The 60,948-nt window shown below is 31.1% G+C and overlaps 2 protein-coding genes across 2 annotated transcripts; both read left to right on the forward strand.

Moving 5' to 3' along the window:
* Positions 1-11,371: 11,371 nt before the first annotated feature.
* Positions 11,372-19,041, forward strand: LOC100801640 (histidine kinase 5). The gene is made up of 13 exons (XM_006601142.4): positions 11,372-11,676; positions 12,449-13,340; positions 14,085-14,141; positions 14,350-14,577; positions 14,657-14,750; positions 14,854-15,060; positions 15,265-15,395; positions 15,579-15,628; positions 16,039-16,397; positions 16,505-16,608; positions 16,898-17,689; positions 17,890-18,054; positions 18,603-19,041. Exons 2-13 carry the CDS (start codon positions 12,615-12,617, stop codon positions 18,723-18,725), a joined length of 3,036 nt encoding a protein of 1,011 aa, XP_006601205.1. The 5' UTR covers positions 11,372-11,676; positions 12,449-12,614; the 3' UTR covers positions 18,726-19,041.
* Positions 19,042-45,849: 26,808 nt separating this feature from the next.
* On the forward strand, positions 45,850-46,695 carry LOC100306141 (uncharacterized). Its single transcript, NM_001251283.3, is given in 1 exon segment — positions 45,850-46,695. A coding segment is annotated over 1 exon segment (531 nt). The 5' UTR covers positions 45,850-45,947; the 3' UTR covers positions 46,479-46,695.
* Positions 46,696-60,948: the final 14,253 nt, after the last annotated feature.

A 60,948-nucleotide genomic window follows, 5' to 3' on the forward strand; every position in this document is an offset into this window, starting at 1 on the left:
GTGGGAGGCTAACTTCAATTCAGGGTGTTCCTGAATTGACGTATAAATGATTGCAAATAACATAAAATGAATAATTAAATTTTCATACAGAATTCAATAATAACAAATAATTAACAAAAGACTTTACTCAAAAATTTAAAATACCTCTCCATTCCATATGCTAAGTGCAACATGGTCAGCAAACGAAGTCAGCACTGATGGGTCACGTGGCCCACCTGGGAATCCCTGAGCACCATCAACAGCAGATCCCTCACCACCATCAGCAGCTTCTGCACCAGGTGCAAGTATGTCCTCACTCATCTCAGGAGCATCCTCAGCAACAAGGGTAGCTTCTTGTTGCCTACATGCGGATGCGGTAGGCCTTCGTCGCTGGGGAACATCATCTCCATCATGATGATCCTGTCTACCCAGGGCTCTGCCTATAACCCTACCTAGGGCACAACCTAAACCTCTAGTTCTAACCATGATCTGCAAATCATGACGCAAATGTATTTTTTTGTCAAGTTCACTATTGACTATTCAAATAATAATAAACCTACATAACACTAATTACTCACCCCTGACTGATTAACCCTAATCCAACCACCCTAAACCCTAACGCCTTCGCCATAGGCCCTATGCTAAACCCTAAGCCACTAAACTAAACCCTAGCCACTACATTTCTACCCCCCATATATTTTAAACCCTAACCCTAACGTAAACCCTACGTTGAACCCTAAGCCATTACGTAAACCCTAGCCACTACATTTTTACCATTTCTAAAACTACCAATAACATACCACCATATTTATTAAACCATAAACCCTAACATCAACCCTAGCCTAAACCCTAGGCCATAGCATAAACCTTAACCACTAACCCTGCGCTACACACTAAGCCACTAACCTAAACCCTAGCCACTACATTTCTACAATTTCTAAAACTACCAATAACATATCACCATATATATTAAACCCTAACCCTAAAGAAAACCCTAGACTGAACCCTCAAACCTAAACTATACCCTAGCCACTAAACCCTAAGCCGATAAACTAAACCCTAGCCACTACATTTCTACCCCTATATATATATTAAACCTTAACCCTCACGTAAACCCTAAGTTGGACCATAAGCCTTAAACTAAACCGTTAGCCATAACATTTCTACAATTTCTAAAACTACCAATAACCTAACCCTAACACTAAAGTAAACCCTACGCTACACCCTAAGCCCTAAACTAAACCCTAGCCACTAACCTTAACCACTAAATATATACAATTTCTAAAACTACCAATAACATACAACTATGTGTAATAAACCCTAAGCCATAAAGTAAACCCTAATTTGAACCCTAAGCTAGTAAACACTAACATTTATATATCTACAATTTGTAATAACCTAAACCTTAGCCAGCAACCCTAATCACTATTTTCATTCAAATATATTAAACATCACAAACAAAAAACATACCTATTATTTACTATTCAATTTTATAATTTATTTCATACCACCAACCAATCATACATATTTTTTTAATAAACACAAAACATACCTATTTTTCATACCGAACAAACAAATAAAAAATAATTTAAACAAAAAAATAATAAATTTGCCAAAAAAAAACTTTATACAGATGAAGTATGACTCATATAGATGAAATTTTCTTCATACGGATGAAGTGTTCTTCATACGGAAGAAGTTCATCCGGATGAACGTTACCAATTCAATCCAAAATACGGATGGACTACATCCATATGAACAACTACCTACGTCGTTTACCCTACATCCGTAAATCATCAAAAACTACCAAAGGAAAGGGAGGAATAAGGAATAAACTTACCTCAATGGCGGAGCAGCAGCAAAACGCACCAATGCAAGTCGTCAATGGCACCGAAAGCTCGAGAAGATGAAGCCTAGAGAAGAGCACCAGCGGAGAAGGTGAAGAAGAAGAGTTCGCAGAAGAAGAAGAAGCGTTTGTGAAAGAAGAAGAAAAGGGTGTTACTGGTGCACTTTTTCTTTTTAAAATTAGCCCAGGGGTATTTTTGACCATTCAAGTCAAATGCTGGATGCACCAACAATAGTGCTGGGTGCACCTAGCAACACCCAAAATAAAACACCACTTGCACGAAAAAGCCACTTTCACCCCCAACAACCAAGGAAAAAAAACACAAACTAAAAAAGCCACTTCCGTTTGCAAGATGGAGTAATGCAGTTTTAATGAAATGGCCACCAAGGGAGCATTATTTGGGTCTTTAATAAATAAATCACGTCCTTTGTTGGTTAATTTAGTTTTTTAAGTTAAACATCCACTACTCTATTATTATAAGATGCATAAACAACAGGAATAGGGGACTATTAAGTGGATCCAAATTGATTTTTGCTCCAAATAACTAGAACCAGCATGTGGGAAGGAACCTTTGTGTCTGACTTAAGTGATGATCCATCCAGGTTCAAGTTCAACTGAATCCACCCTTAATTATATTCATATACAACACCAGCAACTACTCTATTTTTATTAATATATATATATATATATCCAATTTTATTAGTGATGTCTCATATGAAACGTAGGAAGGAACAATTAATTAGGAGAAAATTTCTTCTTTTTTTTCCTAACTCCCTTTGTTCTATGCACTCATCGTGCTCTTTTAATTTATTATTAGCATCAATCCAGTATACTATTTATGTACATACTCACTATCCCCCCTTCTTCTTTAGCAAAACAACCTTTTGTGTTGTTTTGTGTTATGTATTAATAAATTAATTGATTAAAGGGTGGCTCTATGACTCTCTGTTTGTGGACGATTCCTACGCAAAAATCAAGACATGCAAGGACTCAGGTTATGTGGAACCCCCTCAAACAAATTGGAGAATTAAGCTAGCTTTGGGTCAAATTATGTGGAACCCCTTAAAAAGCAAGTTGCCATAAAAATGATTAAATTAAATTTATGGTTATAATGAGGTGCATCTTCGTCCCAAGTGTAGGTTATAGGCTAATTGGTGTGTACTCTATTGTACTGTGCATGCCTTTTAGTTTAGAATAATAAAAAAAGTTCTAACTGAAAATGATAGTGGCTTTGTTTTAATATGTTTGACAAGGACAGATATAGATCATGGTGATCAATTATTTGCATTTGTAGCACAAGGTTAGAGGATGAGGGAAAGTTCAGGCAAGAAAAACCGGAATGGTGTTTTCCACTATATATAGTTTTTATATATCCATTACATTAATTTCTTGCGCTTCAAAGTTGATATATGGTGGAACTACTTCTCCTAGGTAGTAGTAGTAGGTAGTAACCATCTTTATGCTCTGATTGTGTTTGGAAGTGTCAAGAATTCCAAGCGAATCTTAGAAAAATCTGAGGATGAAATCTCACCAATGGGCATGGATTCTTATTCTATGGCTATATCTATTCCACGACAATAAAGAGAATAACCCATTTTAGTTTACATATTTCTTTTACTTATTTTACTTTTTAATTAACTTTTATAGAAGTAACTTTTCATTTTTTTAATTCAACTTCCTCCTTTTCTCTTTTCTTATATTTTATGTCTTATTTCATAAATAAAAATGTCAAAACAAACACAATCGTTCCTAGAAGTGTTTATAATTATATGGGCAATTTGTTAAATTGACTCCACTCAAATATATTAGTTCAGATTTTGATATTGTTCGAGTTGAACTTCACCTGTCTCAACTCATTTAAATTCGATAATTTTTGGTTCGAGTATTAGGATTTTAATTTTAAGCAAAGAAACCATTTATCCAACTAGTAGATGCCATTTTTATAATTATTATTTCTATATTTTGCATTTTTTATTATTTACATATTTTAGAAATTTAAGTTTTTTGGACCAGATTGACCGATCTATTGATTGTACAAACTCAACCCAAACTGAAGTAATTTACTCAAATTAGGTAACAAATTTGCTTAAATTCAAACCCATTCAACTTGTATACACCCTTAATAGTGCACACTTTTCTACTAGTTATATATAAATTTTTTTATTATCATTTTTATCTTTTGAATTTAATTTTGATTTTATCATTAAAAAAGAATTATATATTTATTTATTTTCATTTATATCTTTTAAAATTTTAAAATAATTTTTTATCATATTTATAATCTTTTGTCTCTTATTTAGATTTTTTTTAAAGTTGAGCTCTTTCTTTCATTTTATCATGTGCAAAGTTATTTTTCTAAAATTTATCTAAGAATATATCATACTTTAATAATCAATCATCAATAATTATAATTATTTATTTGTATAATAATAGTAACTTAATATTTAAATGATTAAAAAGCTAGTTTAATAATTTAGTAACATATTTACATTAAATTAAAATAAATACTGGTCACGTGATTTTAAAATAATAAATTTAAAATGTAAAGTTGTTTTTAAATTACATTCAATTTTTTTATATTTAATTTTTACCGACATAATTTAAACCAAATCAAACCTTTTTTTTAATGCTGTTATTCTTTAAATATTTCTTATTATTTTTATTTTACTTTTATTCACAAGTTTATTATTTTTTTAACATAGTACGGAATTTATTATTCTATATCCCATGTTCTCTTTTATTATATAAATTTTATATCTTATATTAATTCTCATTATAAGAAAAATGAAAATTAGTGTTGATTTTTCATTAAAAGCCAACACTAATTGCTATTTTAGCATTAGCCTAGGCTGTCACAACAAAATTAATTTGCCTCTCAATAATGACAATTTTCTTTTTACTATCCACTTTACTTAGCAACAATCTCTTAAAAATGACCATTGCAAACATATTAGTCATTATTGACAATGTGTCTCCATCCTTTATCATCAGTGATGACATTTTAACTACCATTGTTGTTTGCTTCACACTCTTTTCCTTCCTTATTATTTATTTTTCTTCCTATTTCTTCTTTCTCTTTTTGTCCTCCTTTTCCTCCAATCTTCTTCTCCTCCTCATCACCGGCATGACGACAATGCCATTCGAGGTAACCACTATTGGTCATTGTCACATGCATGTGATCTTCCTTAGTCTCTACGGTTGTATTTAATTTAGAGGTGAAAATAATAATAAAAAATTTAAATTAAAATATAAAATATGTAGGTGTCACAGAAAAAATTATTTCTAATATTTTTTCTCTTCTTCATTCCAAACAAATTGAGTTGAAGTTAATATACTCATAAAATTAAGGGCTAAGATCCCTTTATAAGAATTTATTTGAACTTATCTTATGATATAAGAACTTGTGTATAAGTGTTTGATAAAGCTTATAAAAGTAATTGATGATATATCTATAAGGTATTAAGAGCTTATTTCTATAAATTCTCTAAAATAGTTTATAAAAACAGCACACACACACACACACACATATATATATATATATATATATATATATATATATATATATAAACAAATCGATCCTCTTTCATCTTTGATTATAAAAATAACATATGTAGTATTATTTAGTAAGACTTTAATTAAATTATTTATCCAAACACACTTAATATAAATATAGTTATTTACTTATCTTTTTCATAATATTTTATTCTTTTTTATTGAAAAATATTAATTGTTAATGGTTAATTTTTTGTTAGTGGGAGAATCAAACCCATGATTTTTTTTTCTCCTTTTTCTTATCACCAAATTAACTTTATAATTCCACATAAAACATACAATGTTTTATTCAATTATAGGAACAAATGAGAAAGCTTATATATGTAGGCCTTTATTTAATTAGGGCGGTGTAATGAAATAAAATTAATATAACCTTCAAGGATTCTCATGTAGTCATATGGGATCCATGAAAATACAAGCTTGTCTGGTCCCTAGATAAGGCCACACGAAAGTCCCATTATTTTGGAATGCATGACCTCAATTTTAAAGGTTTTTTGTAAACTTACTCATGTAAGGGATCACATTGGCATCCCCTTCGTATATGAGAAACTACCTAATTAAGACCATCTAGAATCACAGGGAAAGGGACTGTATCACGTTAACCGAAAGAAACTTAATAAGCAAATCCGCTTATTAAGGGTGTTGTCCAAAGCCTTATCACTTTGCTTTGAGGAGCTGTTTGCACTGAATTACTAATTATAATTTTGAAGAAATTCTGAAAGAGATATCACATCGTTAATCATTCCTTAACATTACTTATTCCAGGAGTACTAATTATATAAAAAGCATACAAGAAGGCTACATATATTATATATTCTAATTTGATAAGAAAGCTAATTAACCTGCTATGTAGATGTTAGGTTGTTTTTTCTTTTTTAGCTTTGCACCCAGTTTGGCACTTGTCGTGCTAATATTTGTTTGCCTATAAATAATATATTATTTTTAATTTTATATATTATAATTTGAGTTCTAAAATGAGTATATAGATTGTAAACTTTCGATATCCGTCTTCGATTCTTACGAATTGAAAGATATTTAAGAAATATCTGACCCAATAGATTGAGTATTTAAAAATAATTACCTCTTGATCAAACAACTACACAAACTTTGTTTTGAAGTATTTTAAATAATCTTTAAACCCATCACACATTTTTTTTATAAATTTGTATGTTATATACTTTAAATAAATAATATATTAATTTATTAATTATATTTTAATTCATACAATATGTAAAAAATTATTAAAGAATAAATAGTTAAAAAAATTAAGAATTAAATTATATTTTTAGTTAAATGTATAATTTTTAACTTTGTTATTTAATTAGTAATATAATTAGAATATTAATTATTTAACTGTTAAAATAATTATTCTATATTTTTAATAATTATAAAAATAATTATATATAATAATAAAATGATATTTAAACAATGACGGCAGTGGAGACACATTATTTTTTTTATAAAAAAATAAATAATATTTATTATCATATATTTGAAAATAAAAAATATAATAAAATGTTCAACCAAATAAAGTATAAAAGGAACAAAACATAAGCTAGTCATTACTTTTTTTTTAACGATGACTAAAAAATGAAGGCAGCAGGGGAAAGTTATAAAAACAAAAAATAACACCACACTATTATATTGTTAAGTTTCTCTCAAAAAATGCACCCCTGAGCACAACTTGGATCCACCATTGTACATAAATGTATAACAATATTATTGATAATTATAAATATATACATGACTTAATAGATTTTTCTTTCCGGTTAAAGTTGGGACGAAAATGAATGAGCATTATTACACATGTGACTTTTAATGATATTTTTTTATTTAATATTTAATAAAAATATTATTAAAAGTTTTTGATAATATTTTAAAAATGTTACTAAAAATTTTAGTGACATAAACTATACACAATATTTAATAAAATGTCATGAAATATATATTAACATTTATTTATATTTGATGATATTTAATAAATATTGTTAAAAACTTTTAATACTTTTACTCAGTGTTATATAAAAATATTACTAAAGATCACATCTATCGGAATGAATATTCACTATTAATCTTTTATTGTGATGCTTAATTAACAGTGTGATTATTACATAACTTATTTTCTCTATTAAATAAATTACATAATGTTATTATCTAATCTTGTCTTTAAAGCAAATAAGACTACCCTATTTGAAATAGGAAAACTCTATTTGAATTTTAGAACAAATAGCATTTTGTCAAAAGACGTATATATGATGGTGATTTCCGTCAAATCATTTTAATATTTTTTATTTATTTTAAATTAATATTTATTTTTCTGAAAAAAATGTCATCCTTAATCCACGTTTCCGTTCGTGTAATCTCCTGATTCGTAATAAATAGCATAAGTGTTTGTTGGAAATATCCTTGTTTCATTTACCTCGTCACTTTTTATATACCTGCTAATAACTGCTTCCATTGTTTCACTTCCATACGCCACTTATCACATGGAAATGCAACACATATATTGATAAATATTCGTCCATACATGTATCCTTATATTTTTTTTCCTTTCTCAATAAACTTTTAATACAAAAAATATCTAACACTGTTTGTTGCAATTTACTTTAAGTTATACAAATCTTAAATAATATGTCATCTATTTTCCCTTTTTATACATAAAGAAGCATCGCAACTTGGCTTGTGGATATCAATCATTCTATACAGAAGGGGATGATCGAATGTTAACTGGCATTTCAAATTTAATATTGAAAGATGGAAAAGAAGGAAGAAGAAACACATAACTGTATAAACCATATATTAATATTAATGTCACGTAGTTGCCAAAAAAATAATTAATATATCAGTGCCATGTGTCGTGAAAGTCAGCATGCCATGTGGCAGTTGTTGAATTGATGTGGTTCCTAAGGCAAAAATAAGCCCACTGTCACATGGGAATGGTTAATTTGACAGAGTTCAAGAAGCAGACACAACAGAGGAGAATATGGCTTAGTTGTTCAAATGCATAAACAAATAGCATGCATAATGTATGTGTTATAGTGTTTTTTAAATAACCTAGACCAATTTATAACACACCCATGCCCTCCAACTATTGTTGTTGTTATTATTATTATTTTGAAAAGGACGTGATTTTAATATTTGTTTTTTTTTCTTTTCTTTATCTTTTGTGTCTCTTTATTGGCTAATTTACTCTTGTTTTTGGGGGAAGCATTAAAATATTTCGAGAAAGCTAGCTTTGTTTGCAATAAAAACAATCCCCCTATATATCCTCGAACCACAGAACATGATTATTAGAAAGTGGATAATTTGGTTTGAACTCCGGAAACTTTTGTTTTGAGTAGCACTCAACATACGCAGCATTTCTGAGGAAAAACTTTTAACACCATGATGTGTTAAATGATATCTACACTCATTATTGATCTTAATTATTATGCCATATACTATAGTTTTTATTAGTATTTTTTTTTAAAAAGTTTGCAACGTTATGATTTAGCTTTAGTAGAATAAAATTGTTAAAGAAAATTAAGTTTGGATGATGCCTCATACATAATTATTACCGTCATCATATACTAAATCAATGAGTCTAATTTAATTGATTAAACAGGATGTTTGAGTTATTACATGCTCTTTGGTACTTGTATTCGATTCCTATATATCAAAATAATAATAATAATGATAAAATTTATGTTCATTCTTGTAAATGACTCTTGACACATTTTGTGTCTATACATAAATAGATTTTGTTTGCTTATTTTAAAAAAATCGTTGTATACCCGAATTAAAATTTAGTTGATTTTACTTTTATCTCTAGATGGTTTGATTAGATAGAGTAGCATTTGTAATTATATTGTATTTCGGTCCTTTTCTTCCCATTTTTAGTTTTAAGGTGGTCTCATTTTTGGGAAGAGTCAAAGTTCAGCTGTGTATTCATTGTCATATGATATTTTTTTTCCAATAAATAATCTGAATTGAATATTAATGTATACAAAAATATTCACACTTAGCACTGTTTTGATTGACTAGAAGTATCTTTTACATACGACAATTGAACCAGTAGGATAGTTTTTATATATAAAGTTCAAACTTTATATCTTGTTTAAAAGAAAACAGACGTGTACTTCATGAAAAATCATTACCAATATTAAGTTGGTTGATTTATTTGAAATTTCGTTCGGATCTCTTAATTAAAGTTAGTTTGATAATTGTTGATGGAAAAAACATAATAACTAAGAAAGACTTCACTAAAATTAGTTAGTTGGTCAATTTTTTTTGATAGAAATGAATTATTAATAAAATCAATAAATATTTCACCTTATAGCATGTTAAAAAGATAATTATTGGTTTATTACACCTGTACTTTTTTTAACATTTTGATAGTTATTAATATCAATTATCAAACAAATTTTGCATTTCCAACGTATTGAAATTAAATTTACTTGAAACATGCTTGAAAATCAAAACTAATATCACCATTGACTATATTCTTTTGTTGCTTCACGGGTTCACAAACCTTAAAGTAATAGCCATTGACATGCACATAGTATTTGTTTAACCAACCAAAACTGTTCATGAAAGGAGCACATGCTTTAGAGTGACACTTGGCATGGTAAAATAAAATAACATTACCAAAGAAATTTACGTTAACCTCTGAATTCTTAATCAATGTAAAACATTAACAAAATGCGATCGATCAGAGATAATCTTATTTATAATATTAAGAACTAAGAATCTGTGCAACCGCCCCCGTTGGTCCCTTCCTTTGGGTCTCAAATACATGCATTGCATCTCATCACAAAGTTAAATACTAAATTAAAGCATTAAGCTAAGATCTATTATCATGTCGCTTGTTCTAGTAAAACCCACATTCTCCCTTTGGCGCGTGAGCGTACGCGCCCTGCCACCGCCTCACACGTCACCCTTGGAAATGGCGGGGAACATGAACATCAATGGGGATTTTAAAAACTCCATCTCCCCATAAAAACAAATCTATTTTCTCTCTCTACATTGCATGATTGGGTGAATTTGTTATCTTTTTTTTTTTTTTTTTTCCCTAGAGGAAGAGTTATGAAATAGAAGGTTATTAGTTCCACATTCTTATATTCCTTCTTTGATATTGATATTTTCTATATTATTAGGTAAATAATTGTATAAATTAAGGACCAACATGGTTTGGATATATTAGAAAAAGAGGTGACAATATAAGTTGAATGTGGATTGCAGACTAGAGCGGACAGGATTAAAAATCTTGGATTCAATTTAAGTCCTTAAAATAAAGTTCAAGTTTGATGAAAATCCCTTTTTTCGTGCTTTTGGTGAGTTTTTGTGAAATAAGTTGGGATTGGGTCTTGATCAGGTTAAATAGGCTCCTTTTAATTCAAACTCAAAATTTAAAGCTTAAGCCATATATTTAATTGGACAGGTTTAGGCTAGGCCACTAGCTCGACCTATTTTTTTTATCATCTTTGCGCTAATTTTTTATAGCATGGATTAGTTTAACTCTAATAAAATATACTTAGAGAACCAAAAGAAATAATCATATCATATTAAGGACAACTAATCCAGACTACAAAACTAACGTAAGTTATTCAATAGAATTATCATAAAAAAATATTTAATAATAAAAATTATCATTTTTCTCAACTTAGACATTATGAACATTCATGAGTTTTTGATTAATTAATACTTGTTTGTGCCCCCATCATTCTCTCTTAGCAAAATTAGAATAAGATAAGAACTGTGGTGCTCAATAATAAAACTTTAGTAAAAAAATAGTTGCATGGTGACTAATACCAATAGCTCTGGCTCAATGCTGATGTTTGCAGAGGAAAGAGAACTGTGAACTGAACAATGAAGGTAACGTTGTTGCCTCATAATATGACACAAGAAAGACAATTAAAATAAGGAAGATAAAAAATAAATAATGGGCAAGAACATTTCTCTATCATATTTGACCTCCAAATGCACATGGCTGCTTGGGTTTCTGTTCTATTAGTTTTTGGTTTTTTTAAAAGTTTTTGCCTTTACCCTCACAAGTTTACAATCACACCCTGTCCTCTCTCTCTCTCTCTCCTCTCTAGTCATTGGCTACATGTATGTTTCATCTGTGTCATTGAATGCTTTTGACTCCATAGTTGAAGAGATTCCTCAGATCTACAGGGAAAGAATTTTGGACATTGTCAGCCTCAATTCTTCATCTTTCTGGGATCTTTTTTGGTCACTCACTTTTATTCCATCAATCCAGAAAAGTTGGACTTCTTCAACAATTCATTGTCATGACATGATTCACAATCATTTATAAGGTTGGTTTGCATTTAATGTATTAGTTTTTAATTTGAGGGTGTCCAATTTAAATCCTTATGCCTTTTCTTTTGAGTTCTTCTTATTTTTTTCCTTCTGTTGGGGTGGTTGTTGTTGCTGTTGCTGATGCTAATGGTGGATCTTGATTTTGTTTATTGCAATTGAGATCAATCATTCAATCTTCTCTGTATTTGTGAAAATGTGTAATAGTTTTGTTTTTTGCAATTTGCTAGTGTTTGCTGAAGTTTATTTGTTTTTGTGTGATTGAGCTTTTAAAAGTCTCAGGTGTGCTTTTTTTTTCACTTCCTTTCTCGTTATTCTGGATGTCCAGTGTCAGGTTCTATTCAACTTTTGTTTCAAAATTTTCCAATATATTTTTTTGAAAATAGTTTAATGCACCAATTCATGATTTCTTAAACAGTTAAACTTCCTATTCAAGTGTGATTTCTTCCGGGGTCGATGTCACATATATTTTCTTCAACTGTTGTCTTTAAATCATGGTTTTGTCACATTCCATATTTCAATTCTTTAGCATGACATAATGACATCAAATCAGTGACCATCTTGTTTCGTCTCTTTTAACTTTTTCCTTATTCTTCTATTCTTGGTCGGTTAAAGTCAAGTTCCTGATCTTGGTGGTTACTTTCACTGTACTACTTTTGTTTTGGTACATTATTTCTTTTATTTCAATTCCACCTTTCCTTAATAGTAATTTAATTCTATTATTATATATCTGTTCCAATTTCTTACAAGAGACTCATCTTGGCCTAACAGATTGCAGCTGGCACTAGTGCTCTGGCTTATAGATAAAGCCAATAATTTAAAACATTGACCAGTGCTTCTTGTGATGCAAGTGCTAATGGATTGAAGGAAGAGCTAGTTGAAACCCATAAGTTGAATATTGTGGAAAAGAAATTTGGATGCTATCAGTTTTCTTTCAATGGTTTGTGAGATGGAGAGTGATTGTATTGAGGACATGGACATTGAAGTCCTCTCTTCAATGTGGCCTGAAGATATTGGCACTGATGTTGGAAAACAGTTCAATATAGAAAAGCCTGGAAGAGACCAAGATATGTTGGAGGAAGTCACAATCATAGAGGAGCCAACTATAGCTGATTTCCAGCGTCTCATGGAGCTTACAAATTACACAGATAAAGGGTCTTCTCAGCTGGCATACCTCATGCAACACTGGGAGTATAAGCAGGCTAACGCGGTTCGGCTTCTCAGAGAGGAACTTGACAACCTTAGTAAACAAAGGAAGGAAGTTGAGCTCAGGAAGTTGGAGATACTGAAAGACAATCGGTTCGAGGAAGAGAATTATGGTGGTGACAAGCGCCCAGTTTCTATATTGGATGAGGTTTACTATACATGGCAGGATGTGCCAGTGCCACTAAGGAAAAGTGATGTGGTTGTGCAAAACAAGAGGATTGAAATTGAAGCTGAGTATGACACTGTTGTGTATTGGAAACAGCGGGCGCTGCAGTTGGAAAAACAGTTGGAGGCAAGTGTCCAGAGGGAGCAGATACTAATGGACAAGTTGCAAGAAAGTGTAAAGAATCTTGAAAGGCAGTCTTCACCTGTGGAAGAACTATCTCAGATTCTGAAGAGAGCAGATAATTTCTTACATTTTATTCTCCAAAATGCACCTGTTGTTATTGGCCATCAGGTACATTACAGTGAGTATTGAGTTTATTTATCTGAAAGTAATCATAGACAAATCTTTCCATATTGTGTATAATTTGTCTTAGATTAGCTTTTCCTTAGTCTAAGTACTAAAAGAGTTAGGACCTTGCAAGTATTAGTGGCATTTTTTGAACTTATATTCAATGATTTTTCTGTAGAGTACCAGCTCCCTCTTGTAAACACATAATTCTTCTTTTGTTTACAGCATGGCGGTTGACATGTTGAAATATGTATATGCAAGCAAGTAAATGCACTTGGACAACAGTGTTATCTTTTCTATTAGCTTAGATGGAAGGTTGCTTTTATGGCTGTATTGCCTAGGTGCAGCGGACACAGAATAATGCCTGAAAATGTCTTTTTAAAAGGCTAGAATTAATGAACAGTGCCACTAAACTGTGATCTAAAATTTGTGTTGTGTTGTGTTGGGGGATCAGGTGGTTGGTGCATTAACATGTGAAACTTAAATATAGGAACATGTCACCACATTGATAAAACCTGAAACGTAAATATAGGAACTTGTCACCTAATTGATAATAATCTGCAATATTTTGGAATTGCATGACATTGTTTTCTTTTTAACACATGGTCCGTTTTTTGTGCAATACTTGTACTATACCTTCTTTATTGTAGTTTTAATTGGTTCATCATTCTGAAAGCTACATACATGTTTGCCATTGTAAGGGATCTTTCAATCTGCAAAGGACTGACTCTGATACTTTTCTTCCAGGACAAAGAGTTGCGCTATCGCTTTATCTACAATCATTTTCCGAGTTTACAAGAGGAGGTAATGATTATTGCTGTTGAAGTTCTTATTGCCAGGGCATATGATTAGGTTTCATTAAAATTTTTGTCTTACAATTTTTTTACATCAAAATCTGCACATACTCCAGAAGAAAGTTCTTTAAATTAGAAACTTTTTTCTTATTCATGAGTTATTGCAAAGTAGTACACTGAGATATCTTGATTCTTAAAACTCAACTATTTTTTTTCAGGACATCATAGGAAAAACAGATGTTGAAATTTTCACAGGATCCGGTGTTAAGGAATCCCAAGATTTCAAGAGGGAAGTAATGGAAAAAGGGTTGCCTGCAAAAAAAGAAATTACTTTTGAGACAGAATTATTTGGGTCAAAGACATTCTTGATATACGTAGAACCTGTCTTTAGCAAAGCAGGAGAGACAATTGGAGTAAACTATATGGGAATGGAAATAACAGATCAGGTACATGTTATTTGCTTTAAAGTGTTACTTGAAGACTTGTTCTTGTAAAGAGGATATTTATATTTTTCACAAACTGCAGGTAAGAAAAAGAGAAAGAATGGCAAAGCTTAGGGAAGATATTGCAGTCCAGAAAGCAAAGGAAACAGAACTTAATAAAACCATTCACATTACAGGTTTAATCACTCAGCCAAATCTTAATTTATGAATTTTACTTTTTAAGTTGCTTTGCCTGCAAGGAGCTTATTTTCTCCCTACCCTACCCTCCCTTTTCAACAGAGGAGACTATGAGAGCAAAACAAATGCTGGCAACAATGTCTCATGAGATAAGATCTCCACTGTCTGGAGTTGTCAGCATGGCTGAGATTCTTTCCACCACGAAACTCGATCGGGAGCAAAGGCAGCTCTTGAATGTCATGATATCTTCTGGAGATTTGGTTCTTCAACTTATAAATGACATTCTTGATCTTTCCAAGGTTGAGTCAGGTTAGAAATTTCTCCTGCACCATTGCCTGTTATCAGTGATATCCAAACTTAAAACAGTTATTCAAAGACTAAATTTAATCATTCAGAGAAGAACATCGAAGTTAGTTGTGTAAAGCAAAGACAAAAGTGCTTTTGATTTTCTGATCATAGGTGCTGATCATTTAAATTTCTTCCCACCCCACAAAACCCCCTTGTTCTCTATAGGAGTTATGAAATTGGAAGCTACCAAATTCCGGCCAAGAGAGGTAGTAAAGCATGTACTCCAGACAGCTGCAGCATCATTGCAGAAAATATTAACCTTAGAAGGAAATGTGGCAGATGATATACCTGTTGAGGTGAGACCTTAAGTAACACCTGCATGCATGCTATCAAAGATTTAGCATTGTTGTTGCACCTTAACTCATAATTACTTCTATGATGTAACTCTGGACTCAGGTCCTCACCTGACTTTTGAATTCAAAGAGATAATTTCACCTGATTACTAACTTACACTTCAATTGCTTCATGCATAACTGCAGGTCATTGGAGATGTTTTAAGGATTCGGCAGATTCTCACAAATTTAGTCAGGTACTAAGCTTCAAATGATTGAATAGTCTATGAATTTGCAACCAACCACTTCAAATGTTTCCATTTAGGTTGTTATGAGTGGAATCAAATTCTTTTTTTCCATTTATTCTTTTAGTTTTGTACTCGGCTGCACATCATTGTTAGTCCATATATAACTTTGTGCTTTTAGATTACAACAGAATATTACTCATGAGTAGTATTATGGAATACTACATTATTAAACTACATTCAATATTTTGATAGTGTAGTTTGATATTTTATTATCGAACTTTATCATTGCTTCATGTATACAATGGGACAATAGGTCATGAGTACTATTAATGAAATTATATTTTCTCCTTTCTACCCTACTAAAGAATGTATTTATGATTATCATTGCTCTAAATTTATTATTTTCTAATATATTGCAGCAATGCAGTAAAGTTTACACATGAAGGCAAAGTTGGCATAAACCTGTACGTTGTTACAGAACCACCTTTTGCCAAAGCAGAAGGCCATCAAAAGATGATCACAGAACAGTCTACAAATTCAGCAAATGGGGTGAAGGAAGAGAAACGTGCATCAACGCCGCGAAGCAACGATGATCAAAATTGTCTTGATGGTCAGAAAAACAATGACCATCCTAGCCAAAATCATGCAGTCAATGATGAATGCAGATCTTCAGTTAAAAGTGAATGCTCAATAAATGGAGATACTGAGGAGCAAACGCATTCAACTGAAACTGTGTGGATACGTTGTGATGTATATGACACAGGAATTGGAATACCAGGTATATTAAAACTTTATGTTAGTACTTAATTTGTTATAGGATTAATGTTATTTTCTACCCATATAACTTTGAAAATACTTAATTTTTTACATGTTATGATGTAACAGAAAAGGCTATACCTACTTTATTTAGAAGGTACATGCAAGTAAGTGCTGATCATGCTCGAAAGTATGGTGGCACAGGGCTGGGACTAGCAATATGCAAACAGCTGGTAATTACAAACTTTTATGTATAGTAAGTTTGTTGAATTTTACAATAACTATCATAAAAAATCATATTAACAATGATTTCTGATTGATGGATAACGTAATTTTTTTTACACTGATAGTGCATAGAAATTAGACTAAATGGTTTTAGCCTAAAGAAAAATGAACAAAAAAAATGATGATACTTCACATATGTATCTCTATCATTTCTAACTGAACCAACATTGACATGATTTTCTTTCTGAGACTAATCATATAGTACACCTTGTTAATGTTTCCTTGCACTTGGAACAGGTTGAGTTAATGGGGGGTCGTTTAACAGTGACTAGCAAAGAACATTGTGGTTCTACCTTCACATTCATACTTCCATACAAGGTTTCAACAGTTTGTGATGATTCTGATGACCCAGATGAGCTCTCAGATGTGGATGATAATGATGACGATACAACAGAAGGCTTCTTCCAATTCCAACCTCGCACTTTGGGCTCTCTCTTCTCTTCTAATGGACCTACCAGGCCACAAAATGTACTACCGGGATTCAGAAGCTCACACAACTTCAATGGTTTTTCAGAGAATTCTTTCTCATTCCTCACTACCAACATAATATCAAAAGGGACTAATTCAACCGAGGATGCTTCTTCAGTCATTGTTGATGCTCCAGAGATGTCTGAATCAACAGGTTCATCAAGTCACAGCCCTCAAACAAAGCATGAAAATGTAGTTAACACAAACAACCAGAATCAAGATAAGGCACATGCTCGGTTACAGAATGGTAGTGTAGACTCTTCTCAACATAAGGAGGCAATGACTCTAGGAACAATGTCAAGTGAACCACAACAAACATGTCAAGGTCAAGTGAAGACAGACATAACCTCCCAAAGTGTTATTAAGAGTAATAAATATACATCATCAGAAGTAACCAAATCCACATTAGGGCCTAAGATTCTTCTTGTTGAAGATAACAAGATCAATGTCATGGTGACACAGTCAATGATGAAGAGGTTAGGATACGGCATGGATGTTGTGAATAATGGAGTGGAAGCCGTACGTGCAGTGCAGCGCCATACTTATGATGTCATTTTGATGGTACTTTATTGAATCTCAAATTTTTTATCTTGATGCATTTTATTTTCTAGAAAATTCACTAGTCCATTTTTGGATAGAATGAATGATACCCTTGACTCAATTTGTATGCAATGTTTCTTACTGATGTAAAATGTTCATAATTTATGGTTATGAATAGAAATTTTAGCTTAAGGTGATTAATTGGTACTTGTGCTTTTCAGGATGTTTACATGCCAGTTATGAATGGTCTTCAAACAACAAAACTGATTCGGTCTTATGAGGAAACAGGCAATTGGGAAGCTGCAAGAGAAGCTGGAATTGAACAATGTTCACCAGCTTCAAATGAATGTTCTGTACCACTTAAAAACCGGATCCACATCATTGCGGTGAGTAATTTCACTTATTGCGTGACTCACTACATTGAATCTAGAAGACAAGAACTCCAACATGTTAACCTGTATAAACATGCAGACAAAAAACCTTACTATACACAATTATTTAAACAACTATCACCAGACAAAGAATATGCCACTTGCCACCCTCTATGTAGCATGGTGTTGCTGAACCTGACAATTTTTATATTCTAATAGTTCTCCAGGGATCATGATTTTCTTGCTTAATCAGATTTAGCCATAACCCATTTAGCTGTTTGTGCTCAAAACTAGTACTAAAATAAAACAAAACTTAGGCTGATTTTGATTTGAGTTCAATTTATATACATTATTCAATATAAAATATTTTTACACTAACATTCAATAGGATTTAATTATTTTGCTATGTCATCCTACTCATTAATATAATATCGTGATAAGATAAATTATTAGATTACAAAATTGTCTTAATATTGGAACTAACTACGTCTTTTATGGATAACTACAAATCTTTGATTTGAGCAGTAAAGTAAACATTTTCTTATTATCTTATGCTAATGCAGATGACAGCAAACACAATGTCAGAGAGTGCTGACGAATGTTATGCAAATGGTATGGACTCATTTGTGTCAAAACCTGTGACATTCCAAAAACTGAAAGATTGTCTAGAACAGTACCTGAGGTGAGGTGAATCAATCCATGTAAATTTCCGCTTGTGTATAAATAGAATAAGAGCCTAGGAAAGTTTTGCAACAAATGAATCATGTTCTCTCCTCTTCATCATCAGTGTCTACCTTAAAAATTGTATAGATCTACAATATTGTTTTTTTTTTTAATCTCTCCGAATGCATAATAGCTATTTAGAAAGCTAGTTGGAGCGTGCAATGTAGTAGAGGTACATAACATAAGCCTTTCCTATATTATGGCTATGTATTGGGAGTTTTGGCAAATATTGGCACTACAAGAAATCATAAGAGACAACCCTTTTGAAGTTGATGGTAATATTTTACTTGCTGCTACTAGAAAAGTAGAAATTACGTAGAGCTTTCTTCTAAAACCTAAAGGAGTGAAAATGGGTGTGAGAATTTATGTACATCAATATTATTGGATAGGATCAATGATTTGACTAGGATTTGAGTCTCCTGCAGTACTGGACGGGGTGCATTCAGGGAAAGGAATTAGAGAGTAGGACCTTGTGTAATTTTGCAGGAGATATCATCTCAATTCTCGACTTCAATATTTATACTCGAGATCAATTTTACGTTTGTTCTAATGTGTATAATGTAAACAGGACTTAGTAGTGTTTGCAATACATTTTTTTTAACAATTTATCAAAACAGTTTCTTTATTAGTTAAAATTCATGTAACTCCCACCATTTTGGAAATAAAACAATTAAATAGGAAATAAATAAGAATCATGGATTTGATAATAGCTACATAAATCTATCTATTTATATATAATTTTTTTTATAATATATGTATGTATAATATATAAAAGTTAAAATCCGAATTGTAATATCGACATCTCCTTCTTACGAATGAACTCTGACTCAATTGGATGAGCAATGTACCTAAGCAATGGCGGATGCACATAAAGAGTATGGGGCAACAAAATTTATTTATTTATTTATATATGTGTAATAAATAAAAAATGTCCCCATAAGATAATTCTTATAACGAATGTAAAAAAAAAAAAGAAACAAAAAAATTAATACTAATTTCACTATTTTATCCTTTTAACTTTTGATAACATTGATGATGAAAAAATCATAGAATATTTTTAAAGTGTTAAATTAGCTTTTTAGTTATTTAATTTTTTTAAAATTTAATTTGGTCATTTAATTTTTTAAATTAATTCAATTTGATCTTTCAATCTAAATTGTAATAAATCACACTTTTTTTAATGCATAAATGAATGCTTTAATTTGCAAGAAACTTTAATATTTTAGTCTTTTTTTTTCATAACATTATAACATTATGTATTTTGTAAAAGTTTGTGATATTTTTCTTTTGCTAAAATATTATAAAGTATTGAATTAATTATGTTTTTGCTCCACACTTTTTATAAATTTCACTTGTAGTCCATATATAATTAAATAATTTTTTAATATTTTTAGTTCCTATAATTTTCTTTATTAATAGATTTAGTTCATGTTATCTAGTAACAATGTTAATTAATAACCTAATCAATCATACTAGCGATTCAATAACTTGTCACTTCATCAAAGAGACTTACTCAGGCAATCACATGTAATTTTTTCAACAAACTATGATTTTAATATCTCATTATTTTAGATTAGCTAATGAAATCAAACTAGTTTATGAGAGATTAAAAACATAATTTATCAATATTTTTTACACATGATTGTCCCAATCAAACTTTTTGATGATGTGGCTAGTAATTGAGCTGTTATTGTAGATATTTATGATAACTTAAAATTAAAATTTTGTTTAGGAATTAAAATTAAAATTTTAAAAAAAAATTAGAGATAAAAAACACTATGCTATTTCTTCCTCTCAGTAAGAAAAATTTTAGATCCACCATTGTACATGAGTTATTATATATCCTCTTATACCTAAGTTCAATGAATTAAAAAAAAAAAAAAAAAGAGAAAGAAGTCATCTATCTTTCTTCTTAGTATTATTTCTTACATCTTTTATTATGATGCTACAATCACTCAATTGAATAAATGTTGATATCATATTTTTTCTCAAACAATTATTAACTACTAGAATTAGACTCTTGTTCATGTGTTTCAAACTATATTTATTTGGGACAACACAATGTATCTCTGTATGTTAGGACAATTTTTTTTAATTGTTGCATGGGGTAAATCTCATATATATATATATATATATATATATATATATTATCACAACCCCATCCCTAAAGAAAAAAATATTAGGTAGACACAAATCTAACACATTCTTCTTAGGCATAACCAATAAGAATTTAACAATTAATAAAATAAACAAAAAATTCAGAATATCAAGTAAAATTAAATTTGATACTCTTTCTGTTTTTTTTTCTAATCTTCTTCCTGATTTTTTTTTTGTTAAATTAAAGATACAGATTATGAGTGAAATTTCTTAAATAACAAATAAAACCTAGAATTTTTTTTCTTTATAATAAATTTTTACCAATATAAAATTATTTTATAAATTATATTAGTAATATTTTTTTTTTATGATAAGAAAAAGTTTAATCATGTACACAAACAACATTACAAAAGAATATATAATTTAAATTTTGAAACAATTAAGCACCTAATTTAAATTAATTAATTATCATGACAATAAATTGAAATAAAACTTTCTTTAAAATTATTTTGTTAATATATAATATTCATGTTTTCTATTAATGTTGAAGGTAAGTCAATAACTTTTCATAGAAATTTGATTTTATGAAGTGCGTAAGATGTAGAAACGGATAAAAAATATATGTATATCAGCAGGTTTAAAAAAGTGGAGCGAGACTTTGTTCTATTTATAATTATAATTATAAGTAATTAATAATTTTTGAAAGAAAAAATTATAAACAAAAAGTTAGAAACTAAAACACACTACACCTTAAATAGTATGCGAATTCACATCATCTAGGTTTTTTTCTTCTTAATTTTAACTTTTTATTTATAATTTTTCTTTTTAAAAATTATTAATTATAACTATAGTTTGATTTTAATTTTAAACTTTTGATATATTGTATAAACTGAATATGTCTTTCTTTTATAATTACATTGAATATTAATATTACAGTAATATTTATCAATCCTAATTAAAATTATATTCTAAAAATTAAAATTATAAATTCAATGGCAACAAAGTCTTATGATTTCTTAAAATCAACGTGTTTTATTTGCATTAATAAAGTCATTATTTAAAATAAAATAGTCTACCATTTTACACCACCAAAATATATTATTTTGAAATTTAAATTATATTTTCTAAATTCAAATTATAATCCTTTATATAATTCAATTTCAATGCAATTTAGAAAAAAAAATTAGAAAGAAGATTATAAAATAAAACAGAAAGATTATCAAATTTAATTTTACATAACATTCTGATTTTATTTATTTATTTTGTTAGTTGTAAAATTTTTATTGGTTGTGCCTATGAATGATGTGTTGGATTTGTGTGTATCTAATAGTTTCTCATCACTAAATGGACCCTAAAGGTTACAAAGAATTAAAAATATGTTATAAAAAATAAATATACTGATGGTATTAATACATATCTAATGAATTCTGAACCATTTGATTAAGGAAAAAACTGTTACCACTTATGTTAACCGATAAAATAAAAACATATTAATATCACTATTTTAATTCTGAAATAATTATTAGAATGGAATTTTAGTCGTAAGTTATTATAAGTTAACAACTATACTATAATATTAAAAAGAAAATATTTAAGGTTGGCACCTAACATATGAGCAAGTATATATGCATTTTCAATTCACCAAAGAAAATATATCTATTTTTAACTTTTAACTTCCTGCTAATTACAGAAAATGAATTAAAAATTGAAAAAAATATGTCAAATAATATATTATTAGTATTTCTAATTAAACAAAGTGAAAAAAGTCAATTACAAATGCGGTTAAAATAGAAGCTTCATTGATCACACACTTTTAGAAGGATCTTTTCATATGGTGTTAAAACAAGTTAAGTGGGTTTTTTTTATTCGTAAGAATCGAAAATAATATCAAAAAATTTACAATAATTCACTTATTTTATTTAACTAGTTAAACTAGATTTCATTGATCCAAATTAAGCAAATTTCATCATACAATGAGAAAAATAGGTCATGTAAAACATGAAGAACACATCAGAACACATGTTATTTGTATATACTTTTTGGGGTGATTTATTTAGTGTGAGTAACAACTTTTTTTAATACTTAATGAAAAAAAATACTAAATAGCCTGAATTTTCACGTCCTAAGAATGAGTTAGAACTGGCACTGACTATTTAACGAACGAGTAGTTTCAAGTGAATTACGTATAGCACCACGTTGAATGTTTGACAATTGACAAATTCACATGAATTTTTTTTTAAATTCCTAGTACTTTAACTGCTTCTCCATATGACCCGTACAAAGAACAAATGAAGTGTAATTCTTGTTTACCTTAATTTCTGGAACTGTTGACAAAAAGCAAAAAATATTTTTTTTAATGGAGAAATGTTAGGTGAATGGTCGGATTGAATTTAGGATTGCAATAGAATGAGATTAACGTAAAAATCTAATACATTCAGTTGAGAAAAGAAAGAGGAAGATTAAATAGGTAGGAAGGATTTAGAGAATCATCAAGATAGCTAGAGTTAGTTGACATCATATGGTTTGTACTATGAAAGGGTATTTTGGATAATAATTTTTATAAAAAAAAAACTGAATATGTTTAGTAATTAGGAGCTGTAAATAGCGAAATTCAAAAAGAAAAAAGGAGATTTGGGCCGAGCTCAAATCAAACATCGCAATTGTGCCAAATACAGCTCCTTAATTATTAAGTGTTGCCCCTTGCATTTTCCCCATAATCTGTTATCCCTTCTAATCCCTATTTGTTCCAACAGTAGTTTTATTAAACTTGGAATGGACCAGCCAATCTGACCAGTTAAACTGGATACTAGACTTGTGATCGATCTGATTAATTATTTAGATCGAACATGCTCCTAACATTGTATAACTCAACTCTAAATTGGTAACTCAACCATTGTTGAGATTTTGAAAAGTGTATTAAATCGTTCAAATAATAAAGTGATAAGTAAAGTTGTCAAACTCTACATCATGAATGAGATAATTTCTCTCACGGGTTGTTTAGAAGCATAGGCTACAACCTAACTCTTCTACATAAGCACACCACCCAAACCCATATAATCTATTAATCCCATATTCTTTTATCAAAAACCTTAAATGAAAAAGGAAAAAGGCACAAAAACATAATAACAATAAAAATGCTTTAAGGTATTCACAACCCATCCAATTGAATTAAAACATAAAGTAAACATAAAAACATAAGCATACACATCGATAACTAGGGTCTAGGGTAATCCTGCTACCCCTCAACCGTGATCATACTCATAAATGAGACAATCTCACTCCCCTTTTACCTCAAAAAATGAGGTTAGATGACAAGGGTACAAGCAATGGTGATTCTTTGCAATTTTCCTTTCACTTTTTTGTTCATGGTTCTGACAACATAGTTTCAAAATAAAGCAAAAAAAGACGTGAGGAAAGATTAGATTTTAATGAATCTCACAACTTTTAGAGTTAAATTGGGTTTCCTAATACTAAAGGCTTAAAAGCATTTAACCTAAAATATTATTTTTATTTAATTAAACAAATAAAAAGATATTTAACAATAGCTAATATATTTTTATAAATATATATTTTTATAAAAGGAAGTGTTACATATTTTCTTGATTTTCCAAATTTTTTATTTTTCTAGTGGTTTTACACACCTTGAAAAATTTTAACACTTTATAACCGCTAGAAAATATCTTGAGCCAACAATATTTTATCACTTGTTTATTATATTATTAGGAGTGTTAGGGTCAGATTCTCTTTTACACACACTTCATCCTATTGATCAACATCACTTAAGTTTTAAGCTGGTTACTTGCTTACCAATTTTGCAGGTTCATTCAATTTTTAATTTATTTAATTTTAGGCTAAAATTCAATTTTCGTCATCCTACTTTTCCAAATATGTGATTTTAGTCATCCTATTTTTTAATTGAGACATTTTGTCTTCCATTTTTGACAAATCCACAATTTTAGTCCCTTATTTTTTAATTGAGACATTTTGTCCCACACTTTTTAAAAATATGTAATTTTAGTCCCCTTGGTCAAGTTTAGACTTGTTGACTATGCATTTTTTTAATTCTTTATTAATAAATTAAGCTTATTAAAAATTAAATAATTTTAAAAAAACATGTGTCATGTATATAATAAACAAACAATTGTCCATCAACGTTTACAGAGTACATAAATCAACGTTTGCAAGGACTAAAATTGTGAATTTTTTAAAGTGGAGGATGGAATGTCTCAACTAAAAAATAGGGAACTAAAATTGTGAATTTTTAAAAGTGGAGATAAAATGTCTCATTTAAAAAATGGGGGACTAAAAGTGTAAATTTGAGAAAATAGGAGGACAACAATTACATTTTAGTCTTTATTTTATTATCATTATTAGAACCCAAACCCAAATTGTCATTTTCTAATTGCTCTATTTACCATCTGTGCCTCTCACACAACAAGCTTTTCAACAAAAAAATTATAAGTTTTGTTGAAATATCACAAAATTCTTCTCATATGCACAATTCCTTTCACAAAAACGTTGGCCTCAAATTCCTTTGCCTCTTTTTCCTACCACGCTTCTTATCCTAACTTTCCTCTCGCAGATGCCTCAATCACCATTCAATTGAACCACTTCACCCAATTTAACCGTACATCTGAGTGGGGGATTTTAACTGGGTGAAATATTTTAACCGAGATATTAAAATGCCTTGCTATAATGTAATCCATTTGGATAGGATATTTTAAAAGTAATTGAAATGTTAGCATTTTATGAAGCATTTTAATACACTAAATTAGGGAAATTTTAAATTCATAGGAAAAATAAAGGAATTAAAATTCCTCAATCATGAAACACAACACACACTCACATTCTATGTATCTCTCTCTCGACACACGCTCTGTGTCCCTTATGAATGCGATCTTGCTCGTTCTGCAATCACGATCTTTCTCGTCTGGTAGGTTCTTCTCTTTGTTCATAAAATCCTTTCTTTCTCTCACTGATAGGTCTCTCTCTCTACCCATTTCTCTCTCATCTCTACACATTTCTTCCCTAAAATTTGTGTTTCATTGAATTTGATTTTAGTTTTGTGGCTACGATGTTCATTTTCTCTGAAGATCTAGAGCAAATATGGTGCTTTTCTCATATTCATTATCTAGGGTTTCATTTCTCAAATTAGGGTTTGTTAAAACAATGTGTTTATTTTTTCTTTGATTATTGTTTCAACTTTGATTTATTGGTTTATGTTTTGTTTTTTATTTCATTGATTTGTTTTCCATTGATTTTCATTTCTTGGTTGGTGTGGATTTGGATGGGTTTTGGGTTGGGATAGGTTGTGAGTACCATATGTTTATGAATATGCACGAAAGAGAAATAGAGAAATAATTGATAGATTATGCTTAATGATGATATTGAATATAGGACTTGGTATTTGATAAGTGTTATGTATATGTCATATGTATACTGAAATCACATAGCAATTGTTTGAGTGGTCGACAAGTGTACCGATTCGCACAAGTAGTATATAAAATGGTAAGATCGAGTATCGTATCCACATGAAATTTGTTTCACCTAGAATATGTATATTCAATATGTAAACACTTTTAAAGCTTGGAATAAAACAAATATTGAGTTCTGCATTCTTAAACTATTTGAACAAAAACAAAATATTCAAAGCTATAAAATGTGACAACTATCAAGATAAACGCGTTGGGGAGTGTCCTACTGAATTTCTCTTGTTGTATAAAAGGTTTTTCTCTATTTAACACTATCCTAGTGTTCTTACACTGACAAAATACTCACGCCATGATTCCTCACATGAATGAGCCTAACTCTCTTAGCTTTCGTTCTTGATTCCTCAACAAACTCGCTCTAACAGAGTTACACTAAGCACACAGTGTAAAATAGACTAGATCACTGCACTCATTCCTAGACATATAGATTTCTAGCTTGCTCTATCAAGTTCTAAGGTTTTAAAGCATTTTCCAGTACTAAAAAGCCTAACTACACATACAAATGGATGATCAAGCCACAAACATGTAAAATAAGCATAGATAGAAGCAAAGAACATAGAAACATAACATAAAATAAATAGTAAGAGTATTACATCAAGAGTTTCAGTAGTAACTCCCCAACAAAGAGGCTCTAGCCTTCCATTACAAGCAAAGCTTCAAAATACAAGAAAGACACTATTTTTGGTGAAAGAAAAATGGAAGAAATTGATGGAGAATGTCTTTTCCAACCTCTCAACCCTATATCTCTCTGTTTTTCACAAAGCCAAGCTCTCTTTGTTGCTCTCAACCAATTGTCTCTTTTCATTTCCGCCAACTTCAGTGTTTTAAAGGCTCTTGGACTTCTCAGCTTTCGAAGGCTCACTCAGCGAACATGCCTCGCTAAGCGAGAGTAAGTGAAAATCCGTTAAGCGAGCTTGGGCGCGCTAAGCGTGAGAAGAGACAACGTCCTCGTTGGACGGGCTGGCTGCGCGCTGGGCGTGCAGATATCTGACTTATCCTCTTCTAGGGTTTCCCATACGCTAAGCGAGCTGGATGTCCTGCTAAGCGGATGCATCTCGCTTAGCCAATCTGCCTCGCTAAGCGAGTCATCAACAACTTTTACCTTCTCTTCTTTGACCTGAAACTGAGCTGGATTCAACATTATGTCACAAAACTGGAGTATCTACTCTATAAAATCACACAATAAGGAGAATATGTACAATTCCTACACAAAGAACCATAAATTGGAGGCACATTGCTATTTCCTTGCAAAATTTCAATACCAAACTAACTTATGAATAGCAACTAACAACAATTATCTAATTTTCTTTTCTTTTATTGCTTCTTTTGTGTTAAAACAACAAGAACTTAACTTCTTCTGAGTTTTTATCTAGAAGATGCTAAAGTTAATGATTTTATAGTAATTTTGGTTGTATTTTGTATAAAGATGTAACAGAGGTATGGAAGAGGATTGGAGAACTGAAGTATTGCCCTCAGCGTGACATTCTTGCTTAGCGCATTAGGACAGCTTGGGGCCAACTGTAGCGCGCACGCATCTGACGGTTTAGCGCACAATCACTTATGCCGGCTGGATTTTACATGTGCGCTCAGCGTGCACATGCAGGCTTAGCGCACAATGGTGGTTCTGATTGGCCTTCAAGTGGGAAGATATTTTCAAAAAAGTGAATTATATTTATAAATCAACATCAATTCATTTAGCAATACTTAACCACACAACAAGGTAGCAGAAAGAAGAGAAATAACGCTGGAACTTCATTAGCAGTCGATGCAAGGAAAATCCATTTTCTAAAGCTCTGGCCGATCCGTTTCACTCCATTTTTCTTCCATTAAATCCCCTATAATTTACTCCACCTATATGTAAGCCTCTAATGACAATGAAAGACTAAAACTCCATCGTGTTGGGTGCTCTATAATCCAAAACTCTCTATGATGTAATAATTCTGAACTATATTTTAATATGATGTTGTTATTATTGTTCATCCTTGTGGTTATTCACATATTTATGGTTTGATCATCCATATTTTTGTACTGTTTTAGGATATAAATATTGGAAAATGTTTGTATGCTAAGAACTTGGGAAAAACATCTAAAGTGAGTCATATCTAGGGATAGAGTGGTCTTCTTTAGCCTGTTCATGCATCTCTGCTCTTAATGCAAATCATTTAGTAATCAATCGCCAAAGGGTTGGAAATGATATTAGGTGATTTTGGTTCTTTCACTCGAGGGATCTTGGTGAGAATAGAATAGAAGATGCGGGTAATAATCATATTAGTGTTAAAAGAGAAAGATCAATAAAAGATTACATCAAGACAAGTTCTGGTAGGAGAGCCCCAAACACGTTCCACTCTCATCACCAACCACACACTTCAAGCGTTTGTCTTCTCACCTTTTATGTTAATGCTTTGTTGTTAATTCTCAATTTATTTCTGTTGATACTGATTCTTATGAACAAAACTCTTTTCCATTCATTAATTACTTAATCATTAGATTTATACATAACTCTAAGTACAAACACCGTCTCTATGGAATATGATACTCGATCTTACCATTTTATACTAGTAGAATTTGGTAGACTTGCCAAGAAATCAACAATATTATCATTGATAATAATTGCTTGTACTTGAAATTAGTTGGAGATAATTGGCTCGCCATTTATTTTTTTATCCTATTTGTCTAGATTCAAAATTCAGAACATAATCAATTAGTTCATTATTAAATGAACTAATTTCTTATTGCATAATTTTTAACATGAGTAATCACTAGTTATAAATAAAAAAGCCTCACATTTAGTTAAAAGCATACTTAGGAAGATGGTGATCTTTATTCTTTCTAGCACCTAGTAGCTCCCAAAACTAACACTAAACTTTGCATATATGGAACTACAAGAAGCTTACGTGTATCATTTGTAACATAGACTAGTTCCATGGATATATAGACTTTTTTGTTGATATTTTCTTATTTTTCTTTGCATAAGTTGGGTGTTGTAACAATTCCTTGGATGAATCTATTGGATTCCGATTTAAATACCTAATGATTAAGGGGTTAAATTAATCCTAAAATCATGGGGGTTATATTAGCTATAAAAGAAAGTAGACAATTTTAATTTTACCGTGATGTTCCATACAAGTTAAATAATCTAGCACAACATTCATAGATAAATTGAAGATTATGATGTTCAATTGCTAGAACCTTATGATGTTTGGTGTAAAGAGTCCAGTAGAACCACAACTGTTGTTTTTTAACATTCAAACTAATTTACCCTCTTATAGCATGATTGTTATAGAGTTAGATGGTTAGCTTCTCAGCTAAAAGGCTTGCTTTCCTTAAAGCAGAAACTCACCCATATGACACCAAGAGGCACTTGGCCCTTTTGGTGCCGTAGACATGTGTTTAACTACTCTAAACATTCTATATTCATATAATAAGGAAAGTAGGCATTGATTAACATCATCACTAGTACAAAACTGATATGTATGCCAATTGGATTTCAAAGCTGCAATTAACTAGATTAACTTAACCAACTTTCTTTCCTTTTTGGGTTGTTTATTCCTTCCATGATGAACAAGATTTTTAAAGACGGTGATAGCTTATTTATTGTTATCCCCACAATAAAATAACTTCATTACAATTGTGTCCCAATGTATTTGGGTTTTTCCTTGCCAAATAACTTGTTATGTTGTTGTTGCTACTGGGATATTTTATGCTTAAGTAGAGGATTGACTTGAGCCACTACATTTTTGTTTTTGTTTTTCATATTTACTAATATAAATTTTCCTCTGTATGAATCCAATATGACTAAGTTTCTTGTACTGTTTTGTTTATTTTTTATTTTCATCTCTAACGTTCCATAATTCTACTAATCTTCTAACATTCACAAAGGTTTGGATTAGAAAGAAATGAATGCTAGCATATTTGACACCACAATTACTTCAAGAAAATGTAAAAGAGAAGAATTTAAGAAGATAATTAAAATTATTTTTGTTTGTGTCATTTATATGATTATGGGTGCAGTAGCATTGTACCATAACAATCAATTTGTTAAGGAACCAACCCATAATTAGGAATTGGAAAGATGCGGTCACCTTAATCGTCTCATTAGAGCAGAAAAAAATGTATTGAACAACTAAGGGTTAATAAGAGTGCATTTTTTAAACTTTGTAGAATTTTACAAGAAGACCATGGATTAGTAAGAACACAAAATGTTCTAATAATTGAAGTGATGGTGATGCTTTTACATATCCTTGCTCACAACCTTAAGTACAGTGTAGTGAATTTTGATTATTACATATCTAAAGAAACAATAAGTAGGAAATTCGATGATGTCTTGAGAGCTAAGTCTAATTCATTCATCAATCTCATGAAAAAGGTTAATGGATCCCATGCTCAACCCAAAAGCCCCCATGCTAATTTCTAAGAGGTCAAAGAACAATTTGTTTTCTTTCTTTCTGTTTAAGGCTTAGCACTAGAACATGATAGGCTTAACACAAGATTTGGTGCTTAGTGTCTGGAGGTTAGAGAGTTTCCATGCCCTCTACCTCTTCCAAGCTTAGTATCAAAATTGATGCTTATGATTAATATGTGATTTTGCAGAATTTAGGTTTGTAATTTGTAACATCCTATTTTTCGTAAAATAAATAAAAAGAGTTTTATTTAAAAATAAATAGAGTTTTAAGGAAAAAATAATTGTGTTTTTGTAATGAAATAAATGATGGGAAAATGGTTTTATTAATTAAAATAATAAATTTTGAAATAAATAAAATAAATATATGTTTTAGAAAATAAAGAGATATTTTAATGGGCCATTTATTTATTTATTTAAAATGAGTTAAATAAAGTTCTTTTTTTTATATAAAACAATAAAATAAAAAATAGAATAAATAATAGACTCAGAGTAACCTAGCTATAAATAGAAACATATTAGGTCAGTTTTTACAATTACGATATGTCTCTATGTTCTTTCTTTCTTCCAAATTCGTTCTCCCTTTTTCTTCTCCCAAAGTCCTCTCTTTTTCCCACATATACCCAATTCCGTCCTAGTAAAACTATCATCCTGAAATTTGGATAATAAGTATTTTTTTCTCCCTTTTGATTTCTTGAATAATTAAGGATTTGGGGATAATTGTTTGATTGGTGACTTGATGTTGGGGTTCTACTTGTTACTTGGAAAAGACTAAGAACATGTTAGGAGTCAATTCTACAATCTTAATTACAGGATGGGTGTTTAAGAATGAATTGAGAGCCCTCGAGATGCTCTAGTAAGCACAAATTACAAACCTGAATTCCGCAAAATCACATATTGATGATAAGCATCAATTTTGATGCTAAGCTTGGAAGAGGTAGAGAGCATGGGAGCTCTTTGAGCTCCTAGTACCAAGTGCCACAAACCTAAGCACTAAGCACCAAATCTAGTACTAAGCGTAACATGTTTTAGCGCTAAGCCTCAAACAAGAAGAAAACATCCTCTTAGGAATAAGCATGGGGGACTTCTGCGCTGAGCATGTGATCCATGGACCTTTTTCATGAGAATGATGAATGAATTGGACTCAGGTGCTTGATTTACCATGCACTCTGAATTCTCTGTGGACCTTTTTCATGAGAGTGATTATCATTTAACATGATGTATGAAGTTAAGTTTGTTCTAATTTGAGGCCCTTTGTTATTTATTCTTCAAATTTGTGTTTTAATTGGTGAATGGTCTGAGTGTTTATGAATGCTTAGATTTTTTAAGAATGCTATGTTGGTTGTGGTTGAGACTATTCTCTCCCTTTTCCTCAATTGAGTCTCTTTGAATTTGCAATTTTGATGCAAAGTTGTTGGCTTTTGATTTTTTTTTTTGAGGAAGAGAATTAATGTGAAGGTTGGGTAGATTTATGGATGAAAATGGAACCTGTTTTTCTTCTAAAATTGTACTTGGGTTGGTAAATGGACTATGAATGTATATGCATAATGCTTGGTATTCATGCTCGTGCCTTCTAAATGAATATAATGGATATTGTGCTTTCAAATATTTATTGGTTGTTTACTTTCGTGTGGGTACAAATAATGTTCTCTACTCCTTGCGCTTTACATTTGTATGTTTGTTCTTACTTTAATAGAAGATGACAACATTGTATGAGGCATACATAGTACTAAATAATTTTCCTTCAAACATATGTGTTTGTATGTATAGCATAATATAATTGCTTTTGAGCCTATGTGGTGATTGAAAAGTTATACCATGATGTTCTAGACTAGTTTTTCTTTGCATGTTTTTAGTGCATGAGTCCACCGAGTTAGAACTTGTCCCATTAAATGTCAAGTAACTTTTTTATAGTAGAACAATTGTCTTTAGTTCCATAATGAGTTGTAGTAAGGAATTGTGGGAGGAACAAAAATGATTTGTTGTTTCTCTCACTTATTTTGTTATGTGTAATTGTGAAGGTTAATCCAGAGAATTTGTCATATGCAGTATTTTCAAAGATGCTCCAATATATACCTGACACTTGAGTGTTTGAGTCTATGACTAAATCTATCTTTCAAAACATGCATTGTCGTATTGAATTGATGTTCATTTTGTTTTAATTGGTACTTTACACATGTCGTGGTTATATTGACAATATAACTTCAATTTACATTGTTGAATGGTATGTGATGTTTTATGAAATTTATTTATTTATTAATATACAATTATATCACCACCCTTGACAATGATGAGAAGTCTTTTATAAAGTGTTAGATTTGGGTTGGAATCTACAATGATAAGCATGTTTGGTTGTGATTCCTAAAAATAAAATATGATTTTCATTTTGATTGATGAATATAATAAAAAATAAAGTCTTCATTTTATCACATTTTAAGAAAATAATTTTGTACTTAATCTTCCTACTCTTAAAAAAGAAACAACATGTTTTTGTCAAAAATTAATAAAAGAAAATTAAATAATTTTTTATAAATTTTAATATTAAAATTTATTTTTTAGATAAATATTTTAAATAAAATTATATTAAATAAAAATTAAATTCATCTATCCAAATAAAAAAATTAAAATATAAAAGTTTTGAATTGTTTTATCTAAACAAATGAAGGAAACTCAATTGCAATTAATTTAAATACCAAGTATTTTAATTTCTTTAAATTTTTAAAATCCTCAATACAAACAGAGTAAATTAAAGGTTTCAAGATTGAACATAGAAACCATCTTTCAGAGAATACATTGTCAAAGTTTTCTTCATACTCAACAACCTTTATTACACAACAAATGAGGTGAAAAACTTAAAACTTACACTGCACCAGAGTATAGAATCAAAGGTAAGAGGCAACAAATCTCGCCCTTCTAGAGAATGGCATGCGATGAAGAAAAAAACGTGCAACACCCGTGTATCTACGACAGTTTGGTTCTAATTTTTTTATAGAAAAAATCTTGCAATTTTTTTTTGTGTGTAATGCTTGATGCATGATAGCAAGAGAGGGAAAAGGGGGCAAGTAGAAGATGAAGGTTCGGGTCCCAATAATAGTAATAAAATTAAAAAATGATTTGACCTGCATAATTGGTAATCAAGTAACTATTTTAAGAATTTAAGTGACACATGGACCAATAATATGAAATGTGTGTAAAAGAGTGTGTGACCCACCCTGATTCCATTTCTGGTTTCATCAAACTAAATTAGTAGGCCATGTGAAAAGTCAAAGTGATTTGACTATCACACCATCAACATAATTGAGGGAACTAAAATAGATAAAAAATAATTGAAAAAACAAAAATTGATTTTATGAAAAAAAATGAAGAACTAAAAAGGTAATTTATAAAAAAATTACACGTGAATATTACATCAAATTAATGAATGATGTAATAACCCATATAACTATCACAAAATAATTAATATTATTTGACAATAAATATTAAGAATTTTAACGAAGAATATCTCAAGATCTTTTTTAGTAAAAGCTAAAGTAAAAATCCAAAACACATTAGTGACAAAAAAATATTTTTTTTAAGGAGACAAAAAAATTAAAATTAGAATAATAAAAAATATTAAACCCAAAAAAATATTTTAAAATTCTCTCATAACATCTTTTTATCACCCTCGCTTGCGTGATAAATCCTTTATATCTATCGTTTCTTTCTCACATCATCTTTCCACGTAAAAACTCTGAAGAAGAATCCCAAATTGTAATTATCGTGTTGTAGGAAGCTTCATGGAAAAGGATTGGCGTTAAAGTATATATATGCGTTATTCTATCATGTCAAGTCACTCACGTCCGACAATACATTTTTCGTTTTGACAAGCTAGGTCGTTACCATGGCCAACTTTATGTGTAAGCCCTCATGACCTGATCCTAATTCCTAACTGGATCGAAAGCATATGGTTCAAATTCAATTTACACCAAGTGATTGCTGGATCCTGAGTAATTATACGTTAATTTTATTTTTTTTTATGGTCAGAAGCAGTGAGGGACCTACATTCAAATAAGAGGGTGCACTTACACCCTCTCATTTTTTTAAATTTATTAAATTTATAAATAAAATTTTATATTTTTATATTTTATTTTATCTATATTTATATAATTAGACCTATTGATTTTACTTTTTATAATTTATCTCTACTAATTTAAGGTCTTCAATCGGTCACTGGTTAGAAGATATAAAAGACAATGAACTTACTCTAAGGGTCTCACATATCAGGCAGCAGACTCGAACCTCTGAACCGGACACCGTCCCTTTTCTTTAAATTTTTTCTATATATAAAAAAAAAAGACATAAAAGGTATTGCCTCTCTAACTTGCATATTTGCATCTATACTTGATATACATAATTGCATCTGACCAAACGCTTAAAGGAATTCCGAATTTATACGATGTATCATGCATATAGGTTGGCTTTAAAAGTGAATATAGCTGAGTTCATCACATATACCTAGCGTCACTACTACGGAAATTGATTTTATATTGAGTGTATGTTAATTGAGAGTTATATATGTGTTAATCGTCAAGATTCTACTTGTTTTTCGAAAAGAATATATTTTAAAATTAATAAAGTAATTTTTACTAAATAATTTTATTAATAAATAAATATTTAAAGATAATACATAGAATTTATTCTTGATTGTGAGTTTTTTTTAATCAAACAAGTAAAATCATAATTTTTAACTTATCAAATAATTATCTAATACTTAATGCATATAATAATAGTAAATTTGATTAATAAAACATTCATTTTAAATTATAGTAATACCATATAAAGGTTCATAAGATGATTTGTAAGTAAATTTTAGAATAGTATTTTCAATTTAAATATTATTTTTATAATTATTTTGATTTCAATAGTGATTTATAAGTAATCAGAAATAGCGATTGAATAAGTAAAGGTTTTGAGAAAAAATAGAGATTGAAAAAAATAAAAAGTTTAAAAGATTTGCAGTAAAGTGAAAAGACATAAATTCATAAAAGATGAGGATTGAATACATATACGATGACTTGTTAAACATGTAGTCAATTTTGATGGTATGCAATATCGATATTTAAGGAATTAAGTGATAGTGTTTCAATCCCATGAAAATTGGCAGTCATGAGTCTTATTTATAGACTTCTAATACTAATGGTCGAATTATTTGATTTTGACTTTGTATAATGATATTTTAAAGACATTTATCTAACACTACTAAATGTCTTCATATAACTCCTTTGTAACTACTTCAACTGACATTTTTAATTTCGAAGAGACCTTGCTTCCGAGCGTTTTCCAATCTCGTATGCTATCAAGAATTTATCAGAACCATCAATTCCAATCAAAATAATTTCCTTCGATGACAAACTCATCTTCTCGATTTTTAGACCACATTTCAATCACTTTTTAATGGACTTTTCTACTCCTCTTGAGACAAGTTCGTCCAAATTATACATAAATTTCATAACTTAGACCAATAATTTTACATAATGGAGGTAACATTATGTAAATGATAATACATAGATTGATCAATGGAAACTTTTCTTAATAATTCATTAACAGTTGTAATGATAAACACTAACATATTATAATTTTTTATTAATAAAAATTTAGTTAAGTTGGATATCAAAGACTCACCCATACTGGGTAGATAATATTGGAGGCAATTGCCCCCATTAACTTCTAAAATTTTCTTAATAAAATATATATGTTCAATCATAAATTGCTCCCACAGTTTAAAATAAAGTCTAAATTAATCCATAACCATAATGTGTTTTGTCCTCACAAATTTATGTATATGAGTATAGTCCCCACAGCATAACATTTTATGGATTTATCATTGGCTATGGTATGCCTCGATACTCACTAAGTTGAGTATTTACACATTACTTATCAACAAAGTTATCACATCAACAATGAGATTTAAATCCACATTCTTGAGAGATATGAATTCGATTCTTACCAATTTTGTTGATATACTATTATCAATCAATGAATACTTTTACTAACAATTAAAAAAAATAACTCTTTATGAACGGTTTTTCAAATAACCGTTGATGGAAGTCCTTTTCTTTGTAGAGTAGAAGTTAGTACTTGTGGAACCGACCATCTAGGAGTGGTATGAGATGCTAAATTAAAGCAATGTACAAGTGGAAACATCTACACTGACTGAAGCAAAGGAAATGAAAGGAATAATTAAGAAGCTAAAACATGAGATACACTGGACCATCGGAGATTTCAAAAAAGCTTAGTTCGGATAGCAATTGCTGAGCAGGAATTCTGGACATGAGGGACACAAACAGAATATAGGATCTTTCAGGTGAATTTCTTGGAGGATTCATGTAATCATAAAATCAGTTTAGCTAAATTAACACCCTAGCTTGCACCATGCGCAGCCACAAGATTCAGCGAAAAGCCAAAAATATGTACAAATATATAAGAGATTAATTCTATGTATTGTTAACATAGGGTTAAATATGTTTTTGATCTCAAGTAAATATTTTGTATTTACTCACTAATAAATTTTTGTTTTGTAATAAGTTTTTAATAAAATAACAATTTTATTTTGATCTTTACACTTATTTGTCATTAATATAGACTAAACAAAATTTGTTAATTTATTAGGAAATAAATATAAAAAATTTTAATTTATCAGAGACTAAAATAAAACATTAAGGATAAAAAATAAAGTGTTATTTTATTAGGGACTCAACGCAAAGAAAAATTTATTAAGAAAAAATCAGATATTTATTAAGAATAGAAAATATATTTAAGTTAAAATTATATTAACAATTAATTAATAATAAAATTATTTCTGATTTTTAAAGTAGTTATTATAGAAAAATAGAAAATTTATTATTTTAGACTAGGTTTAAGATCCAATTAATGTGTATAATGAATGACCTCAACTTAGACTTAGATGTTGGATCAACATAAATCAATATCCAAGAGTAAATTAAATTTTTAAGAAGAGATCACAACTGCAAAATATTTTTCTTGAGAGGCATTGAGCTCATCCCAAGGAATCCAACCTAGTTTTTGTTGGCTTGACTCAAAAACTACAAGTATCTTTTAACTCATTTAATTAGAGACTAATTTTACTTGTAGTGTATAATTATCGTTAATCCAAAAGAATTTTACATATAGTGAGAATCAAACATATATTTTCTTACTAAATAAATCATTCTCATTCATGTGAACACAATAAGATCTTACATCACTACATCAATCCTTTAGATTGAATCCAACTCATTCTAATGTTACTCGATTTAGTACAAATATTTAATAACTTAAGCATCAGATTGTTTTTTACAGTTATGTACTCAACTGATCATTTTGACATTCTCTATATGGATTTTCAGCCTTCTTAGAGAGTTCACCTCACCAAGAGAACCTAAATTTCAGACAGACCATTTTGAATTGACAATGTTGATGATGACATTAGCTTAATCAATTTCAATTAGGACGTCAACTTAGTCGAGCAATCTTAAACATATCACTTATCTTTAAGTAATAATTTGTAATTAGATAATAATATAAAAATTTATTATACAGTCAGGATATATTATATGTCTACTCTATAAACAATCCGAAGAAGATCACATATCTCTCCTGTAGAATTTATCCCTTTATAAATTAGCTAGGTGCAATATACCACATGCAGTACACATGCATCGCAGTTACCGTACATTCTATGTAATTTTTTTTTAAAAAAAAAAGGAGCAGAGAGAAGTGGAATGGTTAGTGCAATTTCTTAAAATCAGATCGAATTTGATTAAAGGATAATTAAGATTTTTGTTACTTTGGTTAAATTTGGCCTATATTGCTATCTTAGTCAGCCCCCAAGTATTTATTAATTAATTATTCCATATAAAGAAACATGAGCTAACCTGAACTTGATGAAGTGCTTAGCTTCCTTATCTGGAATTATATGGTTGGGGGTGGCACACATCAGAGAATATAGGATTTTCAATTAGTGGAGCTATACGTCACACATCACACATCCATGCAAGTGGGGGACCTAACTTGTGTTCTTTCGATCTGTCTGTGTCACTTTTCTCCGGTTGCAACAAAAGATTCTAACACCAAAATGTCTAAGAAATTATGTATAATTAGATTGGATTGTTCGCTAAGTCCTCACTCAATTGTACTAATAAATCTCACCCAGGACTAGTGCTCTATCCACTTAATTTGAAGCTGGTCATAACACTTAGTTACATTATCTAAACATCATTATCATGGCGCATTATTATTAATCTCGATCTCTAAATGATGAAGGATTTGAAGAGAATCAAAGGCAATGACGTTTGAGCAATTGAGCCACTAAAACAACTGCTTTAATATTCGTTTAATTACTGGCAAATCAATTGGATCTTGTCACTAGTTTCTGAGCATATAGATCATATCTGATATGTCACTATAATGTTGCATGTTGCATATTGTCATTTTTTTTGTTTTACCGTAGTTATTAACTTTTTAAATATATTTACACAAGGAAACTAGGAAAACAAATTACATTATTTATAATATAAACAAGGTTTTTGATCTGTACAAATTCTTGAAAACATAAAATAAAGGGTGCTTTTTTTGACAAAATTAACGGATAAATTTGTTGAAAGTTGATGAAAAGATTGCTGAAAACATAACCGATTTTAGAAGTTTTTTTTAGGACAACAGCTTAATTTTAGAAGTCGAAAACTACAAAATTTCCTAAATGAATTAAAAGTATTTGATAAAATCATTAACTGTTAAGTTAAATGATAAATATAAGAAGACATATTTAATTACTTAATTATAACTATACATACTCAAATGATTACTTCTATTGAAATTTTAATCTATTTCAAATAATTTATCATCTCCAAAATTACACTTTTATTTCCATTTTTAGAAAATATTAAATGAAAAGAGATTATATAATTGGATTCATATTTATAATTTTGATTATTTTGAATTATAAAAAATATTTGATGAGGTTGCAAGATTTAGTGAGTGTTAAGGATTTTTTAATAAAAAAATTAAGAACTTATAAGTCCAAACGTTACAAAAAGTAGCATTTTAGAAAATGTGACAAGTTTGTAAAATAAACTCTTTTATCCAATAACTATTTATTTAGTTTCTAAGCTAATTAACTTAAAGTTAAATTTTGTAAAATAAACTCGTTTATCCAATAAAGTTTTACTCACCAAATCAATGAACTTCGTGGTAGGTCACATTTATTGTAAAGGTAACTCATGCACAGATAGGCTTGCTTCACATGTCACCATTATATAGGATTTTTGCTGATAGAATTTCACACTCACATTTCTCATTTTTCTTTTTATACAACGCTCTTCCCTATATATTGTTGATGGTCTAACCCCCCATGATCCTCCTGTGTCTTTTGCTTTGATTATTAACATATTTGGCCTTTGCTGCTATGGCCTTTTGCTTGTTGTGGTGTCAATCCAGTTGGGATCATGACAAGTACTTGGTCTCGGCTTAGTGCTCCTTTTGCTTAATAAAAAAACTTAGAAGTAAATTTATTTGTCTTGTCAAACAACACCTAATAAGAAAAATGGAAATTTTTATAATTATTTTAAAAATATAAATAAAAGTACGTATTTTCTCAAATTAAAACAGGTGTTTTATGTTGGAAATTCGCTTTGTATCTTGAGGTAATAAAGGTCTACAGTGCTATATCTGGAACTAGAGTTGAGCTTGCTTTAGTGGAATGTTCTCTGATTTTTTTAATTAATTATTAATATCGGAAGTTTCTGGTAGCTGAAGTACCTTTTTTTTTTTATCATGGATTATTAATGGCTAATGCATGATTATGATCATAATCAAATATAATATATAGCTAAAAAGGAATATAGATTTCAGACCACTTAGTCATGCCAATTAGAAAATAATTAAGCATGTAAGTGGTAATTGAGTGCAAATTTAAATATAGAATATGATAGATATATCAGACACGAGTTAGTAGGAATAAAAGTGACACGACCCTAAGAAATATGAAGAATCAAATTTGGAGAGCATTTCAACTCCTTTTTGTGAATGGGTACAGAATATGTTTTGACGTAACATAACACATAAAATGAAGCATCAAGGTGGAAAACTAGAAATTAAATGTGCCAATGGTAAAAGGTGGTTCCTATTTAGATCTGAAAGTGTATATGTTCCGCCTCTTCACTGTAATGAAACCAACTAATCAAGGTAGATAGAATATGGAATCAGCTGCTACCGTTAAGGAATATTTAAACTTGCTTTATACATATATTGAGATATGAATAATCACATGATACTAGTGTAATTTACACGAGTTATTACAACACTCGATATGTTTTAATTAAATAATTTTATCTCAAAACTTACTTTTAGACTAAAAGTTCTATTATTTTATATTAATAAAAAATTATTAGATATCTCCTTTAATTTAGAGCCAATTGATTTTTTCTTTTATATGTGTATATGACATATCAAGTAAGAGTTATATATAAAATTATTAGATCATATTTGAATTTTATTATTTATTACTCACTGGGGTGAGTCTTGTCTCTTGCAGTGAGAGATTTGGATAACATGAGGTCTCAGCTCTATCTTTTCGTTTGGAATTTTTTTATCCAATATGATTATGCTTTATGTGATTATAAACATAAATGTTTCATTTCTTTGCCTATTGTTGTGAAAGATTTAAGATATGATGGATCATACATTTGTTGTCATGTTTAATAAACTCTAAAATAACAATAGTAATAATTTTTTATTCATAAAAATTAAACATGATATTAAGAGGTTTATAAGATTCATCTATCTTATTCAATCAATTGAGTGCTGCAATATGATTATATACACACACACAAAAAAGTCAAATTATTGTGAGAATTGATAACATTTAATTACATACAGCCATTAGATTAAAACTACCTGTTTAAATTGTGTATTTTTTTTTTTGGTAGTGTAAGGAAATAATATAAAGACAAAACTACCAGAGGCCTAGCGGAAGTCAGTTTTTTTTTTTAATAACTAACCGAAGCCAGTTAGTACTTTGGTAGCATATTCAGAATCTAACACATTGTATTTAATTATAAATCTTAATCTCCAATTAAAGAAGAAAGAAAATGACGTAAGATTTATATATATTGAGATTATTGTTTATCAGCAGATTTATATTGAGCTTAGTAATATTCCAGCTCTATTTTTTTTTTTTTTTTTGTGTGTGTGCGTGATTCTAGCTCGATCTCATGAAACATATATTTGATTCTGTTAGACATGCTGATTAAGATATGACTTCTTTTATGAACAAATTTGATTCTTTAATTACTTATACAAAAAAGAATTTTGTAGAGAAAATAAAACTCACTTAGATAATCTACTCTATCTCGAAAAGCATTGGCCATTTAACTATTGGCTTGAAAATCATATGGGTGTAAAAACAACAATTTGTGCATATATAGGGACACTAACCTATTTAATACAATTTATGGGTGTAAAAACAACAAATTGTATTATCCGTTATTTCTTTAATATGCTGAAAAGACTACACATATCCATAATGAATATTAAAGAAAGATTATGCTCGCACAGAATATAGTATGTCAGCCTTAAAGTAATGCCAAACGTTGACATTAATTAGGAGAGTAAAAATTGATGAAATCTCTAACAGTTAAAATCGAAAAGCAAACAGGATATAGATTTTTAAGAAAATATTAAGATTTTATGAGAAAAATATAAGAAAAGAAGATATGCATGAAAACACGCTCCTCACAGATACAATTAATTAATTACAGTTTCATAAATGACAAATAAATTAAGATTTTTTTCAATGATAAAAAAATTATTTGAAACTGATGAAAAAAGCGATATTTTTTCATCATTTCATTGAGTAGTTCAATTTTTAAGATGCTACTTTAAATAACTAAAGTAATATATCTTCTAAAATTCATGACATGATGGATGCTTTTATAAGATGATTCACAATTAAAAAAGGAAAAGCAACCGGCATGCAGGTAGCTGCAGGTTGTATTTGATGACAATTATCGTTGTAATTTAGTTTTCTTATTTCTATAATTAATTTGAAAGAGAGGCTATACATACATTCAAAATTATTAAGACATCCATTTATTGGAGCTTTTTGGATGATGATATATTGATATTTTACAGTCAACGTATGCTGGTAAAATGATGTGATATCGCAGAAAATGACAATTACGGAATTTAATTAATTAGTCCCCAAAGTAACCTAAAATGATCGCTGCTTATCTTAATTGGTGCTAGAGCAAATGATTTAGATCAAAGGCCCCAACTGAAAATTTGAAATTGTGCTTCCTGGCTACCTTTTTTTCTCATAAAAAATATAAATATACAAAAAAGCAAACAGCTACATCTTAAATGTCCATAAAAAATATTTTTTATATTGTAATTATAATAAATATAAAAAAGCATTTGCTATAAATCATTTATACATATCATTGATGTAAAAGGTAAAAAATAATTGCCAAATCAGGATAACGCCTTCTAGAGGATAAACTAATGTCAAACAATAATCACGATATAAATTGTTTTCATATTAGACTCTTTTGCTAAATTATTTTTTGTTTTCTCTCACTTTGATCAAAAAGTTTTTTTTTATCCATTTTCTCCCCCCATTCGAAGAGAGACATTGTTTCCTCTTTGCCCACATTGTTTATTCTATTTTATCCCCAGTTGATGATTGTGGTTGCTTTCACAATATAATTAAACATCTAATTGTGCAGCATAATGCGCATTCACCAGCTAGCTATGGTTTTGGATTGGGACCCAATAACCCACGTACGTGACTCTTATAATAGACAATATATTATTTTTCTTTATTAATTTCCTTCTTCTTTTTTCTGAATATGTAAAAATATTACATAATCACACAAAAAACATATATTCCTTTTGTAGGCGTACTGTTAGTACTCGAGGATAAAGTTTAAAGAATATCATCATGACATCATTCATGTTTATGCATCTTATTCTTTGTAAGGAGTAAAAGTCTTTGGTAGGGATAATGACCTGTGTAGCTTCACTAATTTGACATGGTTTGATGTCGCCTAAGTTTTAAAAACTAGACTCTGGGCGTTTGTTTAAGTTTTTTTTTTAATAAAATAAATATTTTTTTTCTCAAATTAACATGGTGTATTTATCGAAATATGAAACTGACTGACGTCAAAATCGACGTAGTTAAGATGAGCTCCATGATCTAACACGTCACCCTTCATTGGGAGAACTAAATGGGGATCTTACCGAAATTTGGAGATGACCGATGTCAAAGTCGACGTAGTCAAGATGGACTCCACATAGTCAAGATAAGCTTCACGATCTCACACGTCGAACTACATGTATCCTTCATTGGAAGAACTAAGAGGGGACATGCAAAATAAATAACTCTGACACTCAAATAAGTACATGAATGAGTTGAGTATGAAATTGAAAAGGGTGAAATAAGATCTGATCTTTATAACGTGAGATAGGAGTTTCGAGTCCTTGATTGTAAGAGAGTTATTACAGTGATGTAACAACTCTAGATAATTCCTAACTTGTAAATAATATATAGTAGAAAAATCATAGCTTGTAAATAATAGTTAATAGATAATTCATCACTTATAGATTATCCAATGGATTATAGATAATCCATTTATTATAGATAATTCATTACTAGTAGATAAGTAAGTACCTGTAACTTGATAAAGAAATAATAACATTATCACTAAGATTCAAATATATAGATATTTGTTAACAACATGTTGGCCCTATAGCTCGACTGGGGCCTAATAGCCCGACTGTTAAGGAATAGGCATGGCAACGGGGTGGGTCGGGGTCGGGTTTTGTTTACCCCACCCCCAAAATCGACGGGGGTGTATATTTACACCCATCCCCGTCCCAGACGAGGGTCGGGTTTTCCCCGCCCTGTCCCGCCCCCGACAGTTTTATAAAATTTTATTGAAAAATATAATTTTTCATAAAATAAAAAATATAATTTTAAATAAAACACAAAATTCAATCCAACATTAACATAAAATTCAATCTAATAGTTCATATTTCAATGTCTTATATATATTAATTATTAGCGGGGCGGGTTCGGGGACGGGTTCGGGACAGGTATTGAGAATCTCATCCCCGACTCCGAATCCGAATTTGGTTATCGGGAAAAACTTGACCCTTACCCCGGTCAACTCAAATTTTCCTCGGGGCGGGTTCGGGACGGGTCCCACAGATTCGAGCCCCGTTACCATGTCTACTAAAGAAGATGTGCATGTGCTATGGAACACATGGGACTGACGTAACATTCTAGCGTCACATCAATTTGTGTATCCCAGACAATACACCTAATAACTCAATTAACTCAAAACCAATTCGAAAGAGAAAATAGAGGTTTGTTCAAATTTCAAGATTACATATACCCGATTATATCATTTTGAGTATCAGATTTATGCACATGGGGCTAATCGACCTCATACCATTTTACAATTTTTTTTTAACTTTTATCTTATGCAAGTCTATAATTTTGACTTATAAAACTATTAATAAACTCTCTTTTTTATTTTAGTTATAATTATAATTTCTTTTTTCTTCCTATTTTTTAATTGTAATTATAATTATAATTATATTTCCCCCTCTTTTTAAGTATGTAATTAATTCACCCAATAACTTGACCTGATCAAATACATGAATGGATCGGGTAAGTTCGACTTAAATTGAATATTGAAAACTTAAACCATCCCAATCAATTAATATTCATAAATTTAAAGATAAATATGCCGCTTTAAAAAAATCTAAATATGCTATAAACCTTATCCAACTTAACTTGTTACCACTCCTAATAAAAAATTAAAAACTAGAAAGAATGTAAAGTAATCGTAGTTTTTTTTCCTTAAAAAAAAGCGTACAAAACCGCACTCAATTTGATTGGCATAAAACGAGATACACATTACATACACAAAATTCTAATTAGACACGCAGTGTAAACACTAAACCTCAGCATTAAACACTGTTTCTATCTGTTTTTTAATATCTTGGTCTGAGTGGTTTGTTTGCCACTATAAATACCCTCTTCGCCCATGTTTCTCTTTCAAGCCCACACAAATCCTTCACCATATCTTCTCTTCTTGTCCACCAATTAAGTAAAAGAAAAAACACAAAATTGAGAAAAAACCAAACTAGCGCGCAGAATGAGAAGCATTCCTATTCCTCCAACAACCACAACCAATACATTAGCACCAACAAGTTCTACAGTGGTGGTGGTGACAACAATGACAACGATGACGAACAAAACCTCTGTTCCTTCTGCATGGCACTCTCCAGTGCCCTACCTCTTCGGAGGCCTCGCTGCCATTATGGCTCTCATAGCCTTGGCACTGTTGATGCTCGCTTGCTCCTATTGGAGGCTCACACAAGAGAGTAATAACAATAACAACAACAACGTGGTGAAAGAGGGTGATGATGATTCTGAAAAGAAGGAACAGCCTAAGGTGTACGAGGAGAAGATCCTAGTCATCATGGCCGGGGATCACAACCCAACCTTCTTGGCCACCCCTTCATCCTCCTTTGGTTGTTGTAGCAATTTCGATCACAAAAAACACCTAGGAAATTCCGAGGATTCCAACAACTCCTACAAAGAAACTGTGGACGACCATGTTGTTTTGAATGCTACACATGAAAGTGGAAGTGCTCGACATGATCAACATAGTGAAAATTTATGAGTTTCGATCTCCAGCAGGATTTTGTCTACCAGTTCGAATTTCAACAGCAGATCACATTCTCTTTTCTTCTCAATTGGTATGCAGTCACCAATCTAAGATTTTGTTTCACCTGTTAATTGGGAATTAAGGTTTTGTAGTAGTGGTCCAGATTTGAGAAAGGGGACTGGTAGAATGAAATTCCAATTTTGTTTATTTTTTCCTTCAATATATAACTCTTTCTTCCATTGGGTTTTTTTTTTTTTTACTTTTCTTTTTTAACTAATTCCACTCTTGCAAAATCAACAATTCTTTAGAAAATAAAATAAATAATACTATCAGTTATTAGAAAAACAATAATTAATTTATAGTGCGTATATTACCAAATGGGTTTAGATGTATAATTCTTTTTAGTAATATATTGAGTTTGTGAAGAAAAAAAAAATCTGAGATTTATTCGCACAGAATATATCCTTGAGAGATATTTCAGTACATCAAAATACTCCCACATCACTTAAGAATAGTGATTAAGGATAAATTTGTGAAGTTCATACCAATGTCAAAGTGAATAATATCTGGAGGCTACGATTCTGAGATTTCTGACATACCAACACATATTATTGAGTTAAATAAAGAATTTTGTTTTCAAGTAACAAATTCTTCCATCTTCATTTTATGCATTAGAAATAATGGTAATTGTACATTGATTTACCTATGTATTTTATCTACTTTAATTCAAACACAACCTAAGATTAATTATAACATGTTTGATTTTTATCTCACTTTTGCCTAAATCAATTCAGATTTTTTACATTGTAGGCAAAGCAATTGAGTTACTTCTATTTTTTCTCGTAGCCTAGTTACTGTAAATTTGAGTTCCTCTGTCAATCCAAACGAACAATTACTTCATACTTACTTTAGAAAGTAGGTGAGTTTCCTTTCAATCTAAGGAAAGCCAGAATTCGCATCTTGTGGGTCACTTGTACTCGAATTTTTCACGTTGAGTTTGGAGGCAATATATTCCCCCCAACATGGACTTGGCACTCAATTCACGATGGAAAAGTATGCTTGTCTTGTCAGGCAACCATACCAATTACCAAAGGCGCATTCAAATAATTAATTGTTACTGTTTTTTTTTTTTTTTTTTACTTTTTGATCAATTTCTTGAAATTCCAGTTGAAAGAATTTGTTTCTTGAAAGTAATATTTTCTACCTTGTTTTATTATTTAATTTTTTTTAATTGAATCAACAAGAAAATATACGTATAATATGAACATGTCAGGTAATATATAACAAGAAATGTTTTTGTTTTTTTTTGTGTATATATATATATAAAAGTTAACATAATCTAAAATAAAAATTCTTTACAATTAAAATAAATAAAAAATATTTTTAAATTCTTTTTTAAAAAATAGCAATTACCTATGACCAAACCATTGATAAAGGCTAGCTAAGAGAAATTTAATATAGTTATTATTGACAAACTTGAACATTGATAACTGTTAGATGTCAGTTTACAGTTGTCGGTTAATAACTTAGTTTTTTGGTGTGAACTAACTTTACAGTAGCTTCACTCTAGTTATCATTTTTTTTCTGACTTATTTTCAAAACCAGATTTAGGTTATCAATTAACTGTCGAAAATTAACAATTATTGATGACTTTCCACTTAGACTACTTGTAATATCAAATATTCTTGTTAGAAGTGGGAAAAAAATTTCTTTAAAAACCATGGTTATATAAGTACATTAATATCAAAGTCAACGATTTTTATTTTAATTATTATCGTTGTCTTATATTGACAAAACTGTTACCTATACAATAAGCAACACCCATCACACTTTAAAAAATTGTGGCTTATTTTAACATAATGTCCTTTTCACTTAACTCAATTTTGAGACATTTTGGTAGATGAAAAATATCGTAGTGATTAAATTACCTAGAAATATCTCAATTGCAAAGGTGGTAGTTTATATCCACACAACCGAACTAGAGAAATCTTATTTAAAATGATAATAGAACATTATCCTTAATTCACACCATTATTTGTTTTATAAGTTAGCATACTTATTTTTTCAAGACATTCTTTATTATTAGATAAAATTGCATTAATATCATAAAATAGTGAATGAAATTGTTGGGTAATCAATGTTCCCACAAACAAAATTACCCACATGCACAAAGGATTGTGAGACCACACACAATGATTACATCATAAAAAAAAATAACAAACACAAGAATTTAACGTGGTTCTGCACATTTTGCTTACATCCACGGAACCGACTCAAATTTCACTATCACAAAAATGATTACAAGATTTGTAACCTATCCCAAATAGTGTATCACTCTATAAATCCGAGTACCCTACTTAATGGTTACAAGAAATGATAACACTCTTACACAAAGACACTTTAATTTCTCTCAAATAAAGTGACTTTGTTTCACAATCTCTCTTCTCACACATTCTCTCTTCATGTGTTGTGTTTCTCCACTAATTCTCTTTTCTATTTATAGTGAAGATTGTCCCCAACTATAATAAATAAGCTCTCTTGGAAGTTGAAACAAAAACAACTTCCAATGCATCCATTCAACAAAGGTTCATCTAGTAAAATGCAATCTTTCACTTTGTATTTAAGCCACCTAAACCTTAGTGATAAAAATTCAATTCCCAGTGTGCATGCACCTTATCTTTTGACTTGAAACTCTGCAATTCTCCCCCTCAAGCCAAAATAGAAATATCCTTCAATTAATTTGAGAGTGAACAAACTCCCCTTCCAATGAAAGTATCTCCCAACACTTCCACAATATTAGAAAACTTCACTTTCTTCTTCACTTTGCTATCATGGTTCCTCTTCAAAACTTGACCATCCAAATAGCAAAGGTTACCTTTATTTCTCTGTCCATGCAACACCAAGCGTTTCCCTTTATACACTTTGCATCCCCACTTTGAACCAACATATTTGTACCCTTGTGATGTCATCTCCCCTATAGAAATTGATGTAACTCCATGTGGAGCTTGTAGGCCTTGGATCTTCTTCATCAATGGAGTCCTTTGCTTCTTGAAGATCAATGGCAGCGGAATGGAAAAGGAAGAAAGATGATTGGAGATGCCACTTTAAGGAGAAGATGAGTCAAGAACAAGCTCACCACCATAGGAAGCCATGGATAAAAGCTTGGAAGTAGGAGAAAATGATGGAGGGAGAAGGAGAGAAGGAACACGAAATTTTGTGCCACAAATGAGATCTGAAATTTGAAGTGTAATTCTCAAATGATCAAAGTTGAAAAAAATGCACACACATGACCTCTATTTATAGCCTAAGTGTCACACAAAATTGGAGTGAAATTTGAATTTCTATTCAAATTTCACTTGAATTTGAAATTGAATTTGTGGAGCCAAATTTTGGAGCCAAAATTTCACTAATTATGATTAGTGAATTTTAACTATGGTTCAACCCACTAATCCAAGATCAAGTCCAAGATTCTCCACTAAGTGTGCTTATGTGTCATGAGGCATGTAAAGCATGAAGGACATACACAAAGTGTGATTATATGATGTGACAATGGGGTGTAGCAAGTAAATGCTCACCTCCCCCTCTAAAATTTAATTGGATTGGACTTCTCTCAATTCAATTAAATTTATTTTCCAACACGCACATCAAATATTCACTTAATGCATGTGAAATTATAAAACTACCCCTAATACAAAAACTAGTCTAGGTGCCCTAAAATACAAGGGCTGAAAAATGCTACATTTCTAGGGTGCCCTACCAACATTATGGAGTCCTAAATACAAGGCTAAAAAATAATGAAACCTTAATCTAATATGTATAAAGATAAGTGGGCTCATACTTAACCTATAGGCCCGAAATCTACCCTAAGGCTCATGAGAATCCTAGGGTCTTCTCTTGCATCTCTGGCTCAATCATCTTGGAGTCTTCTATCCAATGCCCTTGGGGGGTAGGATTGCATCAAAAATCACATTGACAATAGCAGAAGGTACAAACCCCATATTTGAGAAAGTTCGAATAACAACATCATGGAGCTTCATCCTCACGCTCCCTATGCCTTCAACCTTCATTTTTTCACCATTCCCTAACTTGAAATGGTTGAATTCTCCATTAGTTTTAAAAATATCAAACATCTCTCGATCTCTACAAATGTGTTTTGAGGCAGCAGAATCCATCGCCCATATTGTTTTAGCAACCTCGTTATTTTTTGCCAAAAACACATCATCTCCATCTTCCATACTTTTTACTACATTAGCTTGGGAGTTGGCGCCATCTTTGTTCATATCTTTTAATTTCTTCAAGTCCTCCATTATTTTTTTGCACCTCACTTGCATATGACCATTCTCACTGCAATAGTAACATTGTATGTTACTCATATCTCGTTGCGGACGCGATTGCGATTTTGATCTTTCTCTTGGCTCATCATGTCTCCTTGAATGATTTCTCCCCCGCTCAGACTCCACCATAGCTATTGAATTATGTTCATCATCAACATTTTAAGTTCTCATGATTCTTTCATTTTCTCTAAGAGCGATAGTCACCTCATCCAAATTCAAAGTTGATCTTCCCACAAGTAACGTTTGGACCAAAGCTTTGAAGGACCTTGGTAGTGAGGCCAACAACAACAGCGCCTGCTCCTCATCAGAGAGTTTATCATTTGCATTCAACAGTTGACTTACTAACTGATTGAACTTCTTGATGTGGTCATGGAAATCTCCTCCCATCTCCATTTTGAGTTGATACAACTCCATCTTCAAACAGAGGCGATTGGTTAGTGTTTGGTGGTTGGCAAGTATATCGATTTGCACAAGTATTATAAAACGGTAAGACTGAGTATCATATCTTCAGGGAATTTGTTTCACTCAGACATTGTACATTCAGTATGCAAACATTTGTATGGATTAAAAGCAATGTAAATATCAAGTTGGATTTTGTACTAAAATCTATTTGAACATAAACTAAATATCTAAAATTATGAAGGTGAAAACTATCAAGTAAAAAGCGTTGGGTCATTCTACTGAATTTCTCTTGATGTTTAATATGTATTTTTCTCTATTTAACGTTATCCTAGTGTTCTTATGCTGAGAACTACTCAAACCAAAATCCCTCTAGTGAATGAGCCTAACTCTCTTTAAACTTCATCCTTGATCCCTCTACAAACTTAGTCTAAAAGAGTTATATTAAACCTACAACATAATATGGACTAGATCATTGCACTCCATTCCTAGACATACAGATTTCTAGCTTGCTCTATCAAGTTCTAAGGCTTTAAAGCATTTCCCAATGCTAAAAATCCTAACTATACATACAAATGGGTGATAGCCACAAGCATGTAAAATAAGCATAGATATAAGTAATGAACACATAAAAATAACATTAAATAGATAGTGAAAGAATGTTACATCAAGGTTTTCAGAAGAACTCCCCAACAAAGAGGCTTAGCCTTCCATTACAAGCAATGCAATCTCACAATACAAGGAAGGAATAGTTTTGAGCGAAAGAAAATGGCAAAAGATGGTTGAGGATGTCTCCTACAACCTCTAAACCCTAAACTTCACTCCTTTTAACCTAAGCTTTCTCTGTTGCTCTCTTTTCTGTCTTCTGTTCTTCAAAATATGCGCTCTCCCTTTAAATTCTGCCAACCTCAGTGTTATAAAGACTCTTGGACCTTTCAGCTTTCGAAGGCTCGCTTAGCAAGACTAGCTCGCTAAGCGAGAGTAAGTGGATTTTGGCTTAGCGAGACTGGGCGCGCTAAGTGCGAGAGGAGACAACGTCTTCGCTGGGCGGGCTGGCTACGTGCTGGGAGAGCACATCTCTGACCTATCCTCTTCTAGGGTTTCCCAACCTGCTAAGCGAGTTGTATGCCTCGCTAAGCAAATGTCACTTGCTGAGCGGATCTACCTCGCTAAGCGAGTCATCAGCTACTTGAACCTTCTCTTCTTTGGCCTGAGACTGAGTCGAATTCAACATTTATTCACAGAATGAGAGTATCTATTTTATAAAATCACATTAAACATAAAAATATGTACAATTCCTACAAAAAGAACCATAAATTGGAGGTAAAGCGTTATTTCCTTGCAAATATTCAATATCAAACTAATTCATGAATAACGACTAACAGTTAGCGACTTTGGTGCATAGATATTCTCGAGCTTCTCCAACAAGGCCTTTGGTGTTGTCTCCTTTAACACATTGTGTTTTATCTCGGGAGCAAGGGCTAACTGAATCATGCTCACAACCCTCTTTTGGATCTTAGTCCACTCGGTTTCATTTATAGAAGTCGGCCTTTCATCTTCTGACGCCTTATCTTGACCTTGTTGCACCAAAAGATCTTGAATAGTCTTTTGCCAAATCATAAAATTTATTTTTCCATCAAACAACGGTATCTCAAACCTTTGTGTGTTCCCAACCATAGCTCTTATACCACTGTTGGGTAATCAATGCTCCCACAAACAAAATTATTCAAACTCACAAAGGATTGTAAGAACACACAAAGATTACACTATAAGAAAAATAATAACAAACACAAGAATATAACATGGTTGGGCACCTCGTGCCTACATCCACGGAACCGACTCAAAAAGTATTTCACTATCACAAAAATGATTACAAGATTGTAACCCACCCCAAATAGTATATCACTCTACAAACCCGAGTACCCCACTCAATGGTTACAATAAATGATAACACTCTCACACAAAGACATTTTTCTCTCAATAAAGTGACTTTGTTTCACAATCTTTCTTCTCACACACTCTCTCTTCATATGTTGTGTTTCTCCACTAATTCTCTTCTCAATTTATAGTGAAGATTGTCACCAACTATAATAAATAAGCTCTCTTGGAAGTTGAAACAAAAAATAATTTCCAATGCATTCATTCAACTAAGGTCATCTAGTAAAATGCAATCTTTCACTTTGCATTTAAGCCACCTAAACCTTAGTGATAAAAATTTAATTCTCAATGTGCAGGCACCTTATCTTTTGGCTTGAAACTCTACAGAAATCTACTAAATTGAAAAAAGAAATCAACTTTTTTAAAGAAATCATAGTTATATCATTTCATTCAAAATGTTTGAAATAATACATGAGGGGATGTAATGAAACTCATGGGAGGAAGAGTAAAATCTTGAAGCCCTAGTTAAGTTATGAGCGACAAGATTAGCTTTCCTTTATACAAAACTCACTCTAGAGTTGATAAAAGAAGAAAATTGTTGCCTACACTTATCCATAATTACATGAAAATTAGAACTGCCTATAGTACAAGAGTTAAAATTATCTGCAACGATTTTGCAATCCAATTCTATGATGACATTTGTGATCTATAGGTTCTACAGTTAGAGGATGGCATTGAGGAGGGCCCAAGCTTTAACATCTCTAGGGGTTGGAAAACCATGGATGATTCAGCTTTGATGAAGTGACCATAGTTTTCCCTCAAACAAAATCCAATGCCAAAGGTTTTGGTTTCTTCAAATAAAGCAACATCAATGTTGTGGGTTATGAAATCATTCAGAGGAGGAATCCACCTTATATCATTATGGCTAGGTGGAGCTTGCGTGTGTGGTTTGGCTAGCAAATTTATATTTTTCCATCATGTGTAATGCTGCTATGCATTGTTGAAGGCAACAGTAGGTGGTGTTGAAGTTTCCTCCCAAAGCTTTGTATTCCTTGCCTTCCAAATACACCAAAGGACTACCCCTATGCGAGATCTTATTGGCTGGTTGGAATCCTGCAGTAACTGAAACATGAAGTCTTGGAAGTTATCCGCGATGGTCCAACAATTATCAATCAAGTGCCATAGATTTGTTGTTGTCCTATCACAACTCAAGGAAAGATGTCATTCATTCTCTATATTTGCTTCACATAACACACAAACACAAACACAAAGGGCATGTCTCTTGCGAAGATTAAATAAGATGAGAAGGCAACCTCATAGCTGATGAGAATCCTGAAACTGGCCAAATACAGGCTAAAGGCCCAAGTGGAGAAGGATGAAGACCCAGAGGTAGAGACATTATCAAGACTATTAATTGTTGCTGAAGGCCCATACTAAATATGTTCTATTTTTATTAATAATTTTTATTTATTGTAATTTTGGCCCAAACTGTTTAGAAGACCCATGCCTATTTTTATCTTTTTTTTTTAGATACACTATAAGTACTGGTTTTTATTTTCAATAAAAAAAACTTTTGGCATTTGATAAAATTTGGTGAGAGCTTTTCTCTGGGTTCCTTGTTGAACCAATATCAGACTTATCAAGGTAATCCTTATGGCATCTACCCTGACTTATCTTCCTTCACCGGAAGTGGTGTTTACCCTAACTTATCTTCCTTCATCGGAAGTGGCGTCATTCAAAACCTCCGTAGTCTGTATCAAGCGATCCGCTCCTAGTTAGGTTCACATCATCTGGTATCAGAGCTTCGGCTCTTGATACAGGTTCTATCCTATCCTATTATTTTTCTTTGTAATTTTTCCTGGTTCGTGTTTTGTCCTTGTTCTGTTATTTGTTTTCTTGTTTGTGTCTTGTTGCATTCTTGTTTGTGTCTTTGTTTTGTTCTTGTTCTTGTTCTTGTTCTTGTCACGTTTTTTGTTCTTGTTCTTATTTCTTGTGTCTTTCAGACTTTGTGTCAAAAAAAAATCTGTTTGAGTTCTGTTTCAAGTATAAAAAAAAAGTTGCAGAAATTTAAAAAAGAAAAGAAAAGAAAGAAAGAAAGAAAGTGGGTGTTTGATCTTTGAACACGAAATTGAGGCAGCTAGAGGCTTTTTTTGGCTGAAAATCGTGTACCAAATCCCCTTATCTGGATTCTCCTTTGAATTCTGAGCGTTTTGATATATAGTGGGCCTCAAACGCACAACCGTAGCAAAAGTTCTGAGCATTTGAAGTTTACTAGTCAGATCTGTTATCTTATCTGTTATCCTATATGTTATCTTATTTGTTATCATATCTGTTATCCAAATTAAATCTAATCTATTATCCAAATCAAATCTAATATATTATCCAAATCAAATCTAATCTTTTATCCAAATCAAATCCAATCCAATCTGCTATCCAAATCAAGTCCAAGTTGTTATCCCAAATCAAATCTGTTACTCAGTCTGTGATAATTATATTGTCTTTCCTTTTATTTTATATTACCTTGTGTGTCTAATTTGGTCTATCCAGGAACTTAAGAGGGAACATGAGTGGTAAAAGGCAAGAGTGAAAACATCACACAAAAGCCTATATTGAGAGCATCAAACACGAGTGAACTACCATCAAAGAAAGAAACGCATGAGTAGAGTATGGTGAGGTCCAGAATCTTTTTTTAATTTACTGCAAATTTCTTTGTTCCTTAATCATGGCAGGAGCAGGTGACAATGGTGGTGTATATCATCAACTGGACGGATTTCAGCGCTTATTACTGGACGCGATGACCACACAAATGCAACGTTTGTTGAAACGTAACAATGAAAAGCTCTACAGGCGAATAGAAGGACTAGAGCACCAAATGAATCCAAATGCTGGGAGACCTTATGGTGGCAACAGAAGGGTCAATGATGGATCGAACCGAATAGAGGGGCAAGACAGAATTGAGGGAGTAAAACTCAATGTATCCTCTTTTAAAGGCAGGAGTGACCCAGACGCCTACCTTACCTGGGAGATAAAGATTCAGCATACATTCTCCTACAATGATTATCCAGAAGAGCAGAAGGTGAAGTTAGCAGCAGCTACATTCTCAGACTATGCCCTTGTTTGGTGGAAGAAAAATCAAAGAGAGATGAAGAGAGAAGAAGGGCAGGAGATAGATACATAGACTGAGATGAGAAGGGTTATGCGAAAGAGGTATGCTCCAACTAGCTATAGTAGAACCACACGACAAAAACTCCAGAGGTTATCCCAAGGAAGTTTGATTGTTGAGGAGTACTACAAGGAGATGGAGATGGCACTAGTAAGGGCCAACATTGAAGAGGACACCAAAGCAGTGCATGATGGCTTCACCAACAAGATTTCTTTCTAGTACCATGACCATAAAAGTATTCTTAAACCTCTATCCCTTAGAGAAGTGTGTGATGACCAAATCAGAAGGAGAGAACAAGAGAGAGACAATAGTGAGGCACCACAGAGGAATAGAAAAAGGAAGAGTGATACTCTTGAGAGATGGAGTGATACACAAGAGAGAGAGAGTGATAATTCTAATCAGTTAACTATTTATGTTTCTCCTGGTGTTCAACCCTTATTGCAGGAATTTAAAGATGTCTTTCCCAAGGAGATTCCTCATGGACTGCCACCTTCAAGAAACATAGAACATCAAGTTGATCTCCTTCCAGAAGCTTCATTGCCTAACAGGCCAACTTACAACAACAAGCCCCCAAGAGACTCAACATAAGGATGCACAGGCCAAAGTTGAGTATGTGAAAAGATTGTATGACCAAGTGAAGCTGCAAATTGCAAAGAAGAATGAAAGCTATGCCAAGCCAGCCAACAAGAAAAGGAAGGAAGTGGTACTTGAACCCGGTGATGATCCTGGACATTTGAGGGCAAATGTTTTCCAAGAAGGAGGGAATGATAAGAATCCTGAAACTGGCCAAATACAGGCTAAAGGCCCAAGTGGAGAAGGATGAAGGCCCAAGTGGAGAAGGACAAAGCCCCCGAATGGAGAAGGATGAAGGCCCAGAGACAGAGACATTATCAAGACTATTAATTGTTGCTGAAGACCCAGATTAATTTGAAGGCCCATAATAAATATGCTCTATTTTTATTAATAATTTTTTATTTATTGTAATTTTGGCCCAAACTGTTTAGAAGGCCCATGTCTATTTTTATCTTTTTGTTCAGATACACTATAAGTATTGGTTTTTATTTTCAATAAAAAAAAACTTTTGGCATTTGATAAAATTTGGTGAGAGTTTTTCTCTGGGTTCCTTGTTGAACCAATATCAGACTTATCAAGGTAATCCTTGTGGCGTCTACCCTGACTTATCTTCCTTCACCGGAAGTGGCGTCTACCCTGACTTATCTTCCTTCATCGGAAATGGCGTCATTCAAAATCTCCGTAGCCTGTATCAAGCGATCCGCTCCTAGTCAGGTTCACATCAATAGCAATCTTCAAAGGAAGTCTTTGATATTGTGATAAACACGTAATTTCCATAAAAGCATCCAGTTTCCTTTAGCTTTCAAGTTGGATTTTTCCAACATGTTCTCCATTATGTTATGATAGGCACTACAAACATAATAATCACCATTTGATGTAAATTTCCAAATAAGTTTTTCACTAACCTCTAAGTTGAGAAAAGGAATGGATTGAATTTGTTGAGCATCAATTTGATTGAAATTGGTAGCCACTTCATTGTTCTTCCACGCATGCAAATCATGATCAATAAGGTTACCAACATGCAAGTCCATGTTCCTATTATTGCTATTGGAGGTCACGAAATGATTTTTTGAATTTTTGAGCCAAGGTTGAGTCTAAACATTGATAGGATTTTCATCTCCAATTCTCCATTGCAAGCCTTCTTCCACCACTACCCATGAAGCATGGATACTACGTCATATGAAGCTTGGATTATGCCTTAACTGAGCTTCCAAGAAATCCACTGATGGAAAATATTTGGCTTTGAAAACTTTTGCTATCATAGTATCTTGGTTGGTCATCAAACGCCAACCTTGCTTCCCTAGCATGGCTAGATTAAAAGCATGCATTTAAATCTCATTCCTCCATTTTCTTTTCTCACGGATATTTTATCCCAACTGGGCCAGATAATGCTTTTTCTTTGTTGATTGTTTGAACCCCACCAAAAATAATTCAACTCTCCGTAGTTCATCTTCAAGTGTAGAAGGGAGGAAATAGACACTCATGCAAAAAGTAGGAATAGACTGTGCAACTGATTTAACAAGAATTTCTTTACCTACCTTAGAAAGATGCTTACTCATCCGATGGTTGATACGGTTCCAAATGCAGTCTTTGACAAAACCAAAAACAACATTTTTCCTCTTGCCTATGATGGATGAAAGCCCCAAATATTTATTGGATCCAATGTTTTAGAAACATGCAAAAAAGAAGAGATGATTTGCCTTTGTGGATGTTGAATATTTAAGTTGAAGAAAATTTCAGATTTCTGGTAATTGATGGTTTGTCCTGAAACCTCACCATACTTGTCAAGGATCTCCTTTGTAGTGGTAATCTCATTGTCATCTGACCTACAAAAAAGAAAACAATCATCAGCAAATAAGAGATGTGAGAGGGGATGAGTCCCTTTATACACCTTCATTCCATGGATATCTCCTCTCACCTCACTATTTTTAAGAAGAGCTAAAAAAATCCTCAATGCACAAAATGAATAGATAAGGTGCCAATGGGTCATCCTGTCTTAGTCCTCTCCTTAGAGAAATATGGCCAATAAGATTCTCATTAACCACCACAGAGAAATTAATAGATTGAAGACACATGTACCAAGAAATCCATTTTTCATGGAAGCTCATTTTCCTCAAGACACTCAAAAGATAAGTCCACTCAACACGGTCAAAGGCTTTAGATATATCAATTTTGAGTGCAATCTCTCCTGCTTATTCTTACATCTCATATATATGGTGGATGACTTATGAGGCTAAAAGGACATTATCTAGGATAGTCCGATTGTTCTTGGGAGATGCATTTGGGAATGATGGGTTTAAGTCTATTGGTAAGGACTTTGGAAATAATAAATGACATTGCACAGGGAGATAAGTCTAAAGTCTTTCATGGTGGAGGCATTGTTTTTCTTGGGGATTAGGACAATAGAGGTTTTGTTTACCTGGGGTGGGAAGTTTCAAGATTCATGTAATATAACGAGGTTTATATAAATTTTATTCATGTAATAACGAAAATATATTGAAACAAAGTCATGTTAGCATTTATCACTTTTACAATATATTGTTATTAAAGTTTGAACTTCAAAGTCAATATTCAATAACTAGTCATTGGTCTAGTGGTAATGGATTCAATCATTTTAAGTAAGATTTCACGTTTGAGTCTCGTGAATGAAAAAAAATGTAATTGAAAGAAAAAAAAATCTCATTAAAAGTGATCAATTAGATTTTCTAACGAACATTAATCATCAATAAAACTAATAAATATTTTGTACCAATAATATGAAAACTAAAAACAAAAAATTCAACATACAAGGACACTTGGGGTCATTTTGGGATTTTGACTTAAATACAACTCAAGTTTCTTTGTCCATGGCACAAAACAGTCACATAATTAAATCTTTCTTTTTTTTATTTTTATTATAAAAATTATATATTTACTATTTCATTAATACAATTAGTTAATGGGAAAAAAATAAAATTCCAAATTTAAATGAAAGAAAAAACTTGTAAAACTAACATGTAATTAATATAATTTAATAAAAATATATAGGAAAGGTTCTCTGCAGTTATATAATTTTTGGAAGCAAATTTGATATTTTTAATTATTTTATTAAGCAAATAATACATATATTTTTTTGTATTAATAGTTATCTATATATAAAAAGTAAAGTGGACTGGTGATGTTGTTTTCCCCGTCAAATTGGAGCTATTTTATAATTTCAATCTTATCGTTTAAAATTATAAATTAATTATTTTAAAATTTTGAATATAATGGGGTCAAATATGTGAAACTTTTAAGCATAAAAAACTTCAAACTTCTTTATCACATACCTCTTTGTCTCTTTTACCATATTTTTCTCTTTTTCTTTTGCTACCCTTTCTTTTTCTTCATTCACTTTTCTTTTTTATCATTCTTAACCTATATTTCATGAATCTTTTGTGTTTCTTCTTCTGGCGTGAGCTAAAAAAGTATATTAATGTATATTTAAAATAGTTAGCTACAACTGACCTATACTGTTTGTTACCAAGATTCATTATTTCATTATCCCAAAAGAATTATGTATTTAGTTAAAGTAGTCCTTCAAAGTTACATGTCACTGGCAAATTATTTCCGGAAAGACTACATGCCTAACGGAAGAAATTTTTAAGAATTATTTTATCTCTGAAAATATTTCAGAAATCAAATAGTCAATGTCCATACTTTATAGGAATGAAAATGGAAGTTTACTCGTTTTTTTATTTGAGTGTTTAAAACTATATAAGTAATTTTTTGAATAAAAAAAAACAGACAACAAAGGACAAGTAATTTTTTTGTCTATTATAACCAGACGAGCTAGTTTTTTTCTTAAATTTTATGATAAAAAGTTTAGAATAGGAAAAGGAATACTCCTTTGCAAAACTAGGGGAAATCATCAATCTCACAATGAGAATTTATAGTAAAATTTATTACTATTAATAAGGAAAAATTGAAAATTAAATTTAAGTCACAATTATCCTGAGCAATAAACTTATCTCGATCAAATGTGTTAACTTTTTTTTTCTTTGACAAATCCAATGTTTCAACTCTTATTTACATCAAATGAGAATTTATAGTAAAATATATTACTATTAATAAGGAAAATTTGAAAATTAAACTTAAGTCACAATTATCGTAAGCAATA

The sequence above is a fragment of the Glycine max genome, chromosome 17 (assembly GCF_000004515.6).
Source record: "Glycine max cultivar Williams 82 chromosome 17, Glycine_max_v4.0, whole genome shotgun sequence".
Lineage (NCBI taxonomy): Eukaryota > Viridiplantae > Streptophyta > Magnoliopsida > Fabales > Fabaceae > Glycine > Glycine max.

What these genes read in the sequence shown, in the direction of transcription:
- LOC100801640 (XM_006601142.4), top strand. Translation starts at nt 12,615, where the DNA reads ATGGTTTGTGAGATGGAGAGTGATTGTATTGAGGACATGGACATTGAA. An exon ending in CAGATGATATACCTGTTGAG is followed by an intron (nt 15,396 to 15,578) that starts GTGAGACCTTAA and finishes GCATAACTGCAG; the next exon opens with GTCATTGGAGATGTTTTAAG. An exon ending in CTTATGATGTCATTTTGATG is followed by an intron (nt 17,690 to 17,889) that starts GTACTTTATTGA and finishes TGTGCTTTTCAG; the next exon opens with GATGTTTACATGCCAGTTAT.